At 44.3% G+C, this 72,089-nt stretch overlaps 2 protein-coding genes across 2 annotated transcripts; one reads left to right on the plus strand and one right to left on the minus strand.

Annotated features, from left to right (window-relative positions):
* Nucleotides 1-2,391: 2,391 nt before the first annotated feature.
* DMGDH (dimethylglycine dehydrogenase) lies at nt 2,392-37,513 on the minus strand. Its single transcript, XM_069963032.1, has 16 exons — nt 37,304-37,513; nt 32,954-33,131; nt 32,558-32,656; nt 30,256-30,420; nt 28,379-28,583; nt 20,385-20,633; nt 19,919-20,117; nt 18,362-18,531; nt 17,238-17,391; nt 16,148-16,313; nt 14,927-15,057; nt 13,633-13,850; nt 11,591-11,748; nt 9,996-10,055; nt 9,259-9,393; nt 2,392-2,971 (listed from the first exon to the last, which is right to left on the minus strand). The coding sequence occupies exons 1-16, from the start codon at nt 37,435-37,437 to the stop codon at nt 2,771-2,773; spliced, it is 2,622 nt and encodes an 873-aa protein (XP_069819133.1). The 5' UTR covers nt 37,438-37,513; the 3' UTR covers nt 2,392-2,770.
* A 675-nt stretch (nt 37,514-38,188) lies between these two features.
* On the plus strand, nt 38,189-48,752 carry LOC138786205 (betaine--homocysteine S-methyltransferase 1). The gene is made up of 8 exons (XM_069963033.1): nt 38,189-38,293; nt 40,530-40,662; nt 42,131-42,249; nt 43,373-43,564; nt 44,804-44,951; nt 45,817-45,999; nt 46,118-46,346; nt 47,379-48,752. The coding sequence occupies exons 1-8, from the start codon at nt 38,255-38,257 to the stop codon at nt 47,560-47,562; spliced, it is 1,227 nt and encodes a 408-aa protein (XP_069819134.1). The 5' UTR covers nt 38,189-38,254; the 3' UTR covers nt 47,563-48,752.
* Nucleotides 48,753-72,089: the final 23,337 nt, after the last annotated feature.

A 72,089-nucleotide genomic window follows, 5' to 3' on the forward strand; every position in this document is an offset into this window, starting at 1 on the left:
ATGGCCGTGGGTTGTCTGCACTATTCGGTGTCTATCCAATAAGCGGATTTACCATCTAGGATATGCCATCACTATCTTATCTGTGTAGGTGTAATCTCGGGATCCCCAATGATCCTGAAAATCAAGAGAAAGCACTAAGGGTCCTATTACATGGGGAGATTGGCAGACAACAAGGAGGGGATCATCAGCTGACTGTTGTCTTTAAGCTTGTGTAAAAATCATTGGCCGACAATGGCTATGTGTAATAGGAGGCTACGCATCTACACACATGGCTACGTGTAATAGGAGGTCCTCAGTCGGTGACTGATGAAAAAGTATAGAAAATAATAAAGTTTTCATACTTACCTCTCCAGGCTCCACCACTACCACTACTGTGCAGTTACAACCCACTCAGCCAATCACTGACTGTGGCGCTGTCCCATCTAGGCCAGTGATTGGTTGAATGGCCTATCACTGCAGAGATGGGTTCAGAAGACGCTGCGGTAAACAGGGAAAAGGCAAGAGGACACGAGGAACACGGACAGGTAAGTATATTTTTTATATAAAGTATGCCAGAATACCAGCAACGGAACTTTCGGCATTTGATTAGGGGTGGCTGCTGAACTTGGATAAAGCTCTAAGGTTGTCTGGAAAACATGGATACAGCCAATGACTATATCCATGATTTCCACACAGCCTTAGGGCTTTATCCAACTTCAGCAGCCACCGCTAATCAAATGCCGAAAGTTCCGGTTCGGATCAACTTGAGCATGCTCCAGGTTCGCTCATCTCTACTCAGTAATCTAGCGGTCAGTGATATTGATTAGTGCTCGCTTACACTCAAACATTACTGCACCCCCTTCATTCTCATCATGAAGGTCAGACTCTCACAGATCATAAAGTGAAAGCACAGCCTAGCAATATGCCATCTCTTTATGATATAGGAAAATACTATCTGTGTGGTTTTGAATGTTCCCTTTTCTGAATAAAAATACAGTGTAGATTTAAGCAATCCCCTCTACAAGACATGTGGCCTAGATAGATAAGACATGGCCAGGGTGAGAACTTCTTTAACCCTTCAGGTTTTACAGTAACATCTATCTTTCATATGGCTGGTTTGCTGGTTGCAATAGATACTTATCAGCCATGAAAGGTTAATGCAAAAAAGAAAGGTGAAGATTTACACATGAAACTTATATGTCAGCATCATCTTTGTATATTTGAATGCGATCATATGTTGGCCTATATATGTACTATTGTTTTGCTATTCTTATATGACACTTGAAAAACAGGTCGCTACAGCTTTGAAACGCGCTGTGTTTGGAATAAAATTGTCAATTTTTTATTTCTGCGGCTCCATAGGAATGAATAGAGCCGCGGGTCATGTGCTGTATCAGCGACTATTTTCATAACAAAGAAGCCAGGGCCTGATCTTGAGATCGGCGGGGGTCCAAAATTTGGGACCCCCCCCCCTCCGATCTCTTAGTTGTATCCTTTCTGTGGATAGGGGGAAAGTTAGTTTTAGGTGGACCTGACATTAAAAATGACATTTGACATGTCATCAGGCATAACATAAGTTATTGATCACACTGGGTCTCTTTGCCGAGACCCGCTGTGATCAGGAGATATATTGAGAAAGAGTGTGGCGGCAGCACAATCTGCTCACTAATTCCAACTCTGTAACTTCATAGACTATAGTAAGGTTGAATTGTTAGAATCACCAAGCGGCCAGGATGTGGATGGCATGGCCACCATACTCTCTCCTTATCTCCAGATAGCATCAGGTCTCAGCAGTGATCAATGATTTTTTTTTTTTACATGCCGATAAAACTAAACAAGATTAAAGTCTGACAGCAACAGGGAATGAAGTCCAATATGGCCAAACGGTTGAGGTAGGAGGCACACTGGGGAGCCCATATTTTAAATTATAGGAATAGATTTATTAAACATGGTGTAAAGTGAAACTGTCTCAGTTGCCCCTAGCAACCAATCAGATTCCACCTTTCATTTTCCAAAGAGCCTGTGAGGAATGAAAGGTGGAATCTGATTGGTTGCTAGGGGCAACTGAAAATCCAACAGCATCCATTGTGCAATCTAACTCAAAGTCTTTATTTACACCATCAGGTACAGCAGTATTGCAATGTTTCCACCCCAAGGGGTCATGCTTGTAAAACACCCCTTGAGGGTCGAAACATTACATTACTGCTATTTTCGATGGTGTAAATAAAGACTGTACAATGGATGCTGTTGGATCTTCCTATCTCCATACCTGCTGACATGTCCAAAGTTTTTTTTAATGACAGTGACTCTTTAATGCAAAACATGCTAAAATTACAAATGTGGAATTCAAATTCAATAAATCTCACCTCAGAAACGTTGTATTTATTTGGTGTAAGCAATATTTACAGTGTTATGCCTAGTACCTGGCCTGAACAGCCTGCTGTATTACCCTGCCCTGCTGCTAACTAATAACATGGTGACTGCAGGGGCACATAAGCAGTGCATTCAGCCAGGGTTGGATTCCCACCAATCTAACATTAATTCCCTATCCTGGGGGTAGGCCATCAATTTTTAATACCTGGATATTCCCTTTAAGGAAAATATGCAATGACCTGTGGAACTCCTGCTGCCTCTGATCCTTTGTATAATTTCTGCATTTCTTTAGCAGACGTCAATAGTATCACTTTAAGGATTTTTAACAAATGGCGCAAGTGGCAAAAAGAATTCCCCTAGACCCTCACAATGGGGTCTTCTCAGTGATGTTTGTGGGTTATAGATCCAGTTTGGCAGATTATCCTTTTTTCTGCATCCGGTTCCTAGTTGGTTCGGTGAACACCAGTGGTTCCTGTATTACTGTGGCCGGGTATTGATTGCCGAGAAGTTCCACCTCCACTTTTTGTCCTGCCGCACTCAGCTGTATAGGCACATAGGCAAAGGCCAAGCTTTTGTTGGTGGAGTAGCTAAAGGTTCCCGATGTGGTGTTGCCAACAACCTGAGAAAGAAGATTTCATTAGATACTCTGCATGGGAAAGATACCTTTAGTTTTACTGATAATGTCTTTCTATTGGATAAATACTTAAGAACTATTTTTAGTTAAAGGGTTATCCAGGATTAGAAAAAACATAGTTACGTTCTTGGTTGTATGTGGTATTACAATCAAACTCTATTAACTTCAATGGAACTGAGCTGCAAAACCACACCACCAACTTAGGACAGGAGAGGTGCTGTTTCTGTAGAAAGTGGACATGTTTTTCTAAGCCTGAATAACCCCCTTTAAGCATGATCCTACTGCACATACATTGATCATTCATGACCTTAAAACCAGGGGAAGTGAATAACATTTAACATTAGTTATTAACAATAGCATTTTGTGCCAAAGAAGGGCATATATTAGGAAGCAAGTGAAATGTCAGTTCTTAAAGCGGTTACCCAGGATTAGAAAAACGTTCGTTTCTTCCAGAAACAGTATGACTCTTGTCTCCAGTTCAGGTGTGGTTTACAATTAAAGGGCAACTCCAGGGCACTTTCTGATACCAGTTGATTTGAAAGAAAATTTGCCCTTTAAGATCCATTCACTTCAATGGAATGGAGATGCAAACCCCCATCCAGACTGGAGACAAGAGTGGGGCTGTTTCTGGATTTTTCTAAGCCTGGTTAACCCCTTTAGGGTGCGTTCACACCTACAGGATCCGCAGCAGATTTGATGGTGCAGATTTGATGCTGTGTTCAGTTATTTAAATGAAATCTGCTGCAGATTTTCGCTGCGGATCCGGTAAGTGTAAACGTACCCTTAAAGTTGATGTTAGAGTTGTTAGAACCAGGAAAAAGGACAAGTGTAATGCTACGTTTACATCGAGCGATAATTCGCCCAATTGATCGTTTAACGATTTTGAAGCAAAGATTTGTTTAGACGAATAAATCGTTAGAAAAATCGTTATTGCGATTGTTTTTAAGATCGCTTAAGCCCATAGAACGAATCTTTGACTGTTTACACACAGCGATCTGCGAATTTCTAGTGAACAACCAACGACGATTTGAGAACGATTTGTTAAAAGATGACAATGAACAGTTTCTCGCTCGTCGCTTGATTGTTCGCTGTCTTTACACAAGCCGATTATCGCTCAAATGGGATCGTTATTGCGAAAATTCAAACTGGGTGAACGCTAGGTGTTCCAGGGAGCCCATAGAAGATAGCCGCGGTCTGCTGATGCCACTCTTATTACACGGAGCGACGGCAGCAGATCGCTGCTATCGTGATCGTTGATGTTCCAACATATTGAAAGACAACGATCAGCCAACATCGTGAATGTCGGCTTATCATTGTCTTCTATTACACAAGACAATTATCTGCCGAGTATGACCGATAATCGCTTCCTGTAATAGGGCCTTACCTAAGAGTGGCCATAGACATTGGATAAAATTTGAGAGTAGATCGAGACTGCATGTTAGCACATATTAACATACTGACCCCCCATTACTGCCCCCAGCTTAACTATATAACATAAACAGAAAATGAACAGAAAAGGAATAAACATTCGTCCTTCTCCGTTTAGAAGATTTGGATTCCGCCTGGCATCTGACTGTGAGGTGACTTTGGAAACTTTAAACTTTTTCCTGGGTCCTTGAATGAAGAGCATCACGTTGCCGGCCGGCTCTCACTTGTACATCAGGAGTCAGAAAATCACGTTTAATTACCTTCCCAATGAATCCCACTATACTGGCAGCTCCTACAAAATGAGCCACGTTTAGCTGAGCTAAGTAGATGTGTCACATTGATCTTAAGCTGTCTCATTGTTGCATTTACTGCTACACAGCCCTCCATCTAGACTATAGGCACAGGGCTTAATCTCCGCTTAACCTTTATCTTGCATATTGCACTATGTTTAGGAGGTTAAATATGTTGTTTAGTTACAACATGGATCTGAAGGGAGCGAGAAATAGTGAAGCACTACAAATCCCATATCTATATCCTTAATATCGTACACAGAACTGGACCTCCCAGCCAAAGATACTGATACTACTTCACATGGAGTCCAATTGAGAAAGATAATAAAAATAACTCAAATGTAAATAATAAAAAGCATTAAAAAGTATCTGTAGTTACTTACATAAAATAAATTACATTTGCTGTAGTCATTGCATGCCTTCTAGAGATAAGCACAGCGCAATCGTTCGGCATTTGATTACCAGTGCCTGAAGAAGTTGGATGCAGCCTTAGGTCTGCCAGAAAACATGAATACAGCCATGGGGTGGGTTGACACTGCGGAATCCGTGTGGATAAGTTCCGGCAGATTCCATTGCTCGTACCTGCACCTCTCTGTTGGCTCCATAGACACCATTCTATGGCCGGACCGATTCCGCTGTCCGCCAAACAAAATTGACATGTCAGTTCTTTCGGTGGAATGCGGAATCCGCCCGTGCATAGAATGGTGCCTATGGCACGGGTGGTGAGGCCAACGGAAACGAGCGACAGAATCTGTTGGAACTTATCCACGTGGATTCCATAGTGTGAACCCACCCGTAGGCTGGGTTCACACACAGTATTTTTGCTCAGTATTTTGGTCCTCATATTGCAACAAAAACAACACAATGTTGAAATTTAGTGGATGGCCGTCATTTTATGACAAATAATGGACATTATTTCATAACAGCGGGCGATGTTTTAAAATAACGCCAATTATTTGCCATTAAATGATGGCCATCCACTAAATTTCAACAGTGTGTGCCTTTCTGTGTTTTCAATCCACTCCTTGTTTTGGTTGCAAAACACTGAGCAAAAATACTGTGTGTGAACATAGCCTTAGGCTGTATCCATGTTTTCCAGAACTCCCACGGGCTGCATCCAACTTCTTTAGCCACCAGTAATCAAATGCCGAATGATCGGACTCGAGCTTGCCATCTCTAATGGCTTCCATTACCTTCTGCATAAATTGTCATATAGCACCTACAGCTACAGTACAGTGCTACTTAAGGATGCTGACAATAACCCCTTTATTACCCCTAGGACCACTAGGAATGTGTAGGTGTTCAAGGTACATGGTGTGCTGTGTAATTTTTTCAACAGTACCAGGGGCATAGTGTGGATTGCCAAGGCCCAGAGTAAATATTGCCCCTCCCCCAAACCCGGTTCTGCAAATGTTAAGTGAATGAAGAGGCATACACTGTATGCATCGCTGCTCTTCTAACATTCCCTGGATCAGGCCAGGATACCTTGCCCCTTGACGTGAGTAGAAATGCATACAGTGTAAGCTCTGCTGCATAGTATTGTACAGAAGCAGGTTGTCAGGTAATAGACAGAGGTTCCCTGTCCTCTACACACATTGCAGATCATTTGTTTGTGTCCAGTGTGCAACGGACCTCATGTCTTGGTTTTCTCGCCCTGAACGCAGCTCTGATGCAACTGTGAACGTAACCTTAGCGCCCTATTACACAGAGTGATAAATGGCCAAATCAGTGTTATAGAGATAACGATCAGCCGGTGATCGTGTCATCAGCTGATCAAGTCCTTAGGTCTGGACCTAAAATCATCAGTACCCGACCGTACATCACTATGCGTAATTGCGATGCGCGGCAGATGGTTAATGATTGAATAAACTGTTATACATCTCCTATCCATGCTCCCAATTTTCCCTGTTTTCTGCCTAACTGGCGCCATCGGCCCATCTAATAAGAGCCTAACTCTACAAGGACATTACAGAAGATCCTGTAGAGTTTGCAGTGGCCACCAGGGCCGCTTTAACCAGAGGGCACATGGTGCACGTGCACCGGGCCCACTGGTTAAAGGGGCCCCCCCGAGCAGGCTGGCCGTTGCTATGTGCGACCAATGCGGTCGCACAGGGCTCCAGCCACCAGCCTGTCAGGGGGGAGCGCCATGGATGGGTAATCTACTTACCCCTCCATGGCGCCCCCTGCAGGGCCCCCCCCGTCCGCCGCTGCCCCCGTCCGCCGCTGCCCCCGTCCGCTGCTGCTGCGGCGCTTCAGCGCTGCAGCAGCAGCGACACTGACAGAGAGAGAGCCATTGGCTCCCTCCCTGTCAGTCACTCTTGTGGCCGCACTTCCTGCGGTCACAAGAGGCCGCACTCTCCCTCTAGCGCCCGACGTCACTGGAGCGTCGGCGCGAGGGTAAGGGGAGTGCAGCCTCTTGTGACCGCAGGAAGTGCGGCCTCAAGAGGGAAGAGAAGAGGAACGCGTGGACCTAGGTGAGTAACAGTGTTTGTTTTTTTCAATGTTATATAGCAGCTATATACTATTGGGGAGCACAGGGGGCTATATACTATTGGGGAGCACAGGGGTCTATATACTCTGGGGGAGAGCACAGGGGGCTATATATTATGGAGAGCACAGGGGGGCTATTTACTATTGGGGAGAGCACAGGGGGGCTATATACTATTGAGGGGGAGCACAGGGGGGCTATATACTATTGGGGGAGAGCACAGGGGGGCTATATACTGTTGTGGGAGAGCACAGGGGGGCTATATACTATTGGGGGAGAGCACAGGGGGCTATATACTATTGTGGGAGAGCACAGGGGGCTATATACTATTGTGGGAGAGCACAGGGGGGCTATATACTATTGTGGGAGAGCACAGGGGGGCTATATACTATTGTGGGAGAGCACAGGGGGGCTATATACTATTGTGGGAGAGCACAGGGGGGCTATATACTATTGTGGGAGAGCACAGGGGGGCTATATACTATTGGGGGAGAGCACAGGGGGGCTATATACTACTGGGGAGAGTGCCCAGGGGGGCTATATACTAATGGGGGAGCGCACAGGAGGGCTGTATATAACTGGAGAAGCACATGAGGGTCTATATACTACAGGGACACCTTAAAACTATGGAGGCACAGAGGGGTGTAACTATGTAGGGGTACAGAGGGGTGTAACTACTGTATAGAGGTACAAGGGACCTAACTACTGTATGTGTTGGAGCCTAAAATATTTGTCTGGCAGATTCTGGAGAGAAGATTCACAGCCAGGAGAAGACTTCAAGGTGGCCCAGGCTGGATGGAGAGAAAAAGAAAAGGTGACAGACTCTGATCGGAGAAGACACCCCCAGTGAGTCACTGGATGTAACTGCACTCTGTTATAGGGTTGTAGTGTTAGGGGTCATGGTGTGGCGGTATTATGTAATGGTATCATTGGTGATATCTTTCTGTTTTGTTTAGTGCAGTTTTTATGTAATATGTAATCACTGAATGGTGGAAATAGTGTTATAAGGTAACTACTGTATGTATTGGGGCTCTTGATACAGTGTGGGGGCAAATTCAGTACATTATACAATGTGCAGAAAGGTAAGGGGGGGCCCACTCTTGAGGGCTGTGCACTGGGCCCACCAATGTATTAAAACGGCCCTGGTGGCCACCACAGGAGGGGCAGTCAGCAACAACTAGCAGTAGCCTGGTGTGAACTGGGCCTGGTTTTTGCTTTTGTGTGACACACCCGCTTGTTTCTCAGCATCCAGCAATGCAGGAGTTACTCAGCTCTGCAGGACTTGATTACTGCAGCTGAGCAAGTCTTTTTGATTGACTTTTTCCTCTGCCTGTCTGGAACCTTGAGGATCAGAGCACCGGTCCAATGGGGATCCAGACCGGGCTCTTGATCCTCATAAAAGAAAGCTGAGCCAGTCTCTCAGTGCTGGCTGTTAAGGTTCATACCCTGATCCCAGCTCCCCCTGTCTATTCCTGTGATCCCAGTTCCTAATTCCTCTGCTTGCTCGATTTACCTGTTATCTGACCTCCCACCTGACATTTGACTATCTGACTGTTTACTGATTTTGTACTGTGTTGCCCATTTGGTTTTGACTTGGCTTGTTGACTCTCCTTTGTGTTTGTCCGTCTCGTTCTGTGTTTCATTTACACAAGAGCAAGGATCGCCTTCGTAGTTGTCCGCGGTTTGATTCAAGTAGGTAGGGACAGTGGGTTGGCGCAGCTGTAGGGCTCACTGTCATATCTTGTCCCTACCTCCCCGTCCTGACAGCATGATCCCTGCCTTCCTGAACGCCGTATACACAGTGCTTATCCCAGCTTCTAGCCCTTGTCCCCTACATATGTGTTATAGACAAAAAGACAAAAAAAAAAATAATCCCAAGATGTTATAATGTCGGTTATAGCCTCTTTGACCTGCTATGGGATATGTGCTATGTGGTATAGTTACTTTATGTTTTTGCTGCTTGATATTATGGACTAGCCATGAAGCCAACATCCTGTACACAGCTCTGGTTTCAATGGACTATGAGAAGATTTCCAATTCACTTGCTCTGATTAATTTCTTCTCACCTTCCCACTGTGCCAGATGCTTTCATTTCCCTCAGGATCAACATTATCCGTTTCCAAGGTGAGATACACGAGTTTCCTCTGAAGCCCCTTTTCCTGTATTTGCTTCACAGCCCGCTTGCCAATAAAGTCAGCTTGCTGAAATCACAGGAAATTAATGATGATAAATGACTGCTGTGGCACTGAGGCATTTACATACATGCATAGCGTCACCTAAAGGTCACTCAGGCATTGTGAACGGTCTGTGGTATTGAACAGCTTAGAATATGATTTACAGATGGGATATTGATTATGTCTACAGAATTCGGAGTTGGAGGTCCGTATTAAGGGGTTTTACCATTTTGGTGAGTGCACATGACTTTTTTTTTTTTTTCTGCAGCACCCACCACTCTTTTCTGCCTACATTTTGGTTTTCATGTATGAGTTGTTTTTAGGATTTACACAATAAGCTTGTCCTATAAAATCAGACACTAGGGGGCAGTGTTGTACACTGCATCTGCCTATCCCAGGACAGATATATCAGTATATTTAGGAATCCAGAACAGAATATAAAAGTATCTTTTCGCCTCCCGCCCTAACAATTCAGATGACCGACAAAGGGTAAAACTATATTCTGTGAAATATTAACTTTTCCATGAATACCATACAATAGGTTCCAGCATTAGCACAAAACATCTATTGATCAGTTACGAAACAGGGACCACAGTTGGGATGTATGTAAAGGACTTTTCCCCACCTACCTTGTTCAGCTTTATAAAGTATTGTAGTCCGGCCTCCAGGGGGTTGGTGTCACAGTTCATCTTAAAATAACAAATACAAAATTTAGAAAATATTTTACTGATCACGATTCTTTATACTTTTATAGAAAGGATTTATCATCAGTACAAAATAACGACCCCTAATAAGTCTCTTATTACAACCATCTAGCTAACCTATTTTTGGGGTTTAATGTGCTCTTAAAGGGAACCAATCACTGTAAAAAAGCATATAGAGCTTTTGAAATGTGCCGTTAGAGCACACAGCACACTTGCCACACGTGTTTCCATAGCCTCCGTGCCTTCCCCCTGTAAGCCGCAAAGTAACTTTATAATACTGGCGCCCTGTATGCTAATTACCTGAGGTAGTCACCTGGGCGGTGTTCGGCTAGCAGGTAGTCACGGTCCCCTGGGCGTTCTTCCGCTGTAATCACGCCCCCTCTGGGCGTGATTCAAATGTCAGAGTGGCTGTGGCGTCACTCGGGAGCGCGCCGTGCCCAACGTCGGCGCGCTTACGTACTGATGCCGGGCGCCGCCGCTCATGCGCAGTGCAGCCGCTTCCATTCCGGTTGGACTGCGCCTGTGCAGAATAGCCTCGAACTCCGGCTAACAGGCTATTCGAGGCTATTCTGCACAGGCGCAGTACCGCCGGAATGGAAGCGGCGGCACTGCGCATGTGCGGCGGCGCCCGGCATCAGAATGTCACAGCTACTCGGCCATTTGAATCACGCCCAGAGGGGCGTGATTACAGCGGAAGAACGCCCAGGGGACCGTGACTACCTGCTAGCCGAACACCGCCCAGGTGACTACCTCAGGTAATTAGCATACAGGGCGCCAGTATTATAAAGTTACTCTGCGGCTTACAGGGGGAAGGCACGGAGGCTATGGAAACACGTGTGGCAAGTGTGCTGTGTGCTCTAACAGCACATTTCAAAAGCTCTATATGCGTTTTTCCGGTGATTGGTTCCCTTTAAGGGATTCAGGCCCTTTAAGCAACCCATAGTAAGTACCGGCCGGATGATCTTTCCGGCCACAGGGTTCTGATGCATCAGAACCTCCCACAGCACACTATGAAGCAAGCGGCCGGAGCCGCACGCTTCATTGTGTGATCTGACAGGGTTTCCTATGGCCGCAATTCATTGAATTGCGGCCACAGAAAACTGACATGTCAGTTATTTGCGGGTCCGCACAGGATCCTGGCCGGAGCGTATACGATGTGTATACGCTTTGGCTGGGATCCCATAGAAATGTAGGCAATGTTCCATACTGCATAAAGTACGGCCGTTGTTGCTGATGGCAACAACGGCCGTACTTTTACGTTGTGAGAACATAGCCTTATACTATTTTCAAAAGTATAAAAAAGTCCACAGATAACCTCTGTAATATGTGGATTTCTATATGAATTAACCCATTTAAATTATGATTTCACCCATTTCAATACAACTTCTGCTGGGAATCCACACTGGTGAATGCTGCAGACTAAAATGACTGTACAATGATTTTGCTATAGGAGCAGAAAGCTCCACAGTAAAAGGACTTGACCCTGGTGTGGATTCATGTACTGTACGCAGGTATTGTACCTCTGATCCCCAGGCACGGAAGGCTTTTTCCAGTCTTAGCGCATTCATGGCGTATGAACCAAAGTTATCAATCCCTTCTTCTTCCCCTGCCTGCATGATCCTATTGTACAGCACCGAGGTGTCCTGCCTCCTGTGGTACAGCTCCCAGCCCAGCTCACCTAAGGAACAGGGAAAACAGGCACTTAACATATAACCCTTAAGCACCACATCACCATAAGCACTATAAACCCCAGTGATATTAGGTATTAGTCCTTAAAGCGACTCTGTACCCACAATCTGCCCCCCCCCCCCCCCCCAAACCACTTGTACCTTCAGATAGCTGCTTCTATTACAAGATCTGTCCTGGGGTCCGTTCGGCAGGTGGTGCAGATATTGTCCCCAAAAAAAACAACTTTTAAACTTGCAGCCCTGTGTCAAATTGGCGTGGCCTAGGGTGTCTATGCCCTAATCTTGCACCACCTCTCCGTCTCTCCTCCCCGCCCTCTTCACCATTAGGAATGGCCCCGGCAGAATTTCTCCTATTCATCACTTGTCTGAAAACTGCACAGGTGCCTTAACTATCCAGCACATGTGAATAGGAGAAAATCTGGTGAAGAGGGCGGGGAGGAGGGACGGAGGGGTGGTGCAAGCCTTATGCACAGACACTCTAGGCCATGCCAATTTGACACAGGGCTGCACGTTTAAAAGTTGTTTTTTAGGACAATAACTGCATCACCTGCCGAACAGACCCCAGGACAGATCTCGGATTAAGGATAAAAAGCAGCTATCTGAAGGTAGAAGTGGTTCGGGGGGGGACAGATTGTGAGTACAAAGTCGCTTTAAGAGGAATGTGTCAACAGAAAATGATTTTTTTTTTTTTAATTAAGTCTATATTTTTAAATAATCCTGAACCCTTGCAGTTTCCAATCTCACCACTAGGCCTAATATTAATCTCTGACTTCCTGTTCTGTCTGTGATGATAAGGAGGCTGTCGTAAAGTGATCTGTACAGTGTTACAATGGTCCCTCAGCTTACAATGGCCTCAGGTTACAATATTTTCAATATACAATGGTCCTTTCTGGATCGTTGTGAGACGAGACTCAACATACAATGCTACAGACAGTCAGGATCTGTGGCACATTTGAATAACTAAATGATCGACCAATAAAAGTGGCCATTTTACAGGTAAAACCCCAGTATTACTGCTGAAGTGCATGCAGTGATTGGCTGTCTAGTAAGGACTTTATCAATAAAAGGTATCTGCTTATTTTCCTTTAGGGTCTGTCCACACGTACAGACTCGCAGCGTAATTCTCGCTGCGAGTCTGGCAGGTCCTGGCAGTTCCCTGTCACTACTTACTCTGAACGACCACTGCGTGTATGTAATATTGCCGCCCCCTTAACCCCTTCAGCTCCTGCCCCGCTGTGTCTGTATATATACGTTACCTGTCCTAGCGGCACAGGGGGCCCGCTGTCCTGCTCTCCCGCCTAGCCAATCAGTGGCTGCTGCTGGGCAACACACTGATTGGCCGGAGCAGGAGAGCAGGACGCCGGGACCCCGTGCAGGAGACAGGTAATGTATACAGACACAGCCGGGTGGGAGCCGAAAGGGTTAAGGGGTCGGCAGAATTACATACACGCAGCGGTCGTTCAGACAGCTGCGAGTATGTAGTGACAGGGATCTGCCAGGACCTGACCGACTCGTAGTGAGATTTACGCTGCGAGTCGGTAGGTGTGAAGCTACCCTTAAATCTTTTTTTCTCTTCTTATTTTGAGGACTTCAAAACCAATTACCAATCGTCCATAGAGTTTTGGTCTCAAGATACAAAATTTTCAACATACAATGGTTGTCCTGGAACCAATTAATACTGTAAATTGAGGGTCCACTGCACCCTGCAGATTGACCTCTGAAAACGTCACAGATTTCGACCAGAATCCATTCCCATTCAAGTCAATAGGACAGCTCCTCTGTATTGTTACCTTTATACATTGGGCTTGCTGTAAAGCGTATCTCTAAGCACTGGGATTAACAAATGTACAAAAATGTCCATGTTGAGTCCTTACCTGTATAAGATATTCGGATAGCTGTAACTGGAATACCACCAATGTTCATTCTTCTACTGTGCAAAAATTTGAAAGCAGAATCACTCAAGTCTTCAGATGTTATTTTTTGGAGAACCTTTCTGGATAGTGGTCCTGCTACACCCAGCACTCCCACCTCATCTGTCACATTCACTATCTCCACATTATATTTGCCTCGTGTTGCAAAATCTTCTATCCACCTGTAATAAATTAAAGCACATGACCACATTTTAACATTAGTTCTCCGATGAAAGTTAAAGGGGTTATCCAGTGGAAATCTTTTTCTTTCAAATCAACTGATATCAGAAAGTTATACAGATTTGTAATTTACTTCTTTTACAAAATCTCAAGTCTTCCTATACTTATCAGCTGCTGTATATCCTGCAGGAAATGCTGTTTTATTTTCAGTCTAACACATTGCTCTCTGCTGACATCTCTGGCTGAGACAGGAACTGTCCAGAGCAGGAGAGGTTTTCTATGGGGATTCATAGAAATCCGAGACAGAGTTCCTGTCTCGGCCAGAGATGTCAGCAGAGAGCACTGTGTCAGAGTGTCAGGACATACAGTAGCTGATAAGTATGGGAAGACTTGGGATTTTCTTATAGAAATAAATTACAAATCTGTATAACTTTCTCATATAAGTTGATTAGTAAAAAAGGATTTTCACTGGATAACCGCTTTAAAGGGGTTTTCTAGGCTTAGAAAAAAGCACCACCCCTGTGCCCAGTTTGGGCGTGGTTTTACCACTCAGTTCAGCTGGATTGTAATACCAGACACAACCTGGGGATGGGTGTGGTGCTGTTTTTTTCAAGAAGGCTTCTGTTTCTAATAGTGATTAACCCCTTTAAGACAAACAGGTGTTGACCCACTCTGTCACCTAGCCAGGTTGACTTTGGGTCACTCTTAATGGAATTGTCTAAGTGGTCTCCCGGATTGTATCCTTGAACCCTTGTTTAATGTATGGGACCTGGACCCTAAAAACAGTAGGCAGGTAAGAGAGGAGTTTTAAGTATCAGCTGAGGTCTGGACTGATCCACCTCGCCGCCTTGATCAGCGACAGATGTGAGGATGAACCCATAGAAATCAATAGAGTCCTCTTTCTGTCCGTAAATAAGGATTCAGAAAAAAAATGATGTCTGAACGAACCCTTAGACAGCAGCAATGTTTTCCGCCTATAGCCTAGTACCTCCACATCTACTGCACATTGAATGTTGCTGATATCAATAGACTATTGAAATGGTCTCCTTATGACTATACATAGAAATACAGGACAAACCTGAGATCATGCAGCTCTGATCCAGAGCCGGTAATCAATAGAAATTCTCCAGAAGACAAGTGTGATACTGTGAGCTCAGCGTAGACGCGGCCTCTAGGAGTCAGCATGTGGCTTATATTTGTGAACCCCTCCTGTGTAAGGAAAAGTGGGAAACATGGTCAAACAAATTTCCAACATCACTTGGGTGATGTGGATTTAGGCCTTGGGTGAGTGGATTTATGAATTTTTTTTTAAATACTACACATATTTATTTGCCAAAGTTTGTCCATATATATTAACTTTTTTAAGACTGTGGCTGATCCATTGCTCTGGATCACCTGATCTTCACTGCTCCACCTGGATTGTTTAGAGTAGAGTTCCTGATTTTTTTTTAACCTCTCTTTTTTTCCCTGGCTTTTGCAGATCGGTGTGGTGTATAGAGTATGTTCTGTATATTGTTTTTAATGTTCCCTTTGTTTTTATGCCTTTTTTTCGGTCTAGTCCTAGTTACTCATGGTTCTTAGTTTTTTCTTGGATAGTCTTGGTATTTTCAATTTGAACTTGCCATAGGGATATATACAGGGACATTGAGGCTTAAAGGGGTTTTTCAGGAAAAAACTAACTTTTCCCCTATCCACAGGATGGGGGAAAAGTAGGGTCCGACCTCTGTATCCACCGGCGATCTCCATATCGGGCCCCAGCCTCTGTGTAATGAATAGATCAGCAGGTATGGCACGTGACCGCGGCTCTATTCATTTCTATAGAGCTGTACTTGGCTCTTTCCGTCAGCTCTATAGGAATGAATAGAGCCGCAGGTCATGTGCCGTTCATTGCAAAGAGGCCGGGGCCCGATACGGAGAATGCCAGGGGGTACAAAGGTCAGACCCTCTGCGATCTCCTACTTTTTTCCTATTCCTTGAAGTGTCTTGAGTTTGAGTTTAGGAAAAGCTCTAGGGAAAGATTAGGAATAGCTAGTTAGGGTTAGTTCCTTGTAGTTGTCCCTGTTCATCATCTTCTGTTTCGTTCATGACGGCCATCATCATCATCATCTACAGTTCCTGTCAACTATTGATGAGTTCCTAGTATTGCCAATCTTACCTGCTAGTACTGATTTATGCTCTGTATGTTTTTCTTGCCATAAAGCTGTAAGGATATTTTGCCCATTTCTACTTTGTAAATAACTATTACAATATAAATTTACCTACACTATATATTTGTTCTGCATCTTACTTCTTTACTTACCTTTGGAATTGTATTGGCAACAAGATGGTCCAGCAATTTGACGGCATCCTTCCCTTTCACGGTAAACTTTCCAAATGGTGTTAAGTCAATCACTCCCACTTTCTCCATCACCTGGTGATATTCTCGCCTCACTGGCTCAAACCAGTTTGTCCTCCGAAAACTAGGTCTATAAAAGTAATCAAAATATCATTAAAAGCAAATCTCCTATAACAACTTGGTAAACCTCAAGGTGTAAAGCTCATTGACGCTAACAGAATTATTAATTTTGTTGGCATGATTCCAAAAATTAGTTTGGAGGAGCAATGTTATTGGGAGTTGTTGGAGTCAAACTTGAACTAGTTGTAAATCAAATTATTTAGGGGAGGAGGGTGAAGGGTTTTAAGACCCCATTAGGCAACTCAAGAGTTTGCTCTCAGTATCCTCAACAGTATAAAGAAGCCTACAGTATATGTAAAAACATGCAGGCTGCAAAAGAAAAACTGAACTAAATTTTTAATAAAGACCCACAGGGAATTTTTTTTCCCCACTGTTACAAGTGCAATACAATGATAAAAAGGCACTCAAAACTGTCCATTGACTTTATAATTTAATAATAAAAGATCAGGTACAAATACAGCCTAATTGTAGCGGATCCACAATATTGTAAGGTACAGTATGATAAACTACTGGTACTTTTGGCACCATGGTACTGCAGAATCTTATTTCATACACTGAGCACCTATCCTACGAAGGGTTACCCTGTAAAAGACCTACCCCTACAGCACCCTTCAACATCCCATAAACTATAGCCCCAACATGTTTTGCCTTTTAATCAGTTCATCATGTTAAAGGTAAATATTAAAGTGCAGTATTTGCTAAGGATTGACAAAGACAGCATATGCCCCAATACCAGATGTAAAAATGACAATAAATGACTAGCTCACAGTGAAGACACTTACTTGGACCACATACTGGTGAACTGGGTTGGTGCCCAGAAGCTGCGAGGCTTACAATAGGGTACCCCAGATCAGGGTATGGGACCGAGAGAAAAGTGACCGACCCTGCCCCGGTAGGCATACAGAATAAACATAAATATCCCTCCTGGACTCACTTGTATCCAGCATCATCTCCTGGCTTGTAGAACCAGTGAGGTTGTTCCCATCCTGCATGAAAGCCCATGGAGCATTCAGTCTTCAGTTCTTCATAAACTCCACTCACTCTCTCAGTTGGTCTTCCTGCAAACCTTTCCTCCTTTGGATGACCAACTATGTAATGAAACAAGATTTCTATGTTTTACATTTTGGCTTATAGTTATAATCTTCTATAAGGGTAGCTTCACACATAAAGGACTTCACTGTGAACTTGCATTGTGAATTCCACTGTGATTTTGTTAAGCATGGGGGCCATTAACTTTGTGTCAATAAATAAAATAAAATAATATATCTTATCAGAGAAAAAAAATCCATTTTCCAGATTACCCGCCACCACTCCCCACTTCCCCATCATTTACACTGAAAAACTGCTCAGATCTTTGAGTTGATCAGCTTCCTGAAGGATCTTGTCACAGCTGCCAATAGAAGTTTATGGAATGGGAATGGGGAATGTATTAGATGCAGAGTGAAACTAAGGCAGAAAGAGAGAAAGAGCTGGGAAGCTCTGGCAAGTCTTCTCTCTCTATTCAGTGCTTAATTAACAGCTTGACAGCTTTTACTGCCTAGTACTGCTCTATAATTGTTTTTCATGCTGCAGTATTATAAGGGTATACTATAGAGATAGAGGGGAGCAGGATCCCCTTTTCTATATGTATTGAAGACATTACCAAGGCTAGGCTACCTCCACTATCACAGAAACAACTAGAAATTAAAGCCTGCAGAGCTGAAATCTGGTAAAAAAAAAAAAAAAAAAAGCTACATACTGTATAGTTATATAATGACCAAAAAATAATGAAATTCCTTAAATGGGTTATCCAGACTTAAAGAAATGTGTCTGCTTTCTTCCAGAAACAGCACCTCTCCTGTCCTCAGTTTGGTGGTTTTGCAGCTCATATTCATTGAAGTGAATGGAGCTGTATGGAAATACCACACAGAACCTGAGGACAGGGGTGCCGCTGTTTTTGCTAGAAAGTAGCTGTGATTTTTCTTATCCTGGATAACTCACCCACAGGATACACACAACAGCTTATCCTTTAAAGTTTGTTGATAAAAAGCTAGTGATCATTTAAGGTAAAGTTCATACCGATGTTGTTGAATCCATAGGACTCTCTTGCTTTCAGTGCTGTGTATTTTGGAGTGGTCCATTTTCCATACCTATTTGGGTCCAGTTCAATGAGGTCAAAAGGAGGCTCTCCGCCAATAATCCAGTCACTCAGGAACTTTCCGATGCCACCAGCATGAATGATACCGTATCTATAAACATACAGGTTGTTACAAAGCGAGAACGATTTTTATCAGTTTTACCAGTTCTTGCAGTTACAGACTACATTCACAATTTGTATATTTTATTTCACAGCCCAGAAAACAGAAGTATAGTTTTTTTTTTTTAATATTGAGTTGTGTTGCATTGAAAATAAAAAGGCTGGTATTTCCCATTCAGTAATATTTAATTACTCTAATTTTTAGGCACAAAAACTATTTTAAAAAAGCTTTAAAATGCAATAAAAGACAAACATATGGCAGAAAATTTTTTAATTTTTTTAGGCTAAATATATGGACTAAAAGAACTTGAAGAGATATATATATATATATATATATATATATATATATATATATATACACACACACACACACACTCAACTCCTTCTGCTCTACAGCATGATGGTGATAGCTTATGGCCCTATTCCACGGGCCGTCTAGAGGAGACGTTTGCTCCTCGTTCCCCGTTTGCTACCGCCGCTATTCGACGCGGCTGCAGCGAGCGGGTGAGTGCGGGAGGGGCGGCAGGGAGCTGCGGGGGGCTGCCCGGGTGATCGCTGATCGTCCGGGCAGCCCATAGGATACAGCAGCGTCTGCCGCCACCGATCCTATTCAACGGAGCGACGGCAGCAGATCGTTGCTGTGTCAGTCGCTTGTTTTTCAACAAGTTGAAAAACAAGCGACTGCAACGATCAGCTGACATGAACGATGTCGGCTGATCGCTGCACTCTATTCCACGGGACGATTATCGTCCGTAGTGGCTGATATCAGCTGAATACGGCCGATAATCGTTCCGTGGAATAGGGCCTTTAGGTAGCATTTTCATGGTGACAAGTTCCCTTTAAGGGCCCTATTTCACCGGATGATTATCGTTCAGATTATCGTTAAATCGTTCGAATCTAAACGATAATTGTTCGGTTGAAATGCCGTTAACGATTAACGACCTAAAGAGAAATTGTTGATCGCTGGACCTGGACCTATTTTTATTGTTGCTCGTTCGCAAAACGTTCGCAAATCGTTCGCATTGAATAAGACGTCGTTTGGTCGTTTGCAGTAGATACGAATGCAATAGCGAAGAAAAAACGATCGCAAATACGATCATAAGTAACGATTATCATTCCATGGAAATGAGTGAACGTTTTCAGGTCTTTCGCAATAGCGGTCGTTTGAGATTGTTAATTGTTAACGATTATGCGAACGATAATGGAATAGGGCCCTAAGCTCTATTTGCTGGTCGTGATGAGAGCTTGCACTTAAATTAACTGTGTGTATAACTTGCATGTATTCTATATTTATTTCCAATCATGATGGATGAAGTTTAGATTTTAGTTTAGGGTTCTTCGGTAGATAGAAGATTATCCTAGAATCAATGTTTTCTTACCCAAAACCGATGGCCACCCAGTAATTTTGAACACCTTGATGAGGACCAACCATTGGAAGAATATCTGGAGAGTATGTTATAGGTCCAGAAACAATGTTGATGATATCTGCGTTTCTCAGCACAGGAACCATGTCCATAGCTGCCTCCACGTGTTCCATAATTCTGTCTAGATCCGACTCGAACAATTCCTTTCCAAAACCTACAAGAACATAAAAGAGCTTGAAGTCTCCTTAGCTCCATGCCAGATCACAGGTACAAATGGAAAGACGGACTGTGTCAGGGAAGCATTCTAAAACAATTTTCATACATGTCACATTAATACATTGCATTACATTGAAAATATTACAAAAATTATAGTGAACAATAGATTCAAACAACAATCCAGATCTATAGTCTCAAGAATTACTCCCATATACATTCATTGACTGTAAATAATGCACCGAGGCGGAGACGTTGGATTAGATACCTGGTGGGACTCCGTCTGTTACCCAGGATTCTTGCAGTTTCATCTTCTCCTGACTTTCATAAGGACCAAATAGAAGTCCATCACGTTCTTGGCGTAAGTAATATGAGCCTTCTAGGTCTCTCAGAACGGGGATCTCCTTCTTCAAGGCTTTCACTTCAGGAACAGTTCCGGTAACCACATACTGATGGTGCACAGGAATAAGAGGATGTTCAAGTCCGATCAACTTCCCGACCTCTCGAGCCCAAAATCCTAGGATATAAATGAATTGTCAGATAAAGATTGACAGACAGGAGGATAGTGAAATAGAATGCAGTGTGATCAGGACTTAGAGGGTTACGTTATGTTTAGGGATGAGCGAACTTTTGAAAAGTTTGGTTTGGTTCGATCCGGCTAACTTTCGTGAAGTTTGGATTCGTACGAACTGAACCTGAAACGAACCTTGCTAATAGTGATGAGCGAATAGTGAAATATTAGAATATTCGATATGCGTACACATATCTCCTGATATTCGAATATTCAATCGAATATTCAATCCCATTAAAGTCAATGGGAACAAGTATTTGATTATTGAAGAACATCTATTCGACCACTTGGAGGTCACCAAGTCCACAATGACACCTCAGGAAATGAGGCCAACACCACTGGAATGTAACTGTAACTGCTAGCATTTTTCTACGTTTTTTGTATGTAACGATTTTATGGAATTAACACAATAAATACCGCATTTTATTGGACTGCTGGAATACGTTTCCTTTTATCCATGTTGCAACGCCTGATCACCCACAGGTGAGGTCCTCTGCACTCGTATTCCGGGAAAGAGAATAGCCAGCTATATTGCAGCAAGTAAAGCATATACGGAGTAGCAGCGGAAAAACTATTGCTTTTACCTTGCATGAGGAATCAGGTCTGTGCGGAACAGCTTCTTTCCTCACAGATAATACCCAATCCTTCTCTGCAGAAATACACTGTATACAGCAGTATTCCCAATCTATGGCTCTTCAGCTGTTACAAAACTATGACTCCCATCATGCCCTGATAGCCGTAGGCAGTAGACTGGGGAACAGTTGTGCAGGATCATTCCTGTATACCAGGTTTAGGGAACCTTAGCTCTCCAGCTGTTGCAAAACTACGACTCCCATCATGCCTAGACAGCTAAAGCTTTGGCTGTCCAGGCATGATGGGAGTCATAGTTTTGCAACAGCTGGAGAGCCAAGGTTCCCTACCTCTGCTGTACACACATATAACTATATTCTGTCTGTACTGAAGTAAACAAGCGTCCCTGGATTAGAGGTACAGGCATATAAAATGCCACAAAGGCAAATAGTATTTCTCCCACCATGAGACGATGAAGCTGCGTCTGCAACTAATTGTACATTTGGATTTTCTGAAACAACCTAAACGTGGAGGAGCAGCGAGGAAGCAGCCTGATCTGGTTTATTCTGGTTTTGCTGTTGGGACTTGGCACGTCGTATACGTTACTAAACAGTTTAGCTGTTCCAAGTGAGGAAACATGAAGCCAGCTCTACTTGGCAATGATTTTCTATGGACTAGAATCTGGGATTTTGTGGGAGGGGGTGTGAAGGGGTTACATAGGAGAGGAAAATGTGGTGCTACAAACTTAGGGGCATATTGCATGGCCTGATCACTTTAGGAAACGAGCACTGATCTGCTAGATCGGCGCTCGATTACTAAGCCTATTACTCGGCTCGATAATCATGCAGCAAGGGCTGCACGGACATGATATTAAACTACTCTGACTTATTTAACTATCACCTTCCCCTTTTTTGCTGATCTAGAAAAAATACAAATTACAGATGCAGTTTGGTTGCATTGTGGACACACTGAGGGTGAATATTGTGGACGATTGCAGACATCATATATGGTCCTCTGATTGTAGCCTTAGGGCTCTATTACATGTAGCGAGAATCAAGCCCGCCCATTTGTCCGATTATCACTCCGTATAAGGTCCAGACCTGAAACCATCGGCCGACCACCGTGCATCATTATGTGTAATAGCCATGCGCAGCAATCGGTTAACAATTGAATAAACTGTTATACATCCCCTCTCCGCGCTCCCAGTCTTCTCCTGTTCTCTGCTTCCTCCCCGATGCTTCCTCACTGGCTGCGGCGGTGGGGCCAGTGATTGGCTATGCGGCCTGTCAGCTCAGACAGGCCGCTCTGAAGCTACAGCCACAGCGCCGGGGAGGAAGAAGACAGCAGGAGAAGACCAGGAGTGTGGAGAGGTGATGTATAACAGTTTAGGGCAAGGGCTGCACGGACATCGCTAACGATGTCTGTGCAGCCCTTGCCAAACGATAATCGAGCCGTGTAATAGGCTCAGTAAATGAGCGCTGATCTAAAAAATAGACGCTCGTTTACATTAGTGATCGGGCCAGCATCAGCCCATCTAATAGGACCCTTAAATACAACTTTGTACAGAGTTAGAATCATTTCCTTTGACACAAGATATCAGGATATAAGCGGCCATTGTCTCTGTTATAATCTCTTTACAATGGTTTGTTGTTAGTAATATACATATTTTTCTAAGGGCTCTTTCCAACACTATTTTATCCCTTTCCAATCATTTTAGGTTATTCTGTTGATCTTTACAATGAAGGGTAGCAGCACTGGTTTGCAGCCCCTTTAAAGTTTTTGCAGCAATTTTGACCATGAGTTGTGCAATGTTCTGCAGGATGGCCCAATTCACTTACATCTATATTGGAGTTTATTGACTAAGACTCACACAGCCAATTTGTATTAGAACATAAGGATTTCAGATATTTCAAATGATGGACATCACTGGTGCCTGATATAACAGGGTGTGACAGGTTTAGTTGTGGTATCAGTCATTTTGACGTGAAGAATAGCTGCATATCATGCTGCATATCAAATGTGACAACGCCACATAGAGATGAGAGGAGGTTAGTACCATGTACCATGCATGCTGGGCGAAATCATGCTTGTCCAATAGCTGCATGATGTTACAGCAACATGACAGCCATCTTTCTGAGCCTATATGTGTTCATGGTTACTGACAAGCCAATATAGAGGTCAGGGAGAGGAGTTTATACATACCTGATGCTGTAGTACAGGGATGGAGAACCTTCGGCCCTCCAGCTGTTGCAAAACTACAATTCCCATCATGCCTGGACAGGCAAAGCTAAAGCTAAATTGTTTTTGCATTTTTGTGCAAAATAGGGTTTGTGCAATATGTGGTACTTTTGCACACTAACATATATAACATATAGAGCAACAAGTATTCCATAAAATAGTTGGTTATTCGGTGAAATGACCCGTGTCAGTACTGTAGCTTAATAAGTAATACAAGCCAATGTCCTGCCAGTGGCTGATGTTACTTAATCCTGCTCCATGGGTTCAGCTCAGTACAGACATCATGAATGTCTCTCAGTGTCTTTCCTAGAATTGTGATCTCGGTATGTAAGCAGATTTCTGGAGCCCACCCACCTATTATAGAGCAGTTTTACTTGGCTAGAAAAGTTCCTCCAAAACATTTTTACTTTTGAATAGCAGATGTTGTTGCAGCAATATGTAACCAAGGGTCTAGGACTTTAGTAACTACATATGAGGTATAGGCACATGCAACACATTGTCGGATCTTATGCAAAATTCAGGATACAGATTTATCTACAATGCAAACAGTAAATCCTAAAGCAGCACTCTACCAACTTTCTTCATTGCCATCTAGTACTGTGCCTAATGTAAGTAGCCAGGCTGGTAATTTATGATCCGGTTCTGGTCCTGAACTGACACCATGTGACTACTGATTTGACTTGACATGGATCGGAAGTTACCTTCCCTATTCATTTCTATTGGAGGCTAAAGGTCTATGGAATGCTCAGTGTCAGAAAGTGACTTTTGTTGCATGCAGCAGATGCAGTCGCACAGGGTACCAGCGGCCAGACTGCTGAGGGAGAAGACAATGGAATAGATGAATAATAGAGCTACTCACATATCCATGCTGTCAGTAAGATTTTAACAGGGGGATACTACCTCCTGGGGGGGTTAGCTAAAGAGGAGATAGCTGCAGAAGGGATACGACCTACTGGGGGCCTAACTACCATGTGGGAACACACAAAGGGGGCCTAACTAATATATAGGAGCTTAGACAGGACCTAACTATTATATGGATACACAGAGGGGGGCCTTACTACTATAATGGGGCACAGAGGGACCTAACTAAGATACAAGTACACAGAGGGCACATAACTATATTATGGATGCAAAGGAGGGCCTTGCTACTATGAGGGGGCACAGAGGTGACATAACTACTATATGGGGGTAAAGGGGAGACTTAATACTATATATGCTGGAGCAAGGAATAATTTCTGTTGCCTGCAGAGCCTGGGCAGAGCTGGTATCTACCAATACATGGTCACTGTTATAGGGGGATAGTAGCATAGTATAGTATTTTATTTAGTAACAGTATGGTGGAAATTGCGGTGGTCATGATGTGGCACTGTTTTTGTACTTTGTATACAGGTATTATTGGTAATGTTGTGTGCCACCACGGGTGTTGCTACTTTAAACACCCCTCGCAAAAGCCTATACTTAAAATCAAGTGGTAATAAAGTCATGTATAAGTTTCAGATTCAGTGGTTATTGCACAAGCACCTACACAGCAGTTAAACTGTCCTTGGGTCATCTCCCATTTTCTGTGGGTGGCGGTACCGACAGTCTGGGTGGGTTAAACTCCACTCCGGACCACCGTGATAAGCGCCCAAGGGACCCATCACAACCCGGCAGGTTACCGACCATTGGGGAAAGGGTATAGCCAGCCTCAAAAACTAAAAGGAGGTGTGCCTCCATACCTGTGTGCTGAGTAAGCACTGGCGTCACAGCAATCATCCGGCTGAGCTATATTCCACTGACCAACCACCACAGTAGTGGCATCACACAGTACCATCTAGCAAGTGACCGGTCGAGTGCACACCACAGTAATACTGGCCTTGGTATACTGGATTTTGCCAGAAACTAACCCACTGTAACCTATACTAGCAATGTACTGCTCCAACCAACTAAAACCCTCAATTCACCCTAGCATGCCAGCTATTGTAGGTTTTGCCCACTGAAAACACACAAAAACACAAAAAATTGCAACAGCTCACTGTTAAAGGCAAGACATAAACCCAATACAGATATGAAAATCGCTTTAAGTAGCCCCCCAACTGCTAAAGAAAATCTCCATAAAATAATGAGGCTCATACACAGGATGGAACCTATGCTAACTATGGCCTCTCCAGGGCTAATAATAACCCTATGCTCTGGGCATGCTGCATCCAACTGATACTGGCACAAATAACCTCCAGAGTGGGATGAGTGGAGTGCACAACCAAATAGAGACAGCCATTCCCCCCCCCCCCCCCCATTTGGAACACATACAAAAAAAGACAAAAAAAAACCCTTTGGTCAGCTCTCCTACAACACCATTCACACTAGGCAGGGGCCTGTTGCTTTGGCTGAAAATGCAGACACACCATATCACTGTGGCGGGATGGTAGACACTATTTGCAAATGGTATGCTATTTTTATGGAGATTTTTCTTCATTAGTTGGAGGGCTGCATTTAGTGATTTTCATATCTATATTGGGTTTATGTCTTCCTATTATCAGTGAGCTGTTGCAATTTTTGTGTGTCTGCATTTTTAGCCATAGAAGCATGCCTCTGGTAGTGTAAATGGTGTTGTAGGAGAGCTGACCAAGGCTTTTTTTTTTGCCCACTGAAAGCAGAGGAAGACCTGGTGGGATTACAGCAGGCGCCCAACAATTACATTAGGTATCTGTAGTATCTACTGTTTTATTGGCGCTGCACTGAGAAGAGCCCACTGAGGCTCTGTCACCTAAGGGCCTGTTGAATCCTGGAGCTAGCCCTGTATCCGTCAATCTATATAACTCTCATCTATCTAATCGATCTAATTGCCTACTGTCTATCTATGTATCCACATGCTTCTGCCATCTTATGCAAGGGCAATGCTAATAGCACAAAGTCCTGCAAATTGGCAAAGCAGCCATATTTAGTTGTGGCAGCATCACCATGACAACCCAAGCGCTGTTTGTAGTACAGCCACTGACAGTTACAGAGCCGTTGTAGAACGTGTGCAGGGTGCGTTAGGCTGGGTTCACACTGCGTTTTTGCAATCCGTTTTTTCTATCCGTTTTTTTGCAAAAACTGATCAGTTTTTTTTTTCATTGACTTCCATTGTAAAAAAAAAAACGGATCAAAACGGATCCGTTTTTTTTTAACGGACACAAAAGTAGTGTCAGCTACGTTTTTGTGTCCGTCAAAAAAAAACGGATCCGTTTTGATCCGTTTTTTTTTCACAATGGAAGTCAATGAAAAAACGGATCAAAACAGATGCACACAAATGCATCCGTTTTTTGCAAAAAACGGATGAAAAAAACGGATTGCAAAACCGCAGTGTGAACCCAGCCTTAGTGTAGTGTTATATGTGTCCCTCTTTGGCCGTTCAAAAAGTTGTGAGGTACTTGCTAATCTTGTGCCAGGCATATTACTTCTACAACTACCCGTACATGTCATCTGTAAGCTTTTTATTTATTGTTCTTAGTGTCCTAACCATAAGCCGCTTGCTTGGTCACTGGCTTGTTTAATGACCTGTGCATCACCAATCATTAAAGGGTTAATCCTTTAGGTCACTATGGGAACCTGTAGTCACCATTACAACCGTGAGCCATGAGGACAATCGCTTATGTCATCAAGAAGGTTTCATAAAAGAAAGGCCCGCTGCCTGGATCAGTGCCATCTTGAATGCTGCAGAGGACCTTGAGCTTGACTACTTTACTCTCCTCCAGCCTTTAGAGGTGATTTGGAGGTTCTAGAAGGGGAAAAAAGAGGTTGTATGCTTTAGATTACCCCTTTGACCGAGTCTCCACCTTCTTGAGAGATGAACCTGGATCTGTAAGGGAGAAAAGGGGCTTCCACCTAACTATTGATAAGGTGACAGATATGGCAGCCAGATCTTGCTTACATCCGATGTAGTATATTTATAGTATATTTTTTTTATCAGCTAAAATTTACAAATTGTTAAACCATGCTATATTATTATTACCCTCTAAGCCCAGGGAAGGGGCAGTTCTCCAGCCATGGCTCCCTCGAGGTTTCCTCCACAGGGGTTTTTTCCTTGCCTGAGTGCTGGAGGGTGACTCTTTGTAAGTCGGGGGTCTGGTTTTTTTTCAGTGCCATATCATTTTAAATAAAATTGTGACAATTTGACACCTAATTACAATGTGTTGTGTCTTTATTTTGTGTTCTTTAGTTTTATTCATTTTGCTTTTGAGTTGGGGGGCCATGAAACATTGCAGTCATAAATTGTTAATTCAGGGAATTCAGGATTGGGGCTTAGGGTCCATTTACTTTAATACCAGCATGGAGGAAGCCGTTTAAGACATATGAAACCTTTGTTTGTTTGCGTGTATGTCTGCTATATAGTATTGGTTTACACTTACTCCAATGTACATCCAATGTAGGCCTATAGAAAGTATAACCCTGCTTTTCCAGGTGCCTGAATGTTATTGCTTATTTAGACAGAAACAGGGGCGTAGCTACCATGGAGGCAGACCATGCAACTGCTACTGGGCCACAGACCACGCCACCCTCCCCCGGCCTCCATAGTAGCTACGGCTTACAGCTAGCGGTCCCTTGGTGTTCCATTCTCCTAGCTCCCTTGCACGCCAGTGAGGACACTCGTGCATCGGGGATCTGGGAAAATGGAATGGACTGACGCAGAGTGTAGGATCATGTGAATATGTGCATGGGGGCATACAGGATTCATAGGGTACCGTACAGTTTCTTGCTTTGGGGCCCCGTGAATCCTAGCTATGCCCCTGAGCAGAAGGAATTCTTCACTGACATTCCAGTTGAAACCAAAAACAACAACAACCTCCCTATACATCCAGTTTAAGAAAACAAAATACAGTTAACAGGAGAACCTATTATTTAGACAAGATAATAATTACTACCTGTAGCGTTCACAATCCTTTTTGCATGAATTGTCCCATGAGGGGTCCCCACATTCCAGGTCCCATCAGACCGAGGTGTCAGGTCAGTGACTTGTGCAGGAAAGTATAACTGTGCCCCGTATTTCCTGGCCCCTGACGCAAGGGCCATAGTCAGAGAGTAAGGGTCAATGTGACCATCTCCAGGATTGTACAATCCAGCTAGAACCTGTAGTAAAACAAATAAATGGTAAATATATAATAAACCTGAAATGTTTAGCAGAACAACAGACGTCTTGTCTGCCTTTTGTTTGTCCAAATCGTAACATTTTGTTACTAGACATGTATCACGCTGAAAGAGACTGCATCAAAGAAAGATTAAAATATATAACATTACAAATACAGAAAAAAAATCTGATACGTTATTGATTTTCTGAACCACTAGACCTTATGGCATGTGCATATAGATGAACGTCCAAGTAATGGAAAAGAAGGTGCAAAGTGATCCAAGGTGAAGAACCATATTAAAGATCTGCATTATACTCCCATGCTACATAATTGTCGGTTGACAACTGACGGAGAGGGTTCCGGCAGACTCTGGGTGACCCGGAAAAGGGTCGGGTGAGGATGCTGAGTATGCATGTTTGTTATGTTCTCCACAGCTACCCCAGCATGAATAATTATTACAATTATTGACCAGGCAACCCCTTTAAATGAGCACTGTCACTTTAAAATACCTCTTCATGTCCTAGAGACAATCAAAGTTTAAGTGGTTGGAATCTGTGGGTTCAACCCCCCCACTGATTGTTAGATAGATCTGGGAGAAGAGCGGGGCTTAGTGATTCGCTCCCTGGCTTGCTGTCATTTCTACCTCGCTGCAGGAGAAGGTCTCCATTCCAGGAAACTTTCCTGCTGTGAAATCGAAGCAGCTGTCTCCTTCAGATTTCTGGCACATAGCTGTTCCCATGACTTATCCTGAGAACATATTGATTAAAACCTAATGCTCCTAAATGGAGCCAATAGTACATACTAACCATGCATACACATTACATTCAGTGTTTTTACTCCATCTATAATGACATGGTTACATTTTAGAAAATATGCCAGAACAGGGACAATGTTTGCACCTATAGGCTCTGTTCACACAACGTATGCTTTGCATAAATCATGGCCGTAAACAAAACATAAGTTGTATGTGAATGCATTAAATCACGGCCGGGGCGTATACACATAGTATGAACTCCGGCCAAGATTCCATGTCACTGTTCTTTGGCCTGGGTGATCGATAAAACGTCCAGGCAGCCCATAGAAGATTGCTCCTATTCCACAGTGCGACGGCAGCATATCGCTGCTATCGTGATTGTTCATTTTTCAACGCGTCGAAAGACAACGATCAGCTGACATCGTGCATGTCGGCCGATTGTTGTCTTCTATTACACGAAACGATTATCAACTGTAACGGCCAAATACGGACGATAATCGCTTCGTATAATAGGACCTTAACATTTGTGCAATGCAGATGTTGGCTAAAAGCTACCTTCTTGGCTTCAATAGTCCCTTAAAAGAGAGTGTAAGAGATAATGCAATATAGATGACCTACAATAGGCCTCATTTACTAACAATCCTTCAATTTTAAGCCATTATGGGTTGTTTCAGGGTTTTTTTTCTGTGTCAAATTCATTGACGTGGCACATGCCCTTAGTAAATCTGGAAGGTTTTTCACAAGACAAAACAAAAACCCAACTATCCCGCCACACTAGAAGTGACTGGTAGAATATAAAACCCATCAAAAATGACGGTTTGCTTAATAAATTTGTTGGATGTGGTGGGTTTTAAAGGACACACCCATAACACGCCCACTTGGCAGATTTTTGGACAAAAATGACAGGTTTGATTGATACCTTTTCCATGTTCAGTAGAGGAAACAGTTCGTTGACTTTTTCTGGTCCGATTAAATACTGAGGATTGGGATGCCATCGGGCCCTGGTCATCTGGTATTTTAGTTCATCCACACGAGTCGGTGTTGAAGCAATTCTGATACTTCCTGGTTGGTGGAAGCCAACTGCCTGTAAATATATTATATTGGAATATTCTCCTGAAATCCACAAGAGGATATGAGCTATATACTTACAAGTGCACTTATGTTACCTGGATGTGTGTATTTAATGCTAATTATAGTTCTCGCCCCATCATATCATAAAGACCCACTAGAGTATGATGATGTGTGTGTAATGCATATCTGTCCATTCAGAGCAGAAATTAAAACAGAGCCAGTGATGGGATCCTATAATAAAACTTTTCCTCATAGTTTACCCTTTCTGTAACCACTTCAACACTACCTCTACCTCTAGCCTAAGCCTTATACACACAGGTTTTTCAGGCTGTTTTTTGAGATATAAAATGCATTTTTTTTTACCTGTAAATTCTGTTGAGCGCACAGATGTGTCTATCTTAAAGAGCATAAAGCTATGCCATTTGTCATGATACCATTTCAATACAATCTCACACCATCTTCTGGAAAATAGCGTTATCCAGAATTACAAAACCATAGTTAATTTCTTGCAAAAACAGTGCCACCCCTGTCCTCGGGTTGTGAGTGGTATTACAGTTCAGCTCCATTTACTTCAATATTACTTAGCTGCAAAACCCCAACCCAAACTGGGGAGAAGAGTGGCACTGTTTCTAGGTGGAAGGAACTATGTTTTTGTAAGCCTGGACAACCCCAAGTTGGCCAAGTACCGGGGCCCACAGCGCCTTTAGGGGCCCAGTCCCACAGGGCAGTTTTTATTGGTCACTCAGCCAACAATGCCCCCTAGATGTTGGACTGGCCCACTGGAGAACCAGAGGATCCTCCAGTAGGCCCTGACGGATGTGCCGCAGTCCAGGGGCTTGCTGAGGCTTTGTCGCTTAAGAGCAACAAAACACAACAATCACCGAACTCAAGAAAAACAGCGAAAAAGTCCAATGGAGTACTCATTTATGAGTCTCCACTGATTGCCCCCTACAAAATTTCATAATGCAAAGAAGGGGTCCGTGGAGCCTCAGTTACGAGTCTCAAAACACGGGAATAGCCAGGTATCCCTCTCTCCAGAGAAGGAAGCCCGTCGCCAAGGGGTGCCTCCTAGTGGGGAGAGCACCAAACCACCCTGATACGTAGTCCCTCAGGTCCTCACTCTGTTGCGAGCTTTGGGACCTAAATAGGGAAACACCAGAATCCTACTCCAAACTGACGAGGGGCAAATACCCCGAAACTGCAGTCTGTGGATGGATGCCTAGCCTTGGTAACCCTTGTCTTATGTCCTTATACTCACCACAGAGTTAGACTTTGACTCACAGGGGCCACCCTGGTGTTTCCCTATTTAGATCCCAAAGCTCGCAACAGAGTGAGGACCTGAGGGACTACGTATCAGGGTGGTTTGGTGCTCTCCCCACTAGAAGACACCCCTTGGCGACGGGCTTCCTTCTCTGGAGAGAGGGATATCTGGCTATTCCCGTGTTTTGAGACTCGTAACTGAGGCTCCACGGACCCCTTCTTTGCATATTCAAATTTTGTAGGGGGCAATCAGTGGAGACTCGTAAATGAGTACTCCATTGGAATTTTTCACTGTTCTCCCTGAGTTCGGTGATTGTTGTGTTTTGTTGGTCTATTTTTCATTGCCCCCAGTGGCCAGAATCCTACTCCACACTGACGAGGGGCAAATACCCCGAAACTGCAGTCTGTGGATGGATGCCTAGCCTTGGTAACCCTTGTCTTATGTCGTTATACTCGCCACAGTTAGACTTTGACTTACAGGGGCCACTCTGGTGTTTCCCTATTTAGGTCCCAAAGCTCGCAACAGAGTGAGGACCTGAGGGACTACGTATCAGGGTGGTTTGGTGCTCTCCCCACTAGGAGGCACCCCTTGGCAACGGGCTTCCTTCTCTGGAGAGAGGGATATCTGGCTATTCCCATGTTTTGAGACTCGTAACTGAGGCTCCACGGACCCCTTCTTTGCATATTTGTCGTTTAAGAGCCCACAAAAAACTGTAGCTGGCCCTGAGTCCTAGGGCCTTCAAAGTACCTGTAATGCTAAAATAAAGTTGCAAAATGCAATATTTCCATAGCAACAGGAGAACAGACTTTACAGTCCAATATGAGCATAAACACCTGGAATAAAGATAGTAGATGTTATTATATGACTGCAATGCAAATGCATATCTTACCTGTCCGGTCTCTTCTTCTAAGTCTTCATATAGCTTGATGCTGTAATAGTGGATTTTCTTTAGGTTGATCCCAGGATGAAAGTATGTTGTAAGCCCAGCCTGTAAGTGAATAGCTTGAACACATCAGTGTTAACCTATACAATATAGCTATAAGGTTGCTAAAGTTTTCCAGTTAGTATTACATTAGTACTAGTTACCATATATAAGTACCATTACATATGTAACATAAATGAATACAAGAGTCTGTTAAAACGTTTATCCAGGATTAGAAAACAATGGTGGCTTTTTTTTTTTTTTAATAGAAACAACGCCACACCAGTCCACAGGTTGTGCATGGTATTGCAGCTCAACCGAATTCTCTTTATATGGGGTTCTCATATACAGGAAAACACTTACTGCGTGCCATGTAGATCCAGCGGTAAGCTCAGATTTCTCCAGTAGCACCACATCCTTCATGCCAGCCTTGGCAAGGTGATATGCCAGACTCACCCCTACGCATCCACCACCAATGATAACAGTCTCCGCAGTGTCCTTCCATCTCTTTCCCAGGATAGAAGATGGGCTTTCTGCATTGCTAACATATACAAAAGCAAAGATAACAGGACAGTGGTGAATCTACACGTATGTTATGGACAGTTTACAATTGGGAGAATACATAGCACTATACAGTCATAAAGCAGTGGATAACATCAACCAATAATAAGATTTTAACCGTAAAATCATAATAGGTATGGAATCAATAGCCAAGTGGAAAAAACATTGATGACTGTGTTAATAACGGCAAATACAAAGCAAGAATTTAAAAAAAGAAAAAAAAAGTCAACTAGAACACTATATACTTAGCTATGAATACAGAATACTACTGCCCAGGGGACAGGCCTCCATTGCATAGAGTACTTTCCCCCAAACATGGCTGCACTTGAGTTACACATGAAGCTCCAGAGCCACTAGTATGTCCACCTACCAGAACAGGCTCCCCCACTTGATTTTTCATTTTTAATCCCCCCCCCCCCTTCGAACAACTTTACTCCACCCCCCCCCCCCCCCTTTAGATTTCAGCCGGTGCAGACCAGCTTAATGGGGTCTGGTAAAAAATGTGACTCCTCAACCCCCAAAGAGTATATGTCCGAAGAAGTAAACCATCCAACAGACATTTCCCAATTGGTCCCCAAGTGAACAAATATCCAACAGACCAGTAGGATAAACATTAGACTAAGATAAGGAGTGAGATAACAATGGAGACCTTGGAATATGTCTAGAAACAAGTAAACAAGCACAGTTAAAGAGAAAGTCCCGCGACAACATTTTTTTTTTTAAATGACAGGGCATGGGGGAAGATAACAAACAATGTTAACCCTCCTCTCCCCGTGCCTTTGCTGCGATGGATGGCAGCCCCGGGACCCTTACCTAGCTCTGGGATATTGTGAGCCGCCGACGTCACAGCCCGCTCAGTGACTAGGGCGAGATGTCTATCAACTTGGACGGGCATTTTCCCCTGAGTCGTGGCATCATCTCAACTCTGGGAAAATGCCTTCCGGCAGGGGTCCCGGGGGTGATCCAGCAGCACATTGCGGGCCTGGGGAGAGGTAAGCAATGTCTGATTGTTGTTTTCTCCCCTTCCCCTGCCGGTTGTTAGCAGTTGGCTACGGCCGGACTTCTCCTTTAACCTTTCCATATACATTCCATCTTTGGTTATTCTGTAAGAGGACAGGGGTGGCACTGTTTTTGCAAGAAATAAAACCATAAGATTTTACCCTACTATACAGTAATATAAGGAATCCATGGTTGCCACTGGACCACCCACTAGTACCACGTGCTAGCGAGGGCATTACCGTGTATAGGTGTGGTGGAAGGTGTCCCAATGGTGACGTACAAAAGGAGAAGGACAGATATGAGGGATAGTAACACGCTGACACAGTCTAGTCTCTTCTATGTGGTCAAATTTCACAATCTTGTTATATTAAGGCAACAAATGACTCCAATTTGTTGACTAGAGCAAGGAAGCCCCTTTTAGCTGAGATAGGGTCGCTGTCTTCCTTTTGCTTTGTTCCCTGGCAAATTTAGGCAATCACAGTCCATTCACTTTGCTTTACTAAAGGAGATTATTTCACTTGGTTAACACTCTGCCCTGACATGTGGGTGCAGGCAGTTGAGGTGTAGCCTCTTAATGTCCCCATACACCTCATACTTTTGTCGGTTGTACCTGCCGAACATGGTAGGTTCAGGTGTCAGTATAAGGTGTATGGGGCTCTCCCCAGCCTCCACTGACAGATGATTTTGCTGGAGATAGAGGTCGGGCATGATGAAAAATCACTGCCTGAACCCTTTCTTTTGGGGGAAATAACCCACCCCATAGAGAACAGAGGAATGCTTAGCTGTGCCCAACATTACTGTGTATGGAGAGGATGGGGGCCGGACAGAAGAGATAACTAACAGCAGAATGTCTGTTTGGTTATCAGTTATTGAAGGTGTATGGTCACCTTTAGCTACTGGAATGACTAGGCCTGGCTTTAAAGGGGTTATACAGCACTACAAAAACATGACCACTTTCTCCCAGAGACAGCATCACTCTTGTCTTCAGTTCAGGTGTGGTTCGCAATTAAAGGGTTATTCCATTCAAACTTAACTTTTGATATGTTGCTTCCCATGGTGAGATTAAGAGTTCTTTCCATACTTGTTATTATCTATTCAGTCTCCTTCCCCCAGTTCTGAGCTGCTGCTTTCTGCTAAAGACACAGAAAACTGTGCATGAGCTTTTCTCTCCGTCTCCCTCTCCTCCCCCCCCCCTTCTGAGACAGCTTATGTAAACAAGTCCCTGACTGGTTTTATGTGCAACATTGTAGCTTCTTTGTAATGCTGGAAGAATTAACCACAGTGAGTTCATGAGCAACTTGACCTCAGAATAAACCACCTAGCATTACAAAGAAGCTTCAAAGTTGCAGATAAAGCCAGTCAGGGACTTGTTTACATCAGCTGTCTCAGAAGGGGGGCGGAGTGGGAGAGAGAAGCTCATACACAAATTTTTGTGTTTTCCGCAAAAAGCAGCAGCTCAGAACTGGTAGAAGGAGACTAAATAGATAATAATACGTATGGAAGGAATTGTTAGTCTCACCATGGGCAGCAACATATAAAAAGTTATGTTAGAGTGGAATACCTCTTAAGCTCCATTCACTTTAATAGAACTAAGTTGCACATTAAAGACAAGAGTAGTGCTCTCTGGATGTTTTTGTAATGCTGGATAACCCCTTTAAGCCCAGTAGGCCCAACTATGCATTGAGGCACTTGTGATGCTTTTCCCCTTTGTTTTTCTTTCTGCTAGGCAGCTTGAAAATATAACCTCAGCAAGGGCGGATTAACTTTACCATAGGCCCCGGGCTTTTCACCAAGCCTGGGCCCCCCTATCCCACAGTAACTATGGCGGCACAAGTGTAGTGTCCATAGTACAGGATAGATAATGTCATAATACCCTAATTTGTGCAAAATAACTGTAAAAAAAACGCAATATTTTTGCAAATCATGTCAGGATTGTAGCCAGGAGACAAAAGTCTGTTTGGGTGGCCATGAACCCCCCAGGAGCTCAGGGCCCCGGTCTCCCACCCGAAACAGACCTATTGTAATCCGCTACTGCTTTTCAGCTACTGGCATGGGGTAATGGCCTGGACAACTCTTTGCAGGGGCTGTGGCTCCAAGAATAACCAGGGTTGTCTAGAGGCCTAGACTAGAGAAGAGAAAGCCTGGCTGCCCCTCACTCACTAAGGGTGGGTTCATACTACGGAATTCTCGCGGACGTGCGCCTTTCCGCTGACTCCATAGACACCATTCTATGGGCCGGCGTATTCCGCTATCCGCCGTAAGAAGTGACATGTCACTTCTTTTGGGGGATAGCGAAATACGCCGGCCCATAGAATGGTGTCTATGGAGCCGGCAGAAAGGCGCACATCCGTGCGCTCGGACATACTGCGGAATTCCGCGGACATTGTCCACGAGAATTCCATAGTCTGAACCCACCCTTACACCTTGCTAGCTAGCACTAGACTAGACTACCCCTCCCTGTGGAAACATAGGACATGTCTATGGCTACTTTCTTCCCAGAATACATCTATAGCTGCTGTGTGTGCAGCTCAACAAACAACAGCTAGGTGGCATTAACACTTTCAATACATAAAGTCAGGCACCATGCATTATCAATACATTGTCAATACAGATAAATTGATTGTTGGGGCCATGTTACTGCACATATTAAAATGAAGATATATAGAGTTAAATGGGTTATTCAGCAATGGATAAAAAGTATCCACTTTCTTCCACATACAGTGCCACACTTGTGTATAGGTTGTTTCTAGTATTACAGCTAAGCACTTATTCAAGAGAATGAATCTTAGCTGCTATACCAGATTCAACCTAGGGACAAGGGTAGAGCTGTTTCTGGAAGAAAGCTGCCATAATAGTTTTTAATTTGGCACAGCTGCAATGTGTTATCTTTAGTTTTACATAGGCAAGGAAACGTAATGAGGGGGGATGGTTTTAGAAAAGAGATTGGGACTGGGCTGCAATACCTGACACAGCCTATAAATAAGGGTGGCACTGTTTCTGGAACAAAAAAACAGGAACAGTTTAACTTAGAGAGTCCTCAAGGTGCAAACCACACCAGTACATAGTGAAATTCAACTAGATTAGTGGTTGTATAGTATTTACTTATGTTGAACCAATAGTGAACCCCTTTGCATACATATGTGCGTCACCCACCTCTCTTTCTCAGGACCTGTGCTGATTGTCCTCCTGGGCTCTTGCACACAAGTGACCACAGCCTGTCCCCTGCCCCTAGCTGCTAGGACATGATCCCTGGTCTGCAGCAGGAGCCTGACATTCTGGAGCCTCATCTTGCGGAGAGTGCTGATGGCAGGTGGAGAAGCACTGACACCTCATACACCCTTCTTACTCCCTTACTCCAGATGCTAAAAAAAAAAAAAATTAAAAAAAAAAAGCAAAACAAATAGTGAGTGAGATGACAAGTTGCCAGGATCCGCCCTCCTGCTTCACAAATCAGCACCAACCCTCATCCGTCCTGCAGGAAAATAACAATCCAAGCCATGATCAGGATCTGTTAAACATTCTACAGATCCCCAGCCCAGGACTCCCATGTCCCACATTGTTTATTCTCCATCTGCGGACTTTGAGAAGTGGACTCTTCAGCAACAGCAAAGAAAATATTTAGCTTCAAAGAACGGTCCATGGTAACAAAGTTTATGGCGATGACCTAAAGCCGGTTTAACCCTTTGACAGTATCCATGCATCCAACAACTCAACTTTTTATACTGGAATGTTTTGCAACTTTTTTTTTTTTTTTTTGCTGTCTCTGTAACATTGCACAATGCAGGATAGAAAGGTTATCTACTGTGCTGCTGTCTCTGTAACATTGCACAATGCAGAATAGAAGGGTCCTCTACTGGGTTGCGTTGGCAGGAAGGGGTTAACAGTTACTAAAGGACAAATATGTTTGCACTGCAGATAGCTGATCTGTGTCTCTGTGTGGTGTCTGCCAATATCTGGAGGATAGAATAACGGGAGGAGGTGGGGGGATAGGGCCACAAATCAGAGAGAAGAAAACAGGCTCAGTCAGCCACACCCGTCAGCACATTTATATAAAAGATAGAGCGGCAATTGGCACTAACATCATCTCACTCACCCACTGCAGGCATGGCACCAACCGGACCTAAGAGTGGCCAGGCCAAAAAGGTAAGCCACATGTTGAGCTCTGCTATTCTAGACACTCTGCAGAGGTTATTATCTAGGAATAAGAATTGAGTTATGTACAGATCACATAACAAGCTGTTATAGAGATGAAAAACTCCTTACCTGGAGAAGTTGTGACAGCTGGAACTGTCTTCTTTTTATATGTCTACTTGGTTATAAGCAAAATGATTCTATGTATGTTCAAATTTATTAAGTCTAGACTTGTAGGAAACAGGACTTGTATATAAGATGTAATAGTTAGTTAGACCATCAGCACTCACAAAGGAGTATGTGTAGAAGTGGTGTAGACTTTTTTTTTTATTTTTTTTTTTATTTTAAAAGCTTAAGTACATGCACTTGAAATGAGCATTAGAGGAGGCCCCTACAAATGTTCCCCAATGCTGAGTGGCAGAAGGCACCTGCAAGGGTCAGGGATCAATGGCCACACTTAAAGGGGTTATCCAGAGCTACAAAAACATGGCCACTTTTCCCCCTCTCGTCTCCAGTTCAGGTGTGGTTTGTAATTAAGCTCCATTTACTTCAATGGAACTGAGTTCCAAACCCCACCCAATCTGGAGACAAGAGAAGGGGAAAAGTGGCCATGGTTTTTGTAGCTCTGGTTAACCCCTTTAAGTGAAGCTTAGGGAGAACTTATTGTCTATGAAGAGCTGTACATAGAGGTTGGCATTGCCAGATGGGAAGTTGATGGTTGCAGGAGGTAGAGGGACCTGATGGTTGCACATACACCTACTAAGATCCTGTGACCAACAAATGTGAATGGTGAGGGCGAACCACGTATATTGACTAGAAATCTGATTGCTATTATAAAAATTCCTTGTAGTGACTAGCCTAATAAGCGAGCGGGCTTCAATGTGTGATACGCATGCAGTGTGCCATCACCCAGTGGGTTTAGGCACCCTCGGGTCACTAGTCAGGAAGCACATGTGCATCTAGGACATTGAAACTACTTGGGCAACATGACTTGTGTTGAGATGTAGGTAACCTTTAGGTAGCCACCCAGCCATCCTGCATACAACCAGAATGTATTAATATACCTATTCATAGCCAGCAGCCCAGGCCATAGATAAAACCAGATAATACAGGCAGGTCTTTATTATGCTGGTACTGAAAGACACTGTCTGCAAATCTGCAATGTGTGAACATACCTGGATATGCTGCAAAACTGCTAGGCATGGATTTTTGGATTTCTTTGCACACCAAAGTGTTTTTATTTTTTAGAAAGGCTAGCCCCCGTACAGTGCTGCTTATAGGCAGGCTAGCCCCTGTACAGTGCTGCTTATAGGCAGGCTAGCCCCTGTACAGTGCTGCTTATAGGCAGGCTAGCCCCTGTACAGTGCTGCTTATAGGCAGGCTAGCCCCTGTACAGTGCTGCTTATAGGCAGGCTAGCCCCTGTACAGTGCTGCTTATAGGCAGGCTAGCCCCTGTACAGTGCTGCTTATAGGCAGGCTAGCCCCTGTACAGTGCTGCTTATAGGCAGGCTAGCCCCTGTACAGTGCTGCTTATAGGCAGGCTAGCCCCTGTACAGTGCTGCTTATAGGCAGGCTAGCCCCCGTACAGTGTAAATGATGAAATGCAATATTTTTTTATGAAATCCACATTGCAATGCTTGTGGAATTCTTTCCATGTGAAGATACACTCACTATATTCCTGTTTGTATATAGAGCCATGTTTACAATCTGCATATATTACTAGATTTTCTTAAATATCTTTATTTATGTTATACAGATTGTTTTTGTCCATGGATCTCCATTGCATTTAACGTACTGTATGTCTGTTTTAGATAAGACCTCTACGTGAAGGGCAATTCTGTGAATACTATGGCTATGGCTCGGTGAATCTCAGTGCTACAAAAACATGGCCACTTTCTTTCAGAGACAACACAACTCTTGTCTCCAGTTCAGGTGCGGTTTGCGATTAAGCTCCATTCACTTCAATGGAACTGAGCAGAAAACCCCTGCCCAAGTTGCAGACAAGAGTGGTGCTGTCTCTGGAAGTAAGTGGCCATGTTTTTGTAGCACTGGATAACCCCTTTAAGCTTTCCAGGCATGATGGGAATTGTAGTTTTGCAACAGATGGAGGGACGAAGGTTCCCCATCCCTGTCCTATTGCCTATGGCCTATTCAGAGTCATGCACAGGACAGAAGTGCAGCCCTCATGTATATGCTTGGATGAGTACATTTAGCATACACAAGGTTTAATCCTTAAATCTCGTCTCAGGGACTTCTGGAGCGTCTTGATGCCGGGGAAGTTGTTATCGGAGATGGGGGCTTTGTGTTTGCCTTGGAGAAAAGAGGTTTCGTCAAAGCTGGACCATGGACTCCTGAAGCTGCAGTGGAACACCCGGAGGCAGGTAGATGTCTGCTCGTGGTCAGCTTGTCTTCTAATTTACAGGGGTTCACCAAAAAATGTTTTCTATTAAATCAACTGGTGCCAGAGATTTGTAATTTCTTTCTTTCACAAGTTTTCCAGTACTTATCAGCTGCTGTATGTCCAGCAGGAAAACGTATTGGTTTTTATCCTGGAGAGCAGGAGGGGTTTTCTATGGGTATTTGCTACTGCTTTGCACAGTTCCTGAAATAGGACAGAGGTGGCAGCAGAGAGCACTGTCAAACTGGAAAGAATACACTACTTCTTGCAGGACATACATTAGCTGATAAGTACTGGAAGGCTTGATATTTTTTTTTTATTTTTTTTTTATAGAAGTTAATAAGAAATCTCTGGCACTTGCTGGAACCAGTTGATCTAAAAACACATTTGGGGGTGAACAACTCCTTTAAACAGGAAGAAAAAAAGAAACATTAAACATTATATATAGCTATATTAAATATTACTCTATATATGAATGGAGAATATGAAATAACTTAAAGGGGTTGTCCAGTCTTAGAAAAACATGTCTGCTTCCTTCCAGAAATAGCACCACTCGTGTCCTCAGGTTGTGTCTAGTGAATGGAGCGAATTGTACACAACTTGAGGATAGCGTTGGTGTTTTTGCAAGAAAATATCAGATTTTTCTCATTCTTGTTAACCCCTTTAAAGCAGTGGCATAGCTAGTATGGAGGCACACCATGCAGCTGCTATGGTGCCCATGCAGTGGGGGCCCCCCAGGCCCATAGCAGCTGCATGGTCTGCCTCCATGGTAGCTATGCCACTATGCACATGTGCAGTTCAGTCTGCAGACGTCATGTTATAGAGTGGGAGGAGCTGAGCAGATTGATATAGTTTGATAAATTTTCACTTAGTAGGTGGTGCTACTGTGTGAATGACGGCTATCTGTGTATAAGTGTGCATATAGAGAGCTGTCAATCACTGTGCAGGCCCCACATTAGTACTTAGCCCAAAATATCAATCTTCCCAGCTCCTTTCGCTCTATAACATGATGGTTCCCACTATAATATAAGTTCCCTATAAGACTGTCAAGGTAGGGAAATTGGTCTATGCCAAGTAATCAGCTAGGGTTTGTATGAATGAGACTGGGGATGTCCTATAAAGATAGATGTTACAATGGCATTCATTGACTTGGCATGATCTAAAAAGCGTGTAACCCTGTACTGTAATCTCATAGCCAGGCTTATTTTAGTGAAGACATTTCATTACTGGCCTCATATAGCTGACCTTATGAACTGGCAGCCAGCTGTGACATTGGATAGCTAAGCAGAGTGATGGCACTTTACACGCATGTGCTCAGGAGGGGGTTATATGTTAGATACATGAAGCAAATAATTATTAAGAATCACTGAGTATTCAATGGCCACTGGTTCCTGGTCCATTCACTATAGTGGGATTATATCAGCATTGCATCACACCTTTCTGTTTTACAGTCCGTCAGCTACATAGAGAATTCCTCAGAGCTGGAGCAAATGTAATGCAGACGTTCACCTTCTATGCCAGTGACGATAAACTGGAGAACAGAGGGAACTATGTGGCAGAGAAGATCTCAGTAAGTGTATAGAAGAGATTGTAAAGCTCTCAGCCTATATAGCACAGTCATTTATCTATACAGTTATTTTACTTTGCAAGATGGATGTCATTGGTTATATGCTCTTAGTCTTCCTTTCCCGACATTTTCCAGCACTTTGCATTCTTGTTCCCATCCTTACACTTTCCCCTGTCTGTCTCCGTTTCCCATATGAAGCCACCATACACATGCTGTCAATGACATTGATAATTTGAATAATAGTATTAATAATACCTTTTGTAATTTTACCTCTCAGGGGGTGGGATATATTGGGCAGCAAGGGAACCATCAGTTGAAGTTGACTTGTTCAGGAATAGAGATGAGCAAACCTCACGCATGACTGGCTCCATCTGAATTTGATGCAGTGATGCAGTCCTAGAGTCCCATTACACGATCATTTTAGTAAACGATTGCTGATTTACTAGATCGGCACTTGTTTACTGGACCTTGTTAGTGATGTCCTAAACACCTGACACTTTACTTTTCCCCTTCTTCTCTCCTGTGTTCTGCAGCTTCCCAGTCCTGGCAGCAGCATTGTCTGAGCGGCCTATCAGCTGACAGGCTGCTCAGACGCTGCAGCCACCGGCGCACAGGAGAGAAGACCAGGAGCGGGGAGAGATAAGGTGTTTGGGGAATCGTCAGCTGTCGTCTACGCATCGCTATTACACGTAGCGCTGTACGGTCGGTGGCTAGCGATTTTTAGGTCCGAACTTAAACCAACCATTAGCCAATGATCGTAGTCATCGGCTGATCGTTGTCTCTATTACAAAGAGGGATAATCGTCCGAATGGGCCGATATCACTCCTTGTAATAGGGCCCTAAGTCTGTCGGGAAAACATGCCTACAACCATAGGCCATGTCTCCTTGTTTTTCAGGTTCTCTAGGGCTGCATCCAACTTCAGCCACAGTAATCCAATGCTGCACACTCTGTTTCAAATGAACCTGACCGTGCTTGAAGTGTGCTCATCTCTATTCAGGAAGTCCGTCCTTGGCGCTAGTTGATTATGTGACGTAGCTGACATAACATTATGCCGACTTTATGGTATAAAGGAGCCCTCGTTCTTTCAGTTCACAGAACTAATGTGAATTATTTGCTCATTTTCAGGGCCAGAAAGTTAATGAAGCGGCTTGTGACATTGCAAGAGAGGTTGCAAATGAAGGTGATGCATTGGTGGCAGGAGGTGTCAGCCAAACCCCTTCATATTTAAGCTGCAAGAGTGAGACTGAGGTCAAAGCTATATTTCGCAAACAGCTGGATGTATTCGTCAAAAAGAATGTGGACTTTCTCATCGCTGAGGTAACATGAGCGTCATATCATCTGACTGCTTCGCCGTTTTAATAAATTATAAATGAATAGTACAGGCAAATATGAGGCAAATATATGACATGCATTAGAGAAAAATTCCAGGGTCCTTTCCGCCTCTCTGTGCAATGTTTACTGCTCATATCAATCTGGAGACAAATCAGTTTACTGACGGATCAGATTACAGCTGCTCACAGAAGTCTATGGTCAGGGGAGGGGGAAGAAGGAAGACTCTTCAGAATGACAAAAAGGCAGAGACTCTCAAACTGAAGCAGTTTGTAGTAAATATTATATCTCACCCCAGTGCTGGATTCAATTCATAACTTACACTACTCAATATGGCTCTATAACGTCCTTCATACTGCTGCTTCAGTTTGTGCAGTGTACAGGAGACATCAGCTGGTAGCTGTTCTCCTCTAGAGATAAGCGAAACTTGCGCATGTTCATCTAAGGCTGTGTTCACACAACATAAAAGTACGGCCTTTGTTGCCATCGGCAACAACGGCTGTACTTTGTACCGGTGAACACGCCGCATGTTCTCTTATGGGATCCCGGCCGAAGCGTATACAGATTGTATACGCTCTGGCCGGGATCCCTCGAGGTGCCGCAAAGAACTGACAATCAGTTTTCTGCGCCCGCAATTCAATGAATTGCGGCCGTAGAAACCCATGTCAGTTCACACAATGAAGCGAGCGGCTCCGGCTCCCGGTGTGCTATGAGGAGTTCTGATGCGGACGCGAGCTGATGCGCCCACATCAGAACACTGGCTGGAAAGATCAATCATCTGGCTGGTATTTAGGTACTGGCCGGGATGATCTTTGCAGAGACCGGCCGGGTCAAGAAACGGCCGGTCTCTTACACCATGTGGACATAGCCTAAACCTGTACATTTGATTACTGTTGGATGGAGCCCTGGACAACATGGATCTAGTCTATGCCCTATGGTTGTATCCATGTTCTCCAGGACTCCCTAGGGATGCATCCAACTTCTCCAGACACCGGTAATTAAATGCTGAGTGTTCGGATTCGTATGAACCCGAGCATGCTCAAGGTTCTCTCATCTTTAGTCTCCACTCTGGAGCCTAGACTGGAGAGAACTGCTGGAAAATCCTGAATACATATGACTACAAATAGTGCCATCCTGAAAAGTTACTTGAGATGGTAGACTTCACGTTAATATAGGCAGCATAAAAAGATTAAGAGTCTTAGCCTTTTTGTGTTTATCTATTTGCAGTACTTTGAACATGTGGAAGAAGCTGTGTGGGCAGTAGAAGTGCTAAAAGAGTCCGGGAAGCCAGTTGCAGCTACATTATGCATTGGTCCAGAAGGAGACCTGAATGGTGTATCCCCTGGAGAGTGTGCTGTCAGGCTGGCGAAAGCTGGTACATTTTGTTTTTTTATTAAAGATTCTGCGTGTCAAATGGTTCATCCCATTTGATTAGAAGAAATTTCATGTAAACTGTGATGGAGCCTGATAGGGGTCTTTCCAGTTTGACACAGGGCTCTCTGCTGCCACCTCTGTCCATGTCAGGAACTGTGTAGAGTAGTAGCATATCCTCATAGAAAATATTGCATCCTTTATATCAAGGGGGATGCGTCATCAGACAATTACCTAAATCTAGTTTTTGTTAAAACATTTTTTTGAGTTTCTATATTTCCATTTGGCTATTAAAAAAAAAAAAAAATCCTGAGAAAACCTCTCCTGCTCTGAACAGTTCCTGACACAGACAGAGGTGGCAGCAGAGAGCACTGTTAGACTGGAAAGAATACACTACTTCCTGCAGGACGTATGACAGCTGATAAGTTCTGGAAGACATAACATTTTTTAAATAGAAGTAATTTACCGGTTAATTTGAAAAAAAAATTATATATATATATATATATATATATATATATATATATATATATATATATATATATATATATATATATAATTTATTTATTTATTTTTTCCCTCTAGAAAGCCGCATATTTTAGTACTTTAGTTGACATCTAGTAGGTTCTATAAGCTTGTAGCCATCTATCACTCATATTTAGCTCAGACCACATATCATTATGATTTTATACTCTTGTCTTTGTCCTTGAATATTACACTGTGGAAAGTAATCTTCATTACTATGTCAGGTTGTCATAGAACTCCTACTGGATTTTAGCCAGGTGTCTGATCAAACACTATTATCAATGGTAATGTTTAATATGTGACCACTTTACCTTGTACTAAGGACTGTTACCTAATGTACACTGCAGGGGCCTCTGTGGTTGGAGTCAATTGCCATTTTGACCCCATGACCTGTGTGGAAACAGTGAGACTGATGAAGGAAGGCCTGGCTGCGGCCAAGGTCAAGGCTCATCTCATGACACAACCGCTTGCGTATCACACCCCTGACTGTGGCAAGCAAGGCTTCATTGACCTGCCAGAGTTCCCTTTTGGTGAGTACAAAGTTTAACCCGGCATTAAAGTACAATGCTGAAAACTGAGCAATGTTATAGTCAATGTAATAGCTGAATAAAGTTTTCTATTAGTTATAGTTTATAATATATATTTCAGCCCTGGAACCCCGCATTGTGACCAGATGGGACATCCATAAGTATGCCAGAGCAGCCTACGATCTTGGAGTCCGATACATTGGCGGCTGTTGTGGGTTTGAGCCGTACCATACCAGAGCTATAGCGGAGGAGCTGGCTCCTGAGAGAGGATTCTTACCAGCAGGTTCCGAGAAACATGGCAGCTGGGCCAGCGGACTGGACATGCATACTAAGCCCTGGGTTCGAGCAAGGTATAAAGCTATGATTATATTTTGTCATCTTGTATTTCAGTGAAGGAATTTTTTTTTTTAGTTCCTTATTTTTGGTTCAGTTCTGTTATTACTGTCATACTAGTCTTTTTACACATAGGGCCATTAGGGATATGTGTGATTAATATGACAGATTATTAAAGCCAAAGCCAGAAACAGACTATAAACAGAACAGGTTATAAGAGACTGAGATTCCTCCTCTTCAAATCCATTCCTGGCTTTGGCTTCAATAATTTGTCAGATAAATCTCTGTGTAAACACACCATAAGCAAGTGCTGATCTGCTTGATAAGCACTCACTTACTAAGTCCAATCACGGCTCGATCATTGTGTAGCAAGTTGTATGTATGTATCTTGCCTTTTAATGTGTAAAAACTTTATACTTGCCTGTCCACACTCCCCAGGGTTCTTCTGCCCTCTTCCTGCAGCCATCATTGTCAATTCTGAGCCAGACTCTGAAGTGACAAGCCACTTAGCCAATCACTGGCTGAGGCAAGCAGCCTGCAACTTTGGAGACTGGCTCAGAAGTGACAATGATGGCTGAAGGGAGCAGGCAAAAGCATGAATGACACAGGTGAGCCTGGACAGGTAAGTATAAAATTTATTTCTTCTGTGATCGTTGTCTTTATTACACAGGGAGATGATTTGGATAAAGCAGTGATCTGGTGAGAGTGGGGTACTGCTGCTTGCTTTTCCTGGCTATATCTAGCAACATGTAGGGGTCTTAACACAAAGGGGGAGATTCCTCAAACTGATGTAAAGTAGACTTGTCTTAGTTGCCCCTAGCAACCAATCAGATTCCACCTTAATTCCTCAGATTATTTAAAAAATGAAAGGTGGAATCTGGTTGCTAGGGGCAACTGAGCCAATTCTCCAGTTTTATAAATCTCCCCCCAAGACTCTAACCGATCAAAACTTTTTACAGGTGTGATACAGGATACTAATAATAATAAAAAATGATGTCCACCATTTATTATGTGATATGTATCAATCGCCTATTATTCTTCTATGGCAGGGCCAGGCGGGAGTATTGGGAGCAGCTGAAACCAGCATCGGGGAGACCCTATTGTCCTTCTATGGCAAAGCCTGATGCCTGGGGAGTGACCAAAGGAGACAAGGAACTGATGCAGCAGAGAGAGGCGACTACTGAGCAACAGCTTAAACAACTATTTTCAAAGCAATCCTTTAAGACCAACTAGATATTCGTATGCAATATTTTGATGCTTTTTGTACAAGCAAAACAACCAGTCAGATATTAATGGAAATTTTACCTTTTGGACAAAAAATCTGTATGAATTTTATGTTAGGTGCATTGTGCTACATGAATTTGACAGGATCCTCAGTTGCTTGTATACAAGTTCTAGGCTGTTAGGTTCTCATATGACTCCATTTCCATTCTCATATCATGTAGACGCATTCTCATATTAAGCCATGTATCATTGCTCGCTATACCACTTACTTAAGTCACTGCCTACTACAAGACCAGCACACTCCTCTTCTGCTGCTACAAACATTCCAATTCTGCACAAATAAAAGGTAAAAGACCATAAATAAATGCATGGGATCCTAGTCAACTCATCATAAAGAGAACCTGTCCAGTGGATGGTCCTTTCCTAGGTTACATCATCTGTACAATGTCCTGTTAATGCTGAATTGGGGATGTAATTATGTCTTTACTATCTAAGGGTAGCATAAAGTAGAGACAGAGAAGCTGAACAGAATGATGTATCACTTACATTGTTCTTTGCAGCTGATTTGGAGAGATCCTCCTTAATAACTAAGTAATCCTTTCCATTATGTGCATGAGCCCAGTAGTCCTTGATATTCATAATAAGCAGAAACTCCTGCCCATCAGCTGCTGATTGGCAGTTATCTATCCATGCTGTGTATAGGCAGCCAACTGTCAATCAGCAGCTGGAGGAGGGAGGGATGTGGCAAGAATCCTATTCTCCTGCATATTAGGAAAATGGCTAAATAAAATGATTTAAGTAATTCACTTATCTGTTCAGCATTTATATCACTATTTTATGCTGCCCTCATTTAAGGCGGCATTAAGTTAGTGACAGATTCCTTTTTTTATAGAGATAAATGGAGACGAAGGGGGGTCTGCAGACAAATGGGTGACAACTCCGACTCTAAAAAAAATAGTGGTTCTACTGTCTATTGCATCACATGTAGAGGACTATGCTCATTAGCATTCTACACGTGGCCTGTACTGGTGATAACCTCCAAGGATCACCATCAGCTACCTGCACCTAACAAGTTTATAATGCAGATACAAAGAGTAAAATATGCCAGTGATTCCTATTCTACACCCTGATATTCCATCAGAGAGTATTATACATTGTCAATTGTTTGCATTGCATCAAATAAAACATTTTATAAAGAATATATTACTTGTCTTTATTGATATGTAATATAATATTATTTTGTGGGGATATTGAAGGTTAGGCAGACACAAGGGGCAACCGCTTTACTAACTCCATAGAATTAAAGGGATAATAAATAAAGATGAGTGAACCATGAGCATGCTTGAGTCCATCCGAACCCGAACTTTTGGCATTTGATTAGTGGTGGCTGCTGAACCTGGATAAAGCCCTAAGGCTATGTGGAAATCATGGATATAGTCATTGGCTGTATCCATGTTTTTCAGACAACCTTAGAGCTTTATCAAAGTTCAGCAGACCCCGCTAATCAAATGCCGAACATTCGGGTTCGGATGGACTCTAACCCGAACCTGGTTCGCTCGTCTCTGATTTAAAAAAAGTGAAAAACCTGTATATGCTCACCACCATTTTATTTATCATGGTGGTGACCTTTCTCACTCACACAGAGCTGCACAGTGCTGCCGGGTTTGGAGTCAGCATGTAGTATTGGTCACTGAGCCAATTGGCATCCACAGCAATGTTCCACCTCAGCCACTGATTGGCTGAACAGCCAATACCACTTTCTGGCTTCAAACTAAGGGATGAGAGCCCCATGATACCTGTAGCAGATGAAGTAGGTAAGTGTAGGGTTTGTGCCCAGGTCCGTATTTACCACTAGGCAACTCTCAGTCACAGTATAGCGGTATTGTTCAGGTCTGGTGTGGCAATTCAGACACTGTTCCTACATGAAGAGAAATGCATGTGGCCGAAACCACTCTCCCATTTCTTCCTCAGTAGTCATGTGCTGTTACCAGGATTATTGGCCATACGCCTATTGGTTACCACATGAGGGTCTGACATCTGCTGCATGTGGTGATGTACAGTAAATGTGTGCACACGGCCTAATCAGATGATCAGATATCAATATGATGTTCAGAAACTAGAAAATCCTGATGCTAATTGGTGAGTGAAGATGGGGCGTCTGCAGGTTTAGTGGCTAGGGCAGCAGCAGCTGTTAAACCGGCTCTGTAATAATAATAATAATAATAATAATAATAATGATAAAAAATATATATATTTTCTGGTAAACACCTTTTAACCTTATTCCTACAAAAAAAAAAAAAAAAAAAAGAAATGATATAACAAACATAGACTGTTGTGGCACAGGTGTCACCTACTTTGTCACTTCTTTATATAAACTATATGTGCATCAGTGGTCCCCAGCAATTGCAACATTGGGATAGGTATACGTGTCCTGTTTGTGTAGATTTAATCAGGAGCAGAGCAGGGTGTGCTGCTGCAGCCCATGAATCCCGCATGACACGTGAGCGCTGAGCACAATTTATATCTGACATCTCAGGATATCCCTGATGATGTAACCGAGGCTCATATCGCGCTGCTCAGGTTCTAGGACACCCAAACTGTCTGATCGTATTTCCAGCGGTTGGGGCATATTTAAAGAATATAGTTTTCTGTTTAAGGGAAACTAACACCAGGTTCTTCCCCAGTTTGTTTGATTGTTTAAGTTTAGTGTTGTCCAAACCATAACAACCTGTACAATCTGGATCATTTGTGATGATTGGCACAGGTTGCTGACCAACCACTCTGCTCTAAAAGCTATGGTCTGGCAATTACAGATAGCCATACGTATTTATATATTATACAGTATTCATACACTATTTTTCTATATATCTATCTCTCAGTGCTTTTGGGGCAGAGCAGTGGTCAGTAGTATAAACAATAAGCTGCCACCAATGAGAGGGAAGGAGCGACATATCAGGAGAAGGCAAGTTTACTAAATTAATGTATTTGGAAAAATATTTAAAGGGTTACAACAGCATTTTTTTTATAAACTGATACTAGAAAGTTATAACTTGTAAATTTCTTCTACTTATAAACCTTAAGTCTTCCAGTACTTATCAGCTGCTGTATGTCCTGCAGGAAGTGGTGTGTTCTTTCCAGTCTGACACAGTGCTCTCTGCTGCCACCTCTGTCCATGTCAGGAACTGTCCGGAGCAGTAGAATATATCCATAGAAAACCTTTCTTGCTCTGGACAGTTCCTGACATGGACAGAGGTGGCAGCAGAGAGCACTGTCAGACTGGAAAGAATACACCACTTCCTGCAGGACATACAGCAGCTGATAAGTACTGGAAGGCTTGAGATTTTTAAATGAGTCTGGCAATTTTTTAAAGGGGAACTATCAGCAGATTAGATTCATCACATGACATCACATTCACAGGGCGCTGAGGATGAAGATATGGCCCTTTCCTTTATCCTCAGCACCAATCCCAATGCTGTTAGTTGTGTCCGGTAAGCCGTTAGGAACAGTGGGGGTGGGGCTCTCAACCCTTTTGAGCACCAGCCGGCTCCCTTCATTGATAATCATTAGGGGCTAGATTGTCACACGAGGGTAAGGCTACTGCCCCCGGCTGGTCCGCCCACCTCTTTTGATTATCAATGGAGGGGGCTGGCCTGGGGGGCAGGATCCGTGCTCGAAGGGGCGGTACACACGCCCCCAGTGCTCCTAACGGCTTACAAGAAATCCATGTTAAAATCCACATGTAAATTTATACGTTTATACAATGTAGATTTATTTGTACACTTTCCAAGGATACCGTGCAGAAAAAAGCCTGCAGTCTGAGCTTATGGCCTTGATGTCTGCTATTTACTGTATAAGATGTTTATTGTATTGATATTTATGGATGGAGCTCCAAAACATGTATTTTATAGATCAAAAATAACACAAATCAAGTCACAGTCAGAGATCTAAACGTCTGCTATTATAATGTTTATGTGCTGCGTTCTATAATGTTTACTTATATAAGTTATAACCTTCCTCCAGTGTATTTGTTTTTTCCAGCTGCTTTATATAAGGCAATGCTGCCATCATGTGGATATTTACAGTATTGCAAGCAATAGGTTATGAGCAACTAAAAGGGTAATGTTTCTCTTTTATGAGAGCACAATAAAGTTATGTGGAAAAGTATAGGCTATTCAGGCTCTAGAACACAGGCAAAAAGATTTGGCCAGCTCTCCTAAAAGACCATTCACACTAGGCAGGAGCATGTTGCACAAAAAACGCAGTGGTTCGCCGCTAATGGCAAGACACAGACCCAATACAGATATGAAAATTGCTAAAAGCAGCCCCCCAACTGCTAACAAATCTCCATAAAATAATGAGGCTCTTGGTTACCATTTGCAAATAGTGTAAACCATCCCACCAACGATAAGGTGGCCTCATTCCGGGATGGAACCTTCATTGTACTTTGGCCTCTCCATGGCACATAATAAGCCTATGATCTGGGAATGCAGGATCTAACTAATACTGGCAATTTCAATGTTAACAAGGCAGTGAAGCGAGTTGCCTATTAAACCACAGGGACCATTTGTATCTAATGCATTCTTAGGCTATGTTCACACAACGTAAGAGACCGGCCGTTCCGGTCTCAGAAAAGATCATCCTGGCCGATACTGCAGTACCAGCTGGATGATCTTTAGGGCCGCAGAGTTCTAATGCCGGCGCATCCGTGCGTGCCCGCATCAGAACTCCCCACAGCACACAATGGAACGTGCGGCCGAAGCCACTCGCTCCATAGTGTGCACTGACAGGATTTTCTGCGGCCGCAGAAAACTGACATGTCAGTTTTCTACGGTGCCGCAAGAGATCCCGGCCAGAGTGTATACGAAATTCCATAGAAGGCAAAACAACATATATTTTTGTAAAAAGTACGGCCGTTTTTGCTAATTGCAACAACGGCCGTGCTTTTGCGAAAATATACGTTGTGTGAACATGCCCTTAAAAATCACATAAAATCAATATAAAACAATTAATATAAAAAGTACATGGTACTGAACATCAAATATTCATATCCATAGAATAGTCCAATAGCTGTCTGATATTGGTAGTGACAGGTAGTCTAAATGTGTGCTTGAATGGTAGCACCGTATGTGTATTAGAACAGTTCATATAGTCAATGGGGGAGATTTATCCAATTGGTGTAAAGTAGAATTGTCTTAGTTGCCCCTAGCAACCAATCAGATTCCACCTTTCATTCCTCACAGACTCTTTGGAAAATGAAAGGTGGAATCTGATTGGTTGCTAGGGGCAACTGAGACAGTTTCACTTTACACCATGTTTGATAAATCTCCCCCAAAGTATAAGAAGAACGTTCTAATACACATACAGTGCTACCATTCAAGCACACATTTAGACCACCTGTCACTACCAATATCGGACAGCTACTGGACTATTCTATAGATACGAATATTTGATGTTCAGTACCATGTACTTTTTATATTGATTGTTTTATATTGATTTTGTCTAGAAATCATCAAATTTCTAGACATATATGAAACATGAACACTAGAGGGCAGCATTTAGAACATTTACAATTGCAAAGCTGACAGGCCAGACACTGGAACGTTTTGAGCTCATTCCATGTGCATTTTTATATAATAATAATTTCTGTGGACCTGATTTTTGCAGAACCAATTGTGCTTTGTAATAACACCTGTATCTTATATGGCAAAACAAAAAATGCTGTCTGCATTCTTCAAGTCAGTAACATTACAGTGATACCATTGTGGTGTAGATGGAACATTCTGATTGCTTTTTATTCCATTTTTTCGGGGTGTAAAATAACAAAACACATGGTCATAGATCGGATAATTTGGTAATGTTTTTCCCCCAATTTTTTATATTTGAAAAATGGAAAAAGGGGGTGATTATTATGATGATTTTTCATTCTTAATAATTTTTCTTACCTTTTTTATTTATTTACACTTTTTTTTTGTTTCCCCACAGGACTTCATGGGGATATCATCTTTCACTGTTATTAAGGAGGACACTGCTGGAAAGTGATCTGTACAGAACAGGAAGTCTCAGCTTAGGTTTAAGACTAGTGGTGAGAATAGAAATTGCAAGATTTTAGAATTATTTCAATACATAATAATAATTATAATACACATAGTAAAGTTCTTAAAAATATGTTTAACATAATATGACGCATTCCCTTGAAAATCCTAAAGGGTTTGCAACCCCCCAGTACTGAGAGAGAACTGCATGTCATACAGCCAGTACTGAGAGAGAACTGCATGTCATACAGCCAGTACTGAGAGAGAACTGCATGTCATACAGCCAGTACTGAGAGAGAACTGCATGTCATACAGCCAGTACTGAGAGAGAACTGCATGTCATATAGCCAGTACTGAGAGAGAACTGCATGTCATACAGCCAGTACTGAGAGAGAACTGCATGTCATACAGCCAGTACTGAGAGAGAACTGCATGTCATACAGCCAGTACTAAGAGAGAACTGCATGTCCTACAGCCAGTACAGAGAGAGAACTGCATGTCATACAGCCAGTACTGAATTCAGTGAGAGCTGTACGCAGTGAGCCCCCTAGTGGAGACTGCAGGCATATGTTGTGGCTGGGTATGAGAGCAAGGCTCCATAGCAATGATGTGATGTGTCTTTATTGTGGTCTTTATACCATGAGCCCACCCAACTTATTAGTCTTTTTTTCTTCTTCAAAGAATAGATGTAAGGAGGGGGCTCTGATCCGTTAGGGTCTCAGAATATTTACAATGAGTGTTCCCTGTTGCTGGGATATATATCACTTCTGATATGACCTCATCTACTGTCTTATTGCCAGCAGTCTTTGTATCTCAGCATCACGTCACCATGACGGATCTGTTGAGTGCAGTTTGGCCGCTCGTCACTCTCCCTCCCTGCACCACACCTATCATTTCCCTCCCTTCTCACACTACGCCACTTCTCTCTGCTGACTGCATTGTTCTTTCTGCTAAGTTTCGTGCCTAAACCAGAAAACCTTTCTGCCATTCTAAATATAGAAATAGAGTTCACAACATATCAGAGAGAACGGATGCTCTGAGCTCATATTACCTCAGTCATAAAGAATAGGAGACCATACACACACACGTGCAGATGTTTCCAAGGTCAGATTATAGTGCGGGATCCTTGTGCTGTCATCAGCTGTTATCGCCAGATAGAAGGAGAGGCGCTCACACATCCCAGGCTGTTGCGGTAATTCCCATATACTTCTATGGAGGGTACAGAAATAGCATAGAGCAAGCTGCTCAGCTGTTTTTCTAACCGATCACTCGGAGGCCTGTTATTTATCTACTCCATGGGTCTTCATGGGTCAATTATCGTCCAAATAATTTACGACATGGAGAGAGAGGAGCGGCTGCACATCCCACCTATGGCTGATACTAATTCCGCTAGGCCTATTTTAAAAACCAATGGCAGGATCTTGGTATATAATTTGATCAAACCATATTACCCCGTGTACCACGTGCAGGTCCCCTGGTTCACCCGGGTCCCTACGCTAACTCCACACTGTGTCGGTCAGCGACCACCAACCACCCAAAGCGTGCACATGCAGGAAAGGGAGGCCATGGAATGGCCCTGCAACCCCAATGTCACAGGACCAAACCCAAATGCCCCCCCAAAACCCAGCCAGCACCACCGGCGGAGAAGGGTGCCCCCAAACAACACAAGTATGAATATGGTATTACAATCACCACTGCTGCTGCAGACAGTCCAAATAATTGATGTAAAAAGGGACAGCGATCATCGATCAGCCTATTGTGATCAGTGTTCAGCCTATTTTGATTAGTGATCTGCGATCAGCCTATTTTGATCAGGGAACAGCCTATTTGATTAGTGATCAGCGATCAGCCTACTGTGATCAGTAATCAGCCTATTGTGCGGCCATTGAAATCACTGTTATCAGCCACTGTTATATGACTCTTGTAAATGGGGAAGCTTACATTTGATTGATAATGTGTTTTCCCTTAGTCCAACAGCGGCACAATTGGGGTTTATTGCCCCTGTGAGCTTGGCAGGACAAAAGAATATTTAATAGTAAAAATAAAATAACTTTAATAACATAAACTGACTTGGCCCCTCCTCCCTTAGGTAAAAGAGGAGGCCGACCCTCAATGCCAGTGAGTTAATTATAAAGACAACAAATATCAATACACAACAAAGGGAGGGAGTGTTGTGCCGCTGTTGGACTAAGGGAAAACACATTATCAATCAAATGTAAGCTTCCCTTACGTCCACAGCGGCACAATTGGGGATTTAGCAAGTACATTAATCCCTAGGGTTGGGTAATTTAAAGGCCTGGCTAACAACCGTAGAGGAGAAGTTCATGGAGGATGCAGATCCCACTATTCGGTAATGTTTAAAAAATGTTCTTGGAGTGGACCAAGATGCTGACTGACATATCTGTTCAAGCAGGATGAGAGCTTTCTCAGCCCACGACGTTGCCACTGCTCGAGTTGAGTGGGCCTTGGTGAACTCGGGTGCATCTTTCTCCTCCAGTTGGTAACAATAGTTGATGCACTCAGAAATCCACCTGGAGATTGAGGGTTTGGATGCTTTTAAACCCCACAAAACAAACAGGTTCTCTGATTTTCTGAAATCCTGAGTTTTCAAGAGATAGGTCCTTAGGCATCTTACCACATCCAGGCTCCCAAGTTCCGGGTCTTCTGTAGTAAGTTCTGAGGGGAGAACTGGAATGGTTATTAGTTGATTAAGGTTGGAAAACGTAGGACACTTGGGAGAAAACATCGGGAGAAATCTCATCAGGACCTTATCCTGTAAAAAGGTGGTGTATGGTTCCTTTGATGATAAGGCCTGCAACTCACCTACTCGCTTAGCCGAGGTTATGGCCAGTAAAAAGGTTGTTTTTAACGTCAACAACTTCAAAGAAATTTCAGAGATTGGTTCAAAGGGCTCCTTATGGCCCTATTCCACGGAACGATTATTGTTCGTTTTCGGACGATATCGACCGCTACGGATGATAATCGTTCCGTGGAATAGAGTGCAACGATCAGCCGACATCGTTCATGTCGGCTGATCGTTGCAGTCGCTTGTTTTTCAACATGTTGAAAAACAAGCGACTGATATAGCAGCGATCTGCTGCCGTCGCTCCGTTGAATAGGAGCATCGTCAGCAGACGCTGCTATATCTTATGGGCTGCCCGGACGATCTAGCGATCCCCCGGGCAGCCCCCCCGCAGCTCCCCGCCGCCCCCTCCCGCACTCACCCGCTCGCTGCAGCCGCGTTGAATAGCGGCGGCAGCGAGCGGCGAACGAGGAGCAAACGAGCGCTGACAGCGCTCGTTTGCTCCTCCAACGACCTGTGGAATACGGGCTTAACTTAAGGACTTCAAGACTAAGGAGAGATCCCATGGGCTCGCTGGTCGGCATCTCCTAGGTCGAAGTCTGGAGACTGCTCTTATGAAGTCCTTAATCTCTGGAATCTGAAAAAGTCTTTGATGAAGAGAGGCTGATAAGGCTTCTAGTTGAACCTTTAGGGCACTATTCCACCGGACGATTATCGTTCAGATTATCGTTAAATCGTTCGAATCTAAACGATAATCGTTCGGTTGAAATGCAGTTAACAATTAACAACCGAACGAGAAATCATTGATCGCTTTATAAGACCTGGACCTATTTTTATCGTTGCTCGTTCGCAAAACGTTCGCAAATCGTTCGCATTGAATAAGACGTCGTTCGCAATAGATACGAACGCAATAGCGAATAAATAGCGAAGAAAAAACGATCGCAATTACGATCATAAGTAACGATTATCGTTCCATGGAAATGAGTGAACGTTTTCAGGTCTTTCGCAATAGCGGTCGTTTTAGATCGTTAATCGTTAACGATTATGCAAACGATAATCGTCCGGTGGAATAGGGCCCTAAGCGTGCTGGGTGATAGACCCTTATCAAAGCCATCTTGTAAAAACTCCAAGATTTGGGGAACAGCTGGATTACTGGGGTCTACCTTATGAGAAGAACACCAAGTGTGGAAGATTCTTCTGATTCTGGCATAAGATTTATTAGTGGCCTCACTTCTTGAATGAGAAAGTGTATCCATGACCCTGGTAGAAAAGCCTTTGGCTTTCAATAGGGACTGGTTAGGTTCCAGGCCGTTAGATGCAGAGACCCCAGGTTCTGGCAGTGCTGCGTGCCCTGAGACACCAGGTTCTGCCAGGGTGGCAACCTCCAATAATCTCCCCGACTCATGGTCATTAGCTGGGAGAACCACAACCTCTTTGGCCAGAATGGAATTATTGCGATGATCGGGACTGGCGGGAATATGTAGGCTAGGTTGTAATTCCAGGTGATGGACATGGCATCCACTATCTCCGGGTCGTCCTCCTGGTAGAGCAAGCAAAATCTCGGTAGCTTCACATTCTCGCGTGTCGCCATGAGATCTATCTCCGGTTGGCCCCATCTGGCTGTGATCTGGCTGAAAATTACCCGGTTCAGGGACCATTCCCCCGGAGTCGTCATATCCCGGCTTAGACGATCCGCCAGGACATTCAGAGTACCCCTGATGTGGACTGCCGTGATGTTGGAAAGATTCTGTTCTGCCCAGCGTAGGATTTTCCCTACTTTGTGGAGGAGGGGCTTGGACCAGGTGCCACCTTGTTTCCTTAGGTAATATACAGAAGCACTGTTGTCTGTTCTTACCTTCACCGCTTGACCCTGTGGTGCGAAATGTCTGAGCGCATTGAATATGGCCCTTAACTCCAGCTCGTTGGAAGAGAGGGTTCTTTCTAATGAGGACCACCTGCCCTGCGCTGTCCTCTGAGATAGATGGGCTCCCCAGCCGAGGCCGGATGCGTCTGTGGTCAAGACTATCCAGTCTGGTTCTTCTATATCCGCTCCGTCTCTTACATTCGACCACCATCTTAGAGACTGCCTTATAGGCAGAGGGAGTCTGATCTTTCTGTCTAGGTCCATAGTTGATCTGTTCCACCGCTGTAGTACCTCCGTCTGGAGAGCCCTCATATGAAACAATGCCCAGGGTACAGCCTCCGCTGTAGATGTTAGAAGTCCCAAATACTTCATCAGGGTCCTCAGAGAGACCTGGCGGGGAGCTCTCAGAAAGCGGTATCCTTGTAGGATTCTTGTTTTCCTCTCTGGAGTGAGAAATAATTTCATGTCCTGGGTGTTTATGATAAACCCCAGGTAGGTCTTCTGGGTAGAGGGAGTCAAGTCTGATTTCTCCCAATTTACCAGCCAGCCTAGGTCGGAGAGGAGATGCAGAGTCTGAGAGACGTTCAGGCTGAGAAGGTCTTGGGATTTGGTCATCAACAGCCAATCGTCCAGATATGGGACGACTGTAATGCCCTGCAGCCTGAGGACCGCTACCACCGAAGCTATGACTTTTGTGAAAACAAATGGTGCTGATGAAATCCCGAAGGGGAGAACTTTGAACTGAAGATGTAATATCCTCTTCCCACCTGGACCGCTATGCGCAGGAACTTCCTGTGATCCTGAAAAATTGGAATATGGAAATAAGCATCCTTTAGATCCAAGGATGCCAGAAAGTCTCCCCTTTTCAAGACGGATTTCACTGATTTTATCGTTTTCATTCAGAATCTGTTTTTGGACATGTAATGGTTGAGAAACCGTAGATCTATGATCAGTCTGTGTTTCCCTGAGGGCTTCGGGACGAGGAATACTGGTGAGTATACTCCCTGCCCTCTCTCTTCCACAGGAATCGGTTCTAGCGCAGAATTTTTTATCAGGTCTAATATGGAGTCCTCCATTATTCTCTGTTTGTCCGATGAAATCACAAACTTTCCTGGTGGCAGTGGCTCTAAGGATAGGGCATATCATCTCCTGATTATGTTTAGGACCCAGGAGTCCCTGATCCACCTTTCCCAGGCTGGAAGGAAATAGGAAAGGCGACCTCCAACCGGAAAACTGGCGTCAGAAGTCTTTTTTCTTAGGGGGAGACTTATTCCCTCTGGAAGTACCTCCTCGTCTGGAGTAACCAGACCCTCTTTCTCTGTATCGGTACTGTCTGTCCCTTGGAGGGGACATGTCCCGATACCTACGAAAGGAAGACTTCTTAGCAGTAGGCAAAGACTTGCCCTTACGATCTGAGAGTTCCTCCATTAAGGAGTCTAATTCTGGACCGAATAATTTGCCTGGAAAATACAGGATATTGCATAGGTTAACTTTAGATGGTTATCTGCGGACCACAGACGGAGTCATAAGGCTCTTCTAGCGGCAGTGGACAGAGCTATGGATCTGGCTGCTAATCTGGCTTGGTGAGTCCGCGACATATTGCATGGCTAAATTCACCTCCTTAAAGGAGTCAAGGATTTCATCACGGTTGACTCCCGAATCAATATCCTCTTGGATTTTTTGCAGCCATTTCCTGAGGGCTATGGAGACCTCATGATTGGCAATAGCGATAGCGCTTTGTCCAGCCGCTGTAGTGTAGCTTCTTTTTAGAGTCGCCTCAATGCGGCGATCCATAGGATCCTTTAAGCTTGATCCGTCATCCCCCGGGACCAGTATGTTTTTGGACAATTTAGAGATGGCAACATCCACCTTGGGTGGTTCCATCCAGGAACAGGACTGTTCCTCATCAATGGGAAAAAGGGCCCAGAATCTTTTGCCTATGGCCGGGGCTTTGTCTGGCTTCTTCCATTCGGACTTTATTAGGTCCGAAATGAAGTTGTCCATCTTAAATGCTCTAGTATCGCTAGAGGAAGCCTCAGACGGTTGTGTGACTGTCTGAACATACTTTACAAGTTTGGAAATTCTATCTGGATTAAAGAAAAATTTCTCTTTTTTCTTTTTCTCCGCTTCAGAATCCGAAGAATATACTTCGTCCAGGATCCTGTAGCCCTCCTCGGTCAGTGAAGGGGAAGAGCCCTCTTCCCTCCTGGATCTTTTCCTAAGGAAAAGAGGGTTATCAGTACTGTGAAGAGGGAAATCGTACCTCTGCAGGAGCCACACTACCTTGATTGAGTGAGGGAATCCCTGAGGCGATCCACTGAGGATTTCACTAAATCACTGACCCAGATCACTACGTCCTGGATGGAGGGTTCTTCTTTATCCTGGATCTTAGGTCTGCAGGCTAGGCAAGTAGTAAACTCGCTGTCATCAGGCAAAGGAATATCTGGAAAATAATCTTACTTTAGTATATAAACTAACACACTGAATAGAGGAAACAAGCATACACACCACAATGCCTGCAAGTCAGGTGGTGTCTTTTGGCAGTTGATTTTCCTCCTGCAGGCTCCATGCTGAATCTAAGGGAACAAAAATGCCCCAGAGAGACAGTAGCTGGCTCCTAAAGAGAGACAGCAAGACTGTGGAGTCTCTGAGCTCCTTTTAAATGGTAACCGGCGCCAAAACACTGGTCCGCCCCCCTCCTCCCCCGCCCCCGCATCCACTGAATACCTGGTCGGTCCTGCCGTGGACCGGAGCACCCCGCTCAACAGCCACCATCATACCTGGTTGATACTGCCTGCCAGAACGGAGCACAGCTTCCAGGCAGAGACACGGACGCCACCGAGCACGGAAGTGAAGAAAAATGCGTCACTTCCGGTCGCGCGGCCCATGGAACGCACCTTGCGTTCCACCGCCGAATACACTGATGCCGTACAGCAGGCTGAAAGTAAGCTTGGGGGAGCTAAGGGGGGAGAAGGGAGAGCGTCCTGCCTTGTCTCAGGACAAAAAATAACTCACTGGCATTGAGGGCCGGCCTCCTCTTATACCTAAGGGAGGAGGGGCCAAGTCAGTTTATGTTATTAAAGTTATTTTATTTTTACTATTAAATATTCTTTTGTCCTGCCAAGCTCACAGGGGCAATAAACCCCAATTGTGGACGTAAGGGAATGTGCTGTTAACAATAATGAAATAAATTTCAACTCTGAGCGCTGTGAAATCATGACTGCAATTCTGTATTATTATGGTTTGTTCACATTGCTATAGCCAATGATTGGCATCTGTGCCTGTTATGACTGAGCTATTAGTATAGTCTGGCATAGGCAGGCTGTACCAATAGAGTGCCAATCTAATGAATCAATGTAACACTATAATAATACATTGATCCTTATGAACAATCAAGCAGTTGCTATAGAAGTCCCATATGATGACTAAATAAAATAATAAAAATAAAAGTTTTACCTCATAATTTTTTTTTCAGATTCACAATATATTTTATGGAGAGTAAGTTCAGTTCAACCTGATCACTTAGCTGTTTAATAATGCTGCCTAGAAAATATGGACACTTTTCCAGGCTGCAGACTAAAGCAATCAACAGTGGAGTGATCAGGTTTGGACAAACTTAGGGCCCTATTCCACCGGACGATTATCGTTCACATAATCGTTAACAATTAACAATCTCAAACGACCGCTATTGCGAAAGACCTGAAAACGTTCACTAATTTCCATGGAACGATAATCGTTACTTATGATCGTATTTGCGATCGTTTTTTCTTCGCTATTGCGCTCGTATCTACTGCGAACGACCGAACAACGTCTTATTCACTGCGAACGTTTTGCGAACGAGCAACGATAAAAATAGGTCCAGGTCTTATAAAGAGATAATGCTTACCTCTCCGAGCTCCCCTGGTGTCCTGATGCAGCCTCTCCGGTTTTCTCCGCTGACTTCCAATACAATCTCGTCTTGGGAATGACAGCCCGCTCAGCCAATCACTGGCCGCAGGGCTGTCCCGTCTTAGCAAATGATTGGCTGAGCTGGCTGTCACTCCCGAGACAAGTTAGGGTACTATTCCACAAAACGATTTTTCGACGAATAACGATAAACAATCTCAAACGACTGCTATGGCGAACAACCTGAAATCATTCACCCAATTACACGGAACGATGATCGTTACTTATGATCGTCCTTGTCATGTTGCCGCTACTGTGTTAGACGTCTTATTACATGCGAACAATTTGCAACGATCAACGATAAAAATAGGTCCAAATTCTATCAAACAACCAACGATTTCTCCTTGGTCGTTTAATAGTTGTCTGCTATAACACTAAACGATTATTGTTCAAATCTGAACAATCTAACAATTTTTCGAACGATAATTGTCCCATGTAATAGGGCCCTTAGTCTCGGAAGTAACCGGGCTGCAGTTAAAGGGGGACACCGAGGCCAGCGCTATAAAAAAAGAACAGGCCAGCACTATATAAATTTTTTTTTAAAGTTGCATAACCCTTTTAACAGACTATGGCCATGTAATATCTTATATTTTGCTACTGACTAACAACATCTATCTGCAACATTTTTACTAAAAAAAAGAAAAAAATCCTGAAAAAACACCACTAACAACGATTCTTTCTGTAAGGTGTAAATGGGTGCCCATAGGTGGACTTTTTGGGTTTGGGTTTAGGGGTTAATGTCATTTACAGCCACTTGTGACTACATTACATTACACGACCTAATAGTGATAATGTTTTATTTTCGGGACAAGAATATCTTTTTCTATGTTACAATAAAATAAAGGTCCTTGATGTTTCTGTTTTAGTACAAGGATATTCCTGACGTGTTCTAGTGATATGTGACCTGCCCTTATGAGAGCCGAACAATGGACTTCTGACGGAATGTGACGAGGTCATTCACACCCTGATGACATTGGAGACGTTCCTGTTATAAGCTGGACAGAGTGTTTCTAATCCATGTGTGAGAATGAATGTGAGGGCAAGGTGAACTCAGAGCAGTCACATATATGATCGCTGGCTTAAAAGGTTTTCAGCTTGCAGCTCCTTGTCCTAGGTCAGCTATGGAAAACCTTCAGCCCTCAAACTAAGCTATTGCAAAACTACAATTCCCATCATGCCTGGACAGCAAAAGCAAAGCTTTCCGTAACAGTGACAATTAACATCTACAACAGCTTGGGCTTAAAGGGGAACTCCAGCGATCCCATAGAAAAATAAAATGCAGAAAAAGCCCATAGGTGCACTCACCGATCACTAACTGATTATCTGACACCTTTTCCACTTGTCTATGCTGCTAACTTTTACAAATGATCCCAGTTTTACATCATGGCATCCAGGGCCGGCTCCAGGTTTTTGTGGGCCCTTGGTCGAGAGAGCCTCGGCGGGCCCCTTTGAATAGCAAATTATATGGCATCATTGTTAGAGGGTCTCTAGCTCTTGATTCTGTGTAGGGGATCAGCTGTGTTATATACTTATTACCCCCCCTCCTGTTTGAGTGTGTATATATCTATCTCTCGAGCACATATATACACACACTCATACAGTAGGAGGATAATAAGTATATAATACACTGCTGTATACCTACACAGAATGGAGAGATATATACACACTCATACAGAAGGATAAAAAGTATATAAGTATATAATACACTGCTGTATACCTACACAGAATGGAGAGATATATACACACTCATACAGAAGGATAAAAAGTACATACTACACTGCTGATTACCTTTTTCACCTCGGGGCACACCTACCAAATAAAGTTTGACAAAATAACAAAAAAAAACAACAAACATAATTCGGTAACTCACAGGTGACGTCTTCTTTGATCTGATGCGATCGCTTTCTGTTTCCTCGCCATCCGGCCCAGACCACCATGATGATTTCTTCCAGTTACAATTCTTCTCTTCAGAACCTGTGAGACAAACATCTTAGGCTCCGCACATTTCCAGCAACTTCCTTCCCTTTTCCCCACCCATAGGCTCCTATACATTAGTAACTCCGCTGCTTGGTGTCATGTGCAGTAAAGTAAGAGGGTTTGTGTCCCCATGCTGTGCCCCCATATAGTAATAATGCCCTCTGTCCCCATAGTAATGCCCCCTGCTCTGCCCCATATTAAATGACCCCTGCCCTGTCCCATAGTAGATGTCCCCTGCCCTGCCCCATAGTAATGCCCCCTGCTCTGCCCCATAGTAAATGACCCCTGCCCTGTCCCATAGTAGATGACTCCTACCCTGTCCCATAGTAGATTCCCCCTGCCCTGTCCCATAGTAGATGACCCCTGCCTTGTCCCATAGTAGATGTCCCCTGCCCTGTCCCATAGTAGATGACCCCTGCCCTGTCCCATAGTAGATTTCCCCTGCCCTGTCCCATAGTAGATGACCCCTGCCCTGGCCCATAGTAGATGACCCCTGCCCTGTCCCATAGTAAATGACCCCTGCCCTGTCCCATAGTAGATGACCCCTACCCTGTCCCATAGTAGATGACCCCTACCCTGTCCCATAGTAGATGGCCCCTGTCCCATAGTAAATGCCCCCTGCTCTGCCTTAACACAAAACAAAAAATCATACTCACCTAATCCAAGGGACGGTCCTCTTCTTCCTGGCTTCTCCCTTCTGCTAGCAGGGACGGATCCGCTAGCAGGCGCGATGACGTCATCGCTCTGCGCCTGCTGAGGGGATCACGTCCTGAAGCGCTGCGGAGGAAGGCCCAGCCCAGGACGTCATTGAGGACGTCGCATCCGCCCAGCAACGCCACACCCCCCGGATGTCGCCAGCAACGCGGCCCGCCGCATCCCCCGTACTCACTGTCGGCACGACAGTGAGTACGGGGGATGCGGCGGGCCCACAGTGAGTACGGGGGATGCGGCGGGCCCCATTGCTGGCGATATCCAGTGGCTCATTGCTCGGGCAAGTGCCGGGGGGCCCCTTGAGAGGCTGTGGGCCCCGGCACTTGCCCGAGTACGCCACGTGCTGACGCCGGCCCTGATGGCATCCATGGTGGCAAGCAACATCTCCCAGCATGCATTGCTCCTCATAGCCAATGGCCAAGTATCAGTCTCATCTTATAGCATCTATCAAATAGATACTATACCAGGGCCGGACTGGGACTGAAAATCAGCCCTGGCATTTCAGAGCACACAGGCCAACTTGCCGTGTGGTGATAAGTTATGAGACGATGTTGTGAGTGCATCATGGCTACATGTTGTATCATCACGGCCATGACTGGAATTACAGATAAGAACACAGTAAATGGGGTCAGAAGCTTCTGTCTCTGTACTGTGTAGCTGAGCTGCAGTTACAGGTCGTCACTACTACACAGTGTACAGAGACAGAAGCTTCCAGCCCCAGTCACCGTGCTGAGTTTAACGCCACTGCCACATACTGACTAATACCACCGCATACTGACTAATGTCACCGCATACTGACTAATGTCACTGCATACTGACTAATACCACCGCATACTGACTAATACGATCGCATACTGACTAATAACATTGCATACTGACTAATACCACCATATACTGACTAATGTCACCGCATACTGACTAATACCACCACATACTGACTAATACCACCGCATACTGACTAATACCACCGCATACTGACTAATACCACCACATACTGACTAATACCACCGCATACTGACTAATGTCACCGCATTCTGACTAAAACCACCACATACTGACTAAAACCTCCACATACTGAGTAATACCACTGCATACTGACTAATACCACCGCATACTGACTAATACCACCACATACTGAATAATACCACCGCATACTGACTAATGTCACCGCATACTGACTAAAACCACCGCATACTGACTAATACCACCACACACTGACTAATACCACTGCATACTGACTAATACCACTGCATAATGACTAATGTCACCGCATTATGACTAATGTCACTGCATACTGACTAATACCACTGCATACTGACTAATACCACCACATACTGACTAATACCTCCATATACTGACTAATATCACAGCATGCTGACTAATAACACCACATACTGAGTAATGTTGCCACTGCTACTGAATCAAATCCACTGTAAAAGAACCAATATCACCTCATACAGTTATATAGAGGTAGACCCAGCTCCACATAGGTTCTGTGCACCATATACATTACAGTGCAGTTACATCAGGTGACTCACAGGGGACGTCTTTTCTGATCGGAGTTCTTCCCTTTTCTTTTCTTTCCCATTTTCTTCTCCATCTGCCCTGGGCCATTAGAACTTCTCAGAGCCACGAATCCACAGAATCTGCCAGACAAACATATTAGGCTCCTCTGCCACCATCCTCATCTCTCTACAAACTGCACATCTGTATTGGCCCTTTTATACCCTCATTTAGTGGGTAGACTGACTCTATGAGACCCCCTTATAATATGTGCCCCCTCTATGTAGCCTCCTTATAGATGGTCCCCCTCTGTGTATCCCCTATAGTATATGCCCCCCCCCTCTGTTTAGCCACCTTATAGGTGGCCCCTTATTCAGCCTTCCATATAGATGGCTCCATGTGCATCTACTTGAGAGCCCCCTCGCTGTGTAGTCCGCTTACAGTAGATGACACCCTCTGTGCATCTGCTATAGTATATGGCCCTCCTCTCTGTAGCCCCTCCTTATAGATGGCCCCTCTGTGTAGTCCACTATAGTAGATGCCCCCCTCTATGCATGCCCTATTATATATGCCCCCCGCCGTGTAGTCCCCATTATAGATAGCCCCCCTGTGTTGCCCCCCTTATTCATGCACACCCTATAGATGGCCCCTTATGTTGTCCCCTTTATAGATGGCTCCCCCTGTGTTGTCCCCCTTATAGATGGCCACCTATGTTGTCCCCCCATGTTGTCCCATTATAGGTGCCCCCCATGTTGTCCTCTTATGCATGCTTCCCCTATAGAAGGCACCCTGTGTTGTCCCCTTATAGATGCCCCCCCATGTTGTCCCCCCTTATAGGCCCCTCTCCCCCTATGCTGTCCCCCCAGATAGAAAGAAAAAAAAACAACCCACCTAACATTGCACTCCCCCGTTGATCCTCTCTTCTTCTCCAGCCTTCTTCTCCAGCCTTCCTATCCCCGGCAGCATGCGCATCATAGAGCTCTCTGTGCGCTCCCAGTACTAGAAGTGTCAGGCACACAGAGAGCTCTATGATGCGTGCGCTGCCGGGGATAGGACGCAACACCCCCGGCAGCCGCGCATCATACGGTGGCCAGACGGAGCGCTGTGGGCCAGTCCCGTCTTTCTCCTGGCCCTGTGACTCCTTTTCCCTACATTAGAGGAAAGGAGTCGCTGGGTCAGGAGGAGCACGGGACCGGCCCCCGGAGGCCACCGGCCCTTCTGGCATTTGCCAGAAGTGCCCTATGGCCAGTCCGGCCCTGTACTATACGTATCTATTTATACTATAGTATCTTCTCATCGCTGGCTGAATCTACTTTTGCTTTGCACTGTAAACAAAATATCTATCTATCTATCTATCCATCTACATAGATAGATTAGAAAGAGAGAGAGATGAAACAACTGTGTGTCCTTTTCCCTATACTATTCAGGAGGCTGTTGCTTTTCTGTTTTTTCCCCGCCTCTTGGCCAGGTGCTCACTGATTGGTGTGATGTCAGTGGTATGCATGGTTGCATATAAGGTGTTACAGCTTGCCTAGCAACAATAGAGACAGAGATCATGTGACCTCTCTCTCACAAGGGAGGGGGAGAACAGAGGAGTGGAGACAGAATGGACCAGTAAGTGAGGATTTTTTGCAGCTTCAGACCCGGCTGGGTTCACACTACATATATTTCAGTCAGTATTTTGGTCCTCATATTGCAACCAAAACCAGGAGTGGATTAAAAACACAGAAAGGCTCTGTCCACACAATGTTGAAATTGAGTGGATGGCCGCCATATAACAGTAAATAACTGCCATTATTTCAATATAACAGCCGTTGTTTTAAAATAACAGCAAATATTTGTGTGGACAGAGCCTTTCTGTGTTTTTAATCCACTCCTGGTTTTGGTTGCAATATGAGGACCACAATACTGACTGAAATATATGTAGTGTGAACCCAGCCTTAGGGTGTGAGTTAGGATTTGCTTAGCTTATATAATGGGTAAGAATTAAACAGGGTTTAATCTGTGTTAAGGATAGTACCCCTTTAAATGTCTTCCATATTCCCTTACAGATCTGGTGCTGAGTGATTGTCTGGTGTACAGGAGTGCCCGGCCCTGGGCAGCCCAGCATGCTAGGCCTTCCAACATGTTGAACTGAGCTGCAAAGCATATTGTAGTGTCCCAGAACAGGTGTGCTACTACCTCTGTATTCCACCTGTCAAAAGTTATCTCTGTCAGGTGTCACGCTTTGGGATCAAAGGTGCCATTTTGCATTTTCACCACTTGCTGTCTCACTCTCCCCTACTCTAACTGCACAGCTCAAGGTCTACAAGGGTTAACTATGTTCTTCTGTTACTTTATGTTGTCCAATCAGTGACTTAGGTGCCTCACACTTCTCCACCTATCACACACTTACACTTCTTTCTAGCACTTTCCCCACCAATAGCAGGTTACTCTGGTCGCCCCTATAAATGATAGCTAGTTTCTGGTGGGAGGGTCTTCAAGTCTTCTGTTAGTTGGAAGAAGAAGATTAGTTGCTGTTGGAGTTAAGATAACCGGTATGCAGTGCTAAAGGCAGAGGTGGGGTTACTGTCACCTGGGAAAACCTTGCCTATGCCAGGGGTAACCATCAGATACCTAGTCAGGATCCAGAATTAGTCTGCAGTGGAGAAAAGTGTCTGTAAGCCGATGAACGACGTTGATTCCTACTCTATCTAGTCTGGGAACCTTGAGAGGTTAGCTACACCCAATTGTTCAAACCTGGAACTGGTACTACCATACTGGTAGCCAGGGCCGCCGATAGGGCAGTACAAGTGGTACTGCCGTATGGGGCCCGGACCCTAAGAGACATGGGGGGGGGGGGGGGGGGGCCCGCCGTCCGCTACGCTAGGGGGGCCCGCACGGCCCCCCTTGCCACCTGTTTTTGAGCATCCCGAGAAGCTGCGGCCGCGCAGCTTCTCGGGATGCACTGATCGCTTTGATGTTCCGCCCGCACAGTGAGCAGGCGGAACATTAAAGAGCGATCAGAATACAGGAGAAGGACCTGTCAGCGTCCTCCTCCTGTATTCTCTCCCATAGGCTGCCGTCACATCATACCAGCAGCCTATGGGAGGCCGGGACGTGACCTCTCCGGCAGGCGTGATGATGTGACGTCATCACGTCTGCCGGAAGTCCCGTCCCTGCGGCTCGCAAGATGGAGCCCGAAGAGGAGGAGGAGAGCTGCTGCCTGCACAGCACGGATTAGGTGAGTAGGATGTTTGTTTTTTTAGGGGCACCTCTGGGGGCATTATTAGTATATGGGGGCACCTCTGGGGGCATTATTAGTATATGGGGGCACCTCTGGGGGCATTATTAGTGTATGGGGGCACCTCTGGGGGCATTATTAGTATATGGGGGCACCTCTGGGGGCATTATTAGTGTATGGGGGCACCTCTGGGGGCATTATTAGTATATGTGGGCACCTCTGGGGGCATTATTAGTATATGGGGGCACCTCTGGGGGCATTATTAGTATATGGGGGCACCTCTGGGGGCATTATTAGTATATGGGAGCACCTCTGGGGGCATTATTAGTGTATGGGGGCACCTCTGGGGGCATTATTAGTATATGGGAGCACCTCTGGGGGCATTATTAGTGTATGGGGGCACCTCTGGGGGCATTATTAGTGTATGGGGGCACCTCTGGGGGCATTATTAGTATATGGGGGCACCTCTGGGGGCATTATTAGTGTATGGGGGCACCTCTGGGGGCATTATTAGAATATGGGGGCACCTCTGGGGGCATTATTAGTATATGGGGGCACCTCTGGGGGCATTATTAGTGTATGGGGGCACCTCTGGGGGCATTATTAGTATATGGGGGCACCTCTGGGGCATTATTAGTATATGGGGGCATGTCTGGGGGCATTATTAGTGTATGGGGGCATCTCTGGGGGCATTATTAGTGTATGGGGGCACCTCTGGGGGCATTATTAGTGTATGGGGGCACCTCTGGGGGCATTATTAGTGTATGGGGGCACCTCTGGGGGCATTATTAGTATATGGGGGCACCTCTGGGGGCATTATTAGTATATGGGGGCACCTCTGGGGGCATTATTGGTATATGGGGGCACCTCTGGGGGCATTATTAGTATATGGGGGCACCTCTGGGGGCATTATTAGTATATGGGGGCACCTATGGGGGCATTATTAGTATATGGGGGCACCTCTGGGGGCATTATTAGTGTATGGTGGCACCTCTGGGGGCATTATTAGTATATGAGGGCACCTCTGGGGGCATTATTAGTGTATGGGGGCACCTTTGGGGGCATTATTAGTATATGGGGGCAGCTCTGGGGGCATTATTAGTATATGGGGGCACCTCTGGGGGCATTATTAGTGTATGGGGGCACCTCTTGGGGCATTATTAGTATATGGGGGCACCTCTGGGGGCATTATTAGTGTATGGGGGCACCTCTGGGGGCATTATTAGTATATGAGGGCACCTCTGGGGGCATTATTAGTGTATGGGGGCACCTCTGGGGGCATTATTAGTATATGGGGGCAGCTCTGGGGGCATTATTAGTATATGGGGGCACCTCTGGGGGCATTATTAGTGTATGGGGGCACCTCTGGGGGCATTATTAGTATATGGGGGCAGCTCTGGGGGCATTATTAGTATATGGGGGCACCTCTGGGGGCATTATTAGTGTATGGGGGCACCTCTTGGGGCATTATTAGTATATGGGGGCACCTCTGGGGGCATTATTAGTGTATGGGGGCACCTCTGGGGGCATTATTAGTATATGAGGGCACCTCTGGGGGCATTATTAGTGTATGGGGGCACCTCTGGGGGCATTATTAGTATATGGGGGCAGCTCTGGGGGCATTATTAGTTTATGGTGGCACCTCTGGGGGCATTATTAGTGTATGGGGGCACCTCTTGGGGCATTATTAGTATATGGGGGCACCTCTGGGGGCATTATTAGTGTATGGGGGCACCTCTGGGGGCATTATTAGCTCATGGGGGCACCTCTGGGGGAATTATTAGTTTATGGGGGCACCTCTGGGGGCATTATTAGTGTATGGGGGCACCTCTGGGGGCATTATTAGTGTATGGGGGCACCTCTGGGGGCATTATTAGTATATGGGGGCACCTCTGGGGGCATTATTGGTATATGGGGGCACCTCTGGGGGCATTATTAGTATATGGGGGCACCTCTGGGGGCATTATTAGTATATGGGGGCACCTCTGGGGGCATTATTAGTATATGGGGGCACCTCTGGGGGCATTATTAGTGTATGGGGGCACCTCTGGGGGCATTATTAGTATATGAGGGCACCTCTGGGAGCATTATTAGTGTATGGGGGCACCTCTGGGGGCATTATTAGTATATGGGGGCACCTCTGGGGGCATTATTAGTATATGGGGGCACATCTGGGGGCATTATTAGTGTATGGGGGCACCTCTTGGGGCATTATTAGTATATGGGGGCACCTCTGGGGGCATTATTAGTGTATGGTGGCACCTCTGGGGGCATTATTAGCTCATGGGGGCACCTCTGGGGGCATTATTAGTATATGGGGGCACCTCTGGGGGCATTATTAGTTCATGGGGGCACCTCTGGGGGCATTATTAACTCATGGGGGCATCTCTGGGGGCATTATTAGTGTATGGGGGTACCTGGGGGCATTATTAGTTCATGGGGGCCACCTCTGGGGGCATTATTAGCTCATGGGGGCAC

This window comes from Dendropsophus ebraccatus, chromosome 3 (assembly GCF_027789765.1).
Source record: "Dendropsophus ebraccatus isolate aDenEbr1 chromosome 3, aDenEbr1.pat, whole genome shotgun sequence".
NCBI classification, from domain to species: domain Eukaryota; kingdom Metazoa; phylum Chordata; class Amphibia; order Anura; family Hylidae; genus Dendropsophus; species Dendropsophus ebraccatus.

What these genes read in the sequence shown, in the direction of transcription:
- DMGDH (XM_069963032.1), bottom strand. Translation starts at nt 37,437, where the DNA reads ATGAGGCTCCAGAATGTCAGGCTCCTGCTGCAGACCAGGGATCATGTC. An exon ending in AAGGATTGTGAACGCTACAG is followed by an intron (nt 20,634 to 28,378) that starts GTAGTAATTATT and finishes TTTATATCCTAG; the next exon opens with GATTTTGGGCTCGAGAGGTC. An exon ending in TCCGTGCCTGGGGATCAGAG is followed by an intron (nt 10,056 to 11,590) that starts GTACAATACCTG and finishes TGTTATTTTAAG; the next exon opens with ATGAACTGTGACACCAACCC.
- LOC138786205 (XM_069963033.1), top strand. Translation starts at nt 38,255, where the DNA reads ATGGCACCAACCGGACCTAAGAGTGGCCAGGCCAAAAAG. An exon ending in ATGTGGCAGAGAAGATCTCA is followed by an intron (nt 42,250 to 43,372) that starts GTAAGTGTATAG and finishes GCTCATTTTCAG; the next exon opens with GGCCAGAAAGTTAATGAAGC. An exon ending in AAGCCCTGGGTTCGAGCAAG is followed by an intron (nt 46,347 to 47,378) that starts GTATAAAGCTAT and finishes CTTCTATGGCAG; the next exon opens with GGCCAGGCGGGAGTATTGGG.